This window comes from Oryza glaberrima, chromosome 1 (genome assembly GCF_000147395.1).
Source record: "Oryza glaberrima chromosome 1, OglaRS2, whole genome shotgun sequence".
Taxonomy (NCBI): Eukaryota; Viridiplantae; Streptophyta; class Magnoliopsida; order Poales; family Poaceae; genus Oryza; species Oryza glaberrima.
This window is the reverse complement of record NC_068326.1, coordinates 33,710,797-33,781,711: the sequence shown is the minus strand read 5'-3', so window position 1 is coordinate 33,781,711 and position 70,915 is coordinate 33,710,797. Positions and strand designations below refer to the sequence as shown.

General features: G+C 47.1%; 5 protein-coding genes across 7 annotated transcripts; 2 read left to right on the top strand and 3 right to left on the bottom strand.

The window, feature by feature from the left end:
* Positions 1-14,637: 14,637 nt before the first annotated feature.
* LOC127759900 (uncharacterized) lies at positions 14,638-17,311 on the bottom strand. Its single transcript, XM_052284117.1, has 2 exons — positions 15,542-17,311; positions 14,638-15,436 (listed from the first exon to the last, which is right to left on the bottom strand). Exons 1-2 carry the CDS (start codon positions 16,852-16,854, stop codon positions 15,211-15,213), a joined length of 1,539 nt encoding a protein of 512 aa, XP_052140077.1. The 5' UTR covers positions 16,855-17,311; the 3' UTR covers positions 14,638-15,210.
* Positions 17,312-29,662: 12,351 nt separating this feature from the next.
* On the top strand, positions 29,663-37,567 carry LOC127777226 (glycerol-3-phosphate 2-O-acyltransferase 6-like). Of its 3 annotated transcripts, XM_052303796.1 has the most exons (6): positions 29,663-29,822; positions 31,121-32,721; positions 32,821-32,897; positions 33,778-33,925; positions 33,998-35,087; positions 36,536-37,567. In XM_052303796.1, exons 5-6 carry the CDS (start codon positions 34,473-34,475, stop codon positions 37,412-37,414), a joined length of 1,494 nt encoding a protein of 497 aa, XP_052159756.1. In that variant the 5' UTR covers positions 29,663-29,822; positions 31,121-32,721; positions 32,821-32,897; positions 33,778-33,925; positions 33,998-34,472; the 3' UTR covers positions 37,415-37,567. The 3 variants fall into 3 exon arrangements, with proteins under 3 accessions (XP_052159756.1, XP_052159748.1, XP_052159765.1); XM_052303788.1 differs by having other exon boundaries at positions 32,821-35,087; XM_052303805.1 differs by lacking the exon at positions 29,663-29,822 and having other exon boundaries at positions 29,915-32,721; positions 33,778-35,087.
* A 5,994-nt stretch (positions 37,568-43,561) lies between these two features.
* LOC127768791 (cytochrome P450 86A1-like) lies at positions 43,562-45,706 on the bottom strand. Its single transcript, XM_052294442.1, has one exon. The coding sequence runs from the start codon at positions 45,566-45,568 to the stop codon at positions 43,931-43,933; it is 1,638 nt and encodes a 545-aa protein (XP_052150402.1). The 5' UTR covers positions 45,569-45,706; the 3' UTR covers positions 43,562-43,930.
* An 8,975-nt stretch (positions 45,707-54,681) lies between these two features.
* Positions 54,682-55,949, top strand: LOC127755481 (WUSCHEL-related homeobox 9). Its single transcript, XM_052281158.1, has 2 exons — positions 54,682-55,271; positions 55,381-55,949. Exons 1-2 carry the CDS (start codon positions 54,893-54,895, stop codon positions 55,602-55,604), a joined length of 603 nt encoding a protein of 200 aa, XP_052137118.1. The 5' UTR covers positions 54,682-54,892; the 3' UTR covers positions 55,605-55,949.
* A 4,744-nt stretch (positions 55,950-60,693) lies between these two features.
* LOC127759840 (josephin-like protein) lies at positions 60,694-62,070 on the bottom strand. The gene has a single exon (XM_052284058.1). It carries the CDS (start codon positions 61,491-61,493, stop codon positions 61,077-61,079), a length of 417 nt encoding a protein of 138 aa, XP_052140018.1. The 5' UTR covers positions 61,494-62,070; the 3' UTR covers positions 60,694-61,076.
* Between the last annotated feature and the right edge of the window lie 8,845 nt (positions 62,071-70,915).

Sequence of the window (70,915 nt, the reverse complement as noted above, 5' to 3'; positions counted from 1 at the left end):
ACGGAGACACTACGAGAGAGGCTGGCGACGTGCGGGCGCTATGGAGCACGAGCGGCGACGGCGGCGAGCACACAGCGAGCGGCGGCAGCGGTCGGGGCGGCGCTAGCTAGCTACGGGGAGGCTTTACAAGCTTCTACCGAAAGCTAAGGGGAAGAGGAGGAACGAGGAGGGAGAACGGGGAGGAGGCACTACCGTGCGGGGTGAAGGGGCGCAGTGACGATGGCCGATGGCGCGGGGCGTGATCGCTCCGGCCTCGGGCCGGGGAAGAGGAAGGAGAGGGTGCGCCCGGAGTCCACGTCACGCGTCCTCGCTCGTGCCGGCTCCTCCGACATGCGCGACAACGAACGGCGACGGCGAACAGGGCAGGGCGCGGCAATGGCGAGGGCGAAAATAGGGAAGATTGGTTTGGGGAGGGGCTCGGGTTTATAGGGCAGCAATGTCGGTTCGGAAACCGACCTTGGGCGGCACTAGGGGGCGAGGGAGCTTCGAGGGGAAGGGATAGGCTTCACGGGCACGGTCAAACGGCGCGGAGGACGGGCTGGCGCAGCGCGGCCGCTCGTTTGCCCTGGCGCTAGCTCCGAGCGGAGAGCGAGCAGAGGCCGGGCCAAGAGAGGAAAGCGGGAAACGGAGGGGGAGAAAGAAGGCTCGCACTATGCCGGTTTGGGGAGGAAGAGGGATGGGAGCGGGAGGCGCTGCCTCTGGTTTTTGGACGGATGCGGGCGGCGCGGCTCGGGGACGCGTGTCACACCCTAAAAATTTCAAATATATAAATTGTTGTTTAATTGGAATTATTAGAATTGATTTTAAAAGCCTAGAAGAGAAGATCTAATTTTAAATAATAAATTCCAATATAAAATGGGGCTAGATAAAATTTTATTAAATACTTTGCTTAATTCTATAATTTCTAGATTTTTCTGGGATTTATTTGAGCTAAGGAAGTATTTTTAATAAATGGAATTGCATTTCATGAATAATTTAAATGGAAAAAGGTTTTTAAAAGTCTCTTTTGGCTTTGGGCCGAAAGTCGGCCCAAAACCTTCTCTCTCTCCTCCTCGGCCCAAGTCGGCCCAGTCCGCAGCCGCAGCCGTCGCTCGCGCGCGCGTTCGCCCGCTGACAGGTGGGGCCCGCCTGTCAGACTCGTCGTCTTCCTCGCGCCGCCGCCGCCCGAAACCCTAGCGCCGCGCCGCCGCCGTCTCTTTCCAAATCCGGCCGATCCTTTCCGTTTCCGGTGAAATCAATAGAGGGGAAATGATCTTCTCGATCTCCTCTACCTTTTCCCTTTTGGAACTTCGGCTAAAATCGTTTGGAAAGCGGAGGATTCGATCTCGAATCGGATCGGTCTCTCTCCTCCGAACCCTAGACTTTCCTTCTCGTCGCCGGCCGCCGTGGGCCTTCGCCGCCGTGTTCTTGCCCCTATAAAAGGATCCCCGGTGTCTCCGCTACCCGTCGCCACCCTCGCCTTCGCCTCTCGTCGTCCGTAGAGCCCTAGCGCCGTGAGTCCTCGCGCCGCCGTCGTCGCCGCCGCTCCAGCCGTGCGCCGCCGTCGCTCCAGTCGTCGCCGTCGCTCGGGAAGGCCGCCGTCGTGGTCGCCGTCGCGTCGCCGTCCTCGTCCACCCCTCCGCCGTCGCTGTCGACCGCCGGGACATCGTCGCCGTCGTCAAGCCGAAGGTTGCCGCCGCTTCTTCCTCGTCGCCGACGTCGTCCGGTCATCGTCCGCCGTCGCTTTGGTTGCCGGTGAGTTCGCCGTGCCGACCGCTACCCGTAGGTGCTCTCCGTTCGCGCCGCCACGCCGTCGTTCGCCGGCGAGCTCGCGCGGTTCGGTCGCCGCCGGTGGTGACGTCATCGCCGACGTCACCGATGCCGTCCGCTGTGGTCCGGCCGTGGACCGGTCGATCTCGGCCGTTCGTTTTGAATGAATCGATCTCGGCCGTCCGTTCTCGTGAACCGTCGCCGTGCACCCGGTCCACCGCAAGCCCTAGCCGCTGACGCAATAAATCCTCTTTTCCTTTTCAAAAATAATTCATTATTGCGTCATAATTCAATTAAAATCCATATAAGTGTTTTAATCCGTTTTAATCTTTAAAAATTCATAACTAATTCATCTTAGCTCGGATTTAGTTGGTTCAAGTCTCTAAATTTTTCTAAAATTGAGATCTACATGTTAAAAATATCCACATGTACTGTTCATACTTGTTTATGTGCTGTTTTGGTGTTTTGCTCTTTTCTGTTTAGATTCCGACGTTTCCGGAGAGTCCGTTTTCGCAGGAGAAGAATTTGAAGAGTTCCAAGGCCAGCAAGGCAAGTCACACAGATCCCAAACAACCCCTTTGAGCATGTTGATCCCATTTAAAGCTATTGTTTCTATTCAACTATTGCATTTATTTTCGAATGTCATTGGGTGGAATTAACCTATTGTTTGTTATAGCCCTTTTGTTCTTGATTACTTTATTCCTTGATACCTTGGGTTCTTATAAATTGACTAGTTGAGCTTTATATATTGGTTCAGCTAGATATTAGATGTGATTGCTTAGCCATGCTTAGAAACATTAGCACACTATTGGGATAACTTATGACTCCCTATTATTCAATGATGGCTTAATGATAACTCATGATGGTTAATCATGATTGGTTAATTAATTAATTTGCCTACTAAAACCTGTTAATGGTGGGTTGTGAGCACATGGTTTTGATGGTCGTGCTCATGACAATTAAGGACCGGTTCACGAGTTTCGGTTGTGAAACATTAACCGTGCCAACCACAAGCCAGCGTGGGCAACGGCTTTACCTTTTGTATAGCATGGTTCATTGCGGGGCACCAGACTGAGAAGTGGCGGAGATAAGCCCACGGGGGTCGCTGGGGAGTCCATGCCTTGTTTATAAGGGGGTGATTATGATCCAGGAACGGTGCGCTGTGGTGGATTGTGTTGTGCGAGGGGTACTGTCACAGCTCCTTTCTGAGGTACCGTGGTGGTATCAAGGCGCATGGTGACATGTCGTGGGGCTGTGTCTTGTGGGTACAGTGGTACACCTCTGGCCAGAGTAAAGCTATTCGAATAGCCGTGCCCGCGGTTATGGGCGGGTTTAACAATGTCTTTCGTGATTAGTCTCATACCTCTCATCATAATAAAAGATACTATGACTGGTAATAATTTGATTAGCTCCTGGTTTGGAATGGAATATTCCTGGTTTGGAGATAGAACTGTGCAGCCGGGATTGGTTGTTCAGAATGGTTGGGCCTATGCAACAGGGTATGTTGTATAGCGTTGGATTAATATGGTTTAATTATTACTCAACTGTTTTACTAAATTCTGAAATATTTATTAAATGCTGTTTATGCAAATGAAACCCTATTATGCCATCCTTTGTTATCTTGTGCACTTGCATATTTGCTGCGTGGCTTGCTGAGTATGTCATATACTCACCTTGCAATCATTCATCAGAGGAGGAGTTCTACAGTGATGCTGATGGTGTGGAGGATTAGGTGTAGCCCTGGTCAAGCTGCCTGTGGAGTGGAATCGTCTGCGCCGTTTATCTTATTTTCCGCTGCTTAGATCTTTATTGATTGAGAGGAACTATCTACCTCTGTAATGACATTTTATTCGCTTATTAATTAGAGTAATAATTGTACTCTATTATCAATTTGTTATTGTGTGCCTCGGCTGATTCCTGGACGAGGGTTTGCGCACATGTAAGCGTTTGGAATTTTGGATAGAAATTCCGGGCGTGACAACGCGCGCTGGCTCGCAGGGCAGGGCGCGGCGCAGGCGGCGCAGCGCGGTAGGGCGCGGGGCCGGACGGCGCAGGCACGGGCAGCAGGCGGCTGACGACGGCGGCGACCGCGCGGGCGAGCGTGCGCGCGAGGTAACGACGCGCGGGGAGCTTGCCGGGGATGGAGCGGGCAGAGAGAGCGGGTGAACGAGAGAGAGAGGGGAGAGGGGCAAAGCGAGGGGAGAGCTGAGGGAGAGAGAGAGAGAGAGAGAGATGGGCCGAGAGGAAATCGGCCCACCGAACCTGAGGGAGGCAAAATAGACTTTTGCGGAGGAATTTGATTTGGGAAGGATTTGGATTCGGGATTTGAATTTGACGATAGATCGGGGATTCAAGATCAGGGATTGGCACGGAGACTGACAACAAGCAAAGAAACAGATTTCACAATTAGGGTTTTTAGAATTTAAATTTTCACGCTAGGCGCCACGACGGAACGGGCGCTACAGACCAACCCCCCTAACAAGAATCTTGACCCCGAGATTTAGCACCTAAGGGAGAAGCTCCGAAAACTCGGCGCGGAGATGATCTTCTCGTTCCCAGGTTGCTTCATCTTCGGAATGGTTGCTCCACTGAACCTTGTAGAACTTGATGGTCTTTCGTCGAGTCTGACGTTCTGCCTCTTCAAGAACTCTGATCGGTCTTTCTTTGTAGGTCAGATTCTTTTCCAGCTCGATATTTCCCAGGGGAACTTGTTCTTCTGGAACACGAAGACATTTCTTCAACTGAGACACGTGAAACACGTTGTGCACATCTGCGAGACCTTCAGGTAACTCAAGCTGATAAGCCACTTCGCCACGTCTGGCGGTTATGAGGTAGGGGCCGATGTAGCGGGGTGCTAACTTGCTGGACATCCCAAACCTCCTCATACCACGGAGAGGTGATACCCGCAGGTACACATGATCTCCTTTTTCAAACTCGAGATCACGTCTCCGATTGTCGGCGTAACTTTTCTGGTGGTTCTGAGCTGTCTTCAAACGTTCTCGGATCAGCTTAACTTGCTCTTCTGCTGCCTTGAGTATGTCGGGGCCAAACACTAGTGCTTCGCCGACCTCATTCCAGCACAAGGGGGTGCGGCACTTTCTTCCGAACATTGCCTCATTCGGCGACATCTAAATGCTGGCCTGATAACTGTTGTTGTAGGAGAACTCGGCATACGGCAAACAACGATCCCAAGTGCCTTCGAAATCCAGGGCACACGCACGAAGCATGTCTTCTAGGATCTGATTTACTCTTTCTGTCTGACCATCGGTCTGCGGATGGTAAGCTGTACTAAAATTTAAATCGGTTCCGAGAGCTTCATGCAACTGCTTCCAGAACCTTGAGGTGAACTAAGTGCCTCGATCTGACACAATCTTCTTGGGACAACCAAATCTACATACGACATGGGTCATGTAGAGTTCTGCCAGTTTCTTTCCATCAAAGGTAGTTTTCACTGGCACGAAATGAGCCGATTTCGTGAGTCGATCCACGATTACCCAGATGGAGTCGTACCCGCTAGGGGTTCTTGGCAAACCGGTGATGAAATCCATTCCGATCTCTTCCCATTTCCATTCGGGGATCGGTAGCTGGCCTTTGATGCTTTGCTTTAACTCTTTGGCAAATATCACACAGAGCCACATATTCCGCGACATCTCGCTTCATTCCAGCCCACCAGAAATATCCCTGAATGTCCTGGTACATCTTTGTACTTCCTGGATGAATGGAGTAGGCGGACTCATGGGCTTCTTTTAAAATGATATCTTTTAATTCTTTCTTGGCTGGTACACAGATGCGTGATCCGCACCACACTATGCCTTGGTCATCTATGGTGAAACTGGTGTCTTTCTTCTCGTGTATTCTTTTTATTAACTCTTTTATACCTTGATCATCTTTCTGAGCTTCTCGGATTTGCGATTCCAGTGTAGGTTGCACGGTCAGGCTAGTAGGGACGCCTGACTGTACCACTGTCAGCCTTAACTTCTCTAGTTCTCTGCACAGACAATCTTGGTCTGGCCATACTTGAACTGCATTGCAATAGGTCTTGCGACTTAGCGCATCAGCGACCACATTAGCTTTACCGGGATGGTAATGAATTCCAAGATCGTAATCCTTGATTAGTTCCAACCATCTTCTCTGCCTCATATTTAACTCGGTGTGAGTGAAGATATACTTAAGACTCTTATGATCGGTGTATACTTCACATCTGTTCCCGATTAGGTAGTGTCGCCAGATCTTAAGAGCATGAACCACGGCTGCCAACTCGAGATCATGGGTGGGATAGTTGACTTCATGAGGCCTAAGCTGCCTGGATGCATAGGCCACAACCTTTCGCTCTTGCATTAGGACACATCCCAAGCCTTGCCTTGATGCATCACAGAAGATTTCGAAATCCTTTCGTATATCTGGCAAGGTGAGAACTGGGGCAGTGGTCAACCTTTTCTTCATTTCTTGAAAGCTGTCTTCACAGGCTGTTGACCATTCCAACTTCTTTTCCTTTTTTAACAACTCGGTCATAGGTCTGGCTAGCTTAGACCCTTCGATGAATCTTCGATAATATCCAGCTAGGCCAAGGAAACTGCGGATCTCTGACACATTCTTGGGCAGATTCCAAGCAAGTACGGCTTCAACCTTGCTGGGGTCTACTTCGACACCGTTGGAGGAGATCACGTGTCCAAGAAATGCTACTCGGTCCAACCAGAATTCGCATTTTGAGAACTTAGCGAATAGTTGATGATCCCTGAGCTTTTCCATTATCAGCCTCAGGTGTTCAGCATGTTCTTCCTCATTCTTGGAGTATATCAGGATGTCATCGATGAATACCACAACAAACTGGTCCAAGTATTCCATGAAGATTTCGTTCATCAGGTTCATGAAGAATGCTGGAGCATTGGTGAGTCCGAAAGACATCACTGTGAACTCATACACACCATAGCGCGTTGAGAAAGCGGTCCTCGGGATATCTTCAGATCTGATTTTCAACTGGTGGTAACCTGATCTTAGGTCAATTTTAGAGAAAACTTTTGCTCCTTCAAGTTGATCGAACAGATCGTCAATCCGTGGCGACGGGTACTTGTTCTTTATAGTTACTTCATTCAGGGCTCTATAGTCAATTACCATTCTCTCAGAGCCATCCTTTTTCTTAACCAGGAGCACTGGGGCTCCCCAAGGGGATGAGCTAGGTCGCACATAACCTTTACTCTCCAGTTCTTCGATCTGCCTTTTAACTTCTGCTAACTCGTTAGCTGCCATTCGGTAGGGTCTTTCCGCAATCGGTGCGGTACCTGGTGCCAATTCTATGGAGAACTCGATCTCTCGGTCTGGTGGCATACTCGATAACTCTTCTGGAAATACGTCGTGATATTCACAGACTATGGGCACCGATTCCAAAGGAGTGGCTTGCAAACTGGTTAGGATAGACCGACTTGCGATAAGGGTGTTAGGGGTAAAGCGGACTTGCTTTCCTCCAGGTCCTTGCAAGGTGATGGACCTTTCGGCACAATCTATCTATCCTTTGTGCTTAGCCAACCAATCCATCCCTAGGATGATGTCCAAGCTTTGCGAGTCTAGGACTATCGGTTTGGCTAGGAAGTCAACTTCCTCAATTCTAAGGTTAACTTCCGGGCATATTTTAGTTGCCCTTATATCCCATCTAGGGGAATGTACTATCATTGGTACTCGCAAATTTTGGGTTTTCCAACCGTTTCTTTTCACAAAAGCTTGCGATATGAAAAAAATGGGAAGCTCCAGAATCAAACAGAACTATTGCGGGTACGGAGTTGACAGAGAACATACCCATCACAACGTCTGGAGCATCCTGAGCGGTCTCAGCTTGAATGTGGTTCACCCGGCCTCGACCAAAGTTGTTGGAAGCACGGGAACCTTGTCCACTTGCCTGCGAGCTAGGACGGGACTGAGCTGCTGCTGGAATAGGAGTTCTGGCAGTGCTGCCATTAGCATGCCCTGAGTTCGAGTTGGTAGGATTCTGAGGGCACTGTCTGGCATAGTGACCCATCTGGTTGCACCGAAAACACTGAACTACTGACAGTCCTGGCGGTGACTTGAAAGAGGTAACACTGTTTGCGCAGTATTGCCACTTGGGGCACGCTGCTGCGGCTGAGGTGCCGGATGGTTCATCTGAGGACGAGGGGCATAGCCTGGCTGGCGGTTAGCCTGAGTGACAGACTGGTGATATTGCATGGGTTGTCCAAAGCGAGGGCGAGGTGCGCCTCAGGAAGAATTCCCCTGATGGTTAGACTTGCGTTTCTTATATTCTTCGGTTGCCTCTTTTCTGGCATCCTCAAGTAGAAGTGCCTTGTTGATCATGTGCTGAAAAGTGGGGAAGTCATGAGCAAGCAACTGGAGCCTCATTCCAACTGTGACTCCTTTCAAGAACTTCCTGATCTTCTTCTTGTCTATGTCCACTTCCTCAGGAGCGTACCGAGCCAACTTGTTGAACTGACTTAGGTACTCATTGACACTACTATTGCCTTGCTTAAGCCTGTTAAATTCTTCTTTCTTCATGTCAATAGTACTTTCAGGCACATGAGCTACACGGAAAGCTGTAGTGAACTCATTCCATGGAATGTTAGTGGGTTCGGGGTGTGCATTGCAATAATTCTCCCACCAATCTGCAGCAGGTCCTCTTAGCTGGTGAGAGGCGTAGAACGTCTTCTCAACAGGAGTACACTGCACTAAGTTGAGTTTTCTCTCCACATCCTTTAGCCAATCGTCAGCCTCAACGGGCTCGATGGTCTGAGAGAACTCTGGCGGACGAGACCTCAGAAAGTCTGTCAGCTTGGATCTGTTGTTGCCCATGTGGGGGTGGCCATTTCCATGTGCGTTGTGCTGAATACCGGCTATGGCTGTGGCTAAACCTTGCAAGATTTGAGTCTGAACTGCCATCAAGTGCTGCATGTTATTTTCAATATGGGGTGGCGAAGGAATGCGTTCTTCACCAGAATTGTGACTGGCAGTGCGGTGAGAGCGGTGAGACTGTTCCACTTCTGCATTACGGGAAACTGTGCGATGCGAGCGATTGCTGCGGTGGGATTGCTCGACTTCTGCATTGCGGGGAGCGGTACGGTGCGAACGGTTGCTGTGGTGAGACTGCTCATTAGCTGACTCATGATCTGCTTCTGGCTCAACTCTACCTTCCTCAAAGCCGAAGCGGGCTGGTGCACGAGCAGCGTGACGAGGGCGGCTAGCCATCTAAACTCCCAAAAAAGGGGCGAGATAAGAACCAGATAAGCACTTAAGGAAGACAAGAAGCAAAATAAATAACAACTCAGATAGCACACACTAGGCATAAACTGGTTTTCTCAAATCATAAAGACACCTGATACAACGGGTGTGGACAAGTCATAGAGCTACGCCGAGCTTGACTGTACGCACACCACCTAGGAGAACCAGACTACCAAACAACACCCACATCAAACACACGCACGCACTACCTCACCACGACTCCAAGAGAGGTGGCGGTGGCACAAAAGGGGCCTAACACACGGACAACTGCTGAAGACGGCCTCCTCTACTCCTCGCCTGCCTGGTTGCCTCCTGTAGTCGGCTCCTCAGTCGAAGAGACGTCGATCGGCTGACGCGAAGAGACCAGCGGAACTTGTCGAGGGCCGGCAGCAGCACGAGCTGCTGGCGGTGGGGGAGCTGGGTAGTCAAAGCGGAACACAGTGGAAGAACCAACAACACGCTTCCGCGCAGTGCGGATAAAGCGTGGGCCACGGCGGGAGGAAGCGACTAGGGTGTGACCAGGAGTGTAGGAAGGGCTAACTGGGTGAGGGTAGGGAGAGTACACTGGAGAGTACGGCGCACACGAGCTGGGGGAGCGCGGGCCACTGGGAGTGCGAGCAGAGCCGCGGGAGCTGTGGGAAGACAGGTGGCTGGTGTGGCAGAGGCGGCCTGAGTCCCAAGAGGCAATGTCAACTGAGGTGACACCCTCCTCGGCCAGACGGGCCTCCAGAGCGGCGTAGCGGCGAGCAAGGGAGCGGTAAGCCTCAAGGAGTAGGTCGTGCTGGGTGGCCTGAGCCTCAGAAAGCTCAACCATGCGAGTCAGCACAGGCTGAGGCTCGCGGTACGGACAAAGGTACCTAGTGTCAGTGCGGCCAGAAGGAAGGCGTGGGAGCTGCCGGAAGGCAGAGCCCCCGAGGCGGTGGCTGTAGTCGTGGGCCAAGCGACGAAGTGCAGTCCAGGAGAGGTCCTGGTACGCGATCTGGAGAGTGGGCCTGGCCACATTGAAGTGGTGTGGGCGAAGGCCAGCCCCGTGTATACCTCCACGAGGGTAAAGGTACACCGAAAGCTCACAACGAGGGGGAACACGGTCCAAAGAGTACCCCGTGTACTCGGGACACGAGAAGCCAAGGAAGCGGGCGAGGTCACGAAGCTGAGCGACGTGGTGACCCTCACTAAAACCATGGGAACTGAAGCTAGCGTTCACTGCCATCTACAATTTTGAAAGAGGGAGAAAAGATCAGTAACCATTTTAGCAACAAACTACTGAAAATAAAGAAAGCAAAAAGAAGCCTTAGCTTTTCGCAAGTAGTTTTTGAACTTAGTATCCTTAGGGTCGTCCTAAATGTCGGGTTTCGCCCTAGGGCCAAGCCTGTGCTCTGATACCATCTTTTGTCACGCCCCGAACTAGCCCTGAACGGAACTAGCCCGTGACGCTCCAAATTAACCTGTTAATCGATACCAGTCCCAGGAAACAGTGCTGGTATCACAGGAAGACAGAATATCACAGCAGCAGAGGTCTCTTTATTACAGAGTAGGAGTACAGTCATGTTGGGCTGCGGACAGATCCCGAGCTCACAACTGCATTACAAAAGGGAAAGCGGAAGCCAAGACTTGGACCATTCATCACAGGCGCGACTTGGGAACTAGGCCGAAACCCTAAAACTCATCGTAGCCGACTTGCTCCTGGAAGAACTCCTCATCAGCAGGATCAACATCATCTTCTTCAGTAACTGGGGGGGATTATTTATATAGAGCAAGGGTGAGTACAGGAGTACTCAGCAAGCCATGAGAATTAAGTGTTTAATGCAGGCTTCAAAGGAAATGTTGTTGTTTTTGCAATTGGTTTTATTTAAACTCCTTGTTGAAACAACTAAGTGAGTGCTTCTCAAATGACACGGATGAGACAGTGCGTCTCGTTCGGTCGGAGTATGTGCAATGTATCAATCTTTGAACTGATTCAAGGTTGGCACCCGGCCAACGGCTTTCAAACGGCCACCCGGGCCTAGCTGATCCCATCAGCCGCAGATTTTCCAAACATCGAACCCATTCCACAAAAGTAATTTCGCAAGCAGTAGTCAAACTACACTAGGAATCACCTCACATCCGCCCATGACCGTGGGCACGGCTGTTCGAACAGTTTAATAACCTCTGCAGAGGGGGTACACTTTACCCACACGACATTACTAACCCGGATCACCCAGCCCGTGCAGAACGGCCACGTCTGGAGACCTTGAGGCTTTCATGACAAGGCATTTCGAAAGCCGACACAGGTTCACCATATGCCAACGAGAGGGGTCCCAGACCGACATCAGGTTAGGTCCCACACTCTGTGCCAGGAAGCCCGGGGGTTCCCCCCGGCACCACCCCGTTGAATCCACATGTCTCTTGGCATCATGGTTCCCCCGATTAGCTAGTTACTCACCTAGGGGTGTCCCATTCCACCCATGTGGTCGCACTTACCTTATGTTCGGATGAAATTCCAAGGAAACGGTTCTTAAGTGCAAGAGCGGGAAACCGTACTTCCGGTACGTCCCCTGGTCCGTGATTTTGGAAATTCATTTTAGTTCGCAAGCACCGACCCAGGTGTCGGGTTTTCCAAGTCTTTTGTAAAACCCCAAGTTTTACCCATCGTTGGATGTTTTAAATTTGAGGGGAGGTGTTCCAATGCGCGTGCCTGTAGGCCCGTGCATCGAAGCACAACAGTTGACAAAGGTGGTTTAAGTGTTCAATAATTCAAGGAGGGTAATTGCAGCAATTAGGATTGGGGCCGGCAGGCTATCTCGCAAGCCGCGGCCGAAATACTTGTGTTAAACTTATTCATGCAATATTTGCGGAAAAGAAGTACTTAGATTTAAATTATAGGTGCAAGATGATCAAAGGTGACTTGCCTTGCTCGAGAGCTTGATCCTCGAAATCCTCGCACTGCGGGTCTTCGGGCTCCGAAACTACACGCGAAACAGGACAACTCAACAAACGGCGAAAATAAAGCCCTATTATTGACCTCTAAACGTGCCATTAAATAGATCTCGAGATTTGAGGAATTTTGGAAGTTGAACGGAGTCAAACGGACATACAGTTGATAAGATATTGAATTTCTAAGATTATTGGATTTTTGGTCTAAAGGAAAAAGGATTTAATTAAACCCTTTCGAAAAAGAAAAGAAAGAGGGAGGGGAAACAGACTTCCCTCGGGCGGCTAGGGTGTGGCCCGAGAGAAAGGGGCGGCTCGGCCGAGCTTAATGGGTCGGCCGGCCCGAGAAGGCGGCCCAAGGCACGCGCGGGAGGGGAGGAGAGAGGGAGCCGGTGGGCCGGGTCCATCTCGCGTGGTCCCGAGTGGGACCTGCTTGTCGGCGGCTCGGCTCACCGTGAGGAGGAGCACGTGACGCGGCTCTAGGGTTTGGAGCGGGGCGCGGTGCACGCGCGCGGCTCGCGGTGGGTGCGGATGCGGCGGGCCCATGTGCAGCCTCACGGCTCGCAGTGGACTGCACGCGCGAGCGGGGCAGAGGGGAGCGGCGGACCGGGGTCGGCTTGACCCGGTCTTGGCCGAGCTGGCGCCGATGTGGCACCTACGTGGCTGCCACGCGGGCCGGCGGAAGGTTGAAGAAGGCGCCGGCCGGAACGGACGGCGGACGGCGGCTACGAACGGCGGGGCGAACCACGGCGATACAGGCGAAAGCGAGCACACCGGGTGGTTGCACGAGACGAGGGGAGACGAGCCAACGGCTCGGATTCGCCGAAGGGAGTTCGACGGCGGCGGATTGCGGCGGCGGCAACCGGCTGCGAGAAAAGAAGGAAACGGCAACGACGCGACAAGGGTTCGATTCCTCTGGACTAGAGCATCTACGTGGCCACCGGAGTCCGTTTATACCGTCGAATTAGACGGAGACACTACGAGAGAGGCCGGCGACGTGCGGGCGCTACAGAGCACGGGCGGCGACGGCGGCGAGCACACAGCGAGCGGCGGCAGCAGTCGGGGCGGCGCCAGCTAGCTACGGGGAGGCTTTACAAGCTTCTACCGAAAGCTAAGGGGAAGAGGAGGAACGAGGAGGGAGAACGGGGAGGAGGCACTACCGTGCGGGGTGAAGGGGCGCAGTGACGATGGCCGACGGCGCGGGACGTGATCGCTCCGGCCTCGGGCCGGGGAAGAGGAAGGAGAGGGTGCGCCCGGAGTCCACGTCACGCGTCCTCGCTCGTGCCGGCTCCTCCGACACGCGCGACGACGAACGGCAACGGCGAACAGGGCAGGGCGCGGCAATGGCGAGGGCAAAAACGGGGAAGATTGGTTTGGGGAGGGGCTCGGGTTTATAGGGCGGCAATGTCGGTTCGGAAACCGACCTTGGGCGGCACTAGGGGGCGAGGGAGCTTCGAGGGGAAGGGATAGGCTTCACGGGCGTGGTCAAACGGCGTGGAGGACGGGCTGGCGCGGCGCGGCCGGTCCTCTGCCCTGGCGCTAGCTCCGAGCGGAGGGAGAGCAGAGGTCGGGCCAAGAGAGGAAAGCGGGAAACGGAGGGGGAGAAAGAAGGCTCGCGCTATGCTGGTTTGGGGAGGAAGAGGGATGGGAGCGAGAGGCGCTGCCTCTGGTTTTTGGACGGATGCGGGCGGCGCGGCTCGGGGACGCGCGCTGGCTCGCAGGGCAGGGCGCGGCGCAAGCGGCGCAGCGCGGTAGGGCGCGGGGCCGGACGGCGCAGGCACGGGCAGTAGGCAGCTGACGACGGCGGCGACTGCGCGGGCGAGCGCGCGCGCGAGGTAACGGCGCGCGGGGAGCTTGCCGGGGATGGAGCGGGCAGAGAGAGCGGGAGAACGAGAGAGAGAGGGAGAGCTCGGCTCGGCGTCGGCTCAGGCGCATGCGCACGGGCAAAGCGAGGAGAGAGCTGAGGGAGAGAGAGAGAGATGGGGCCGAGAGGAAATCGGCCCACCGAACCTGAGGGAGGCAAAATAGACTTTTGCGGAGGAATTTGATTTGGGAAGGATTTGGATTCGGGATTTGAATTTGACGATAGATCGGGGATTCGAGATCAGGAATTGGCACGGAGACTGACAAAAAGCAAAGAAACAGATTTCGCAATTAGGGTTTTTAGAATTTAAATTTTCCCGCTAGGCGCCACGACGGAACGGGCGCTACAAGTTTAGAGTCCGTATATTACAAATAACTAAAATTTGAGATTAAGAAAAACATGGAAAGAAGAGTCAATATAGGAATACAATTTAGAAGTAACTGAAATTCAAAATTAAAAATGAAATAATATTGAAAGACGAGTTTAGAGTCCACATAGAAATACAATTAGAAATAATAAAAATTCAGAAATAAAATAAATAATATTGAAAGAAGAACCTAGAGTCTATATAGAAATACAATTTACAGAAAATTCGGAATTTAAAAAAAGAAATATTAAAAGACGAGTCTAGAGTCCATATAGGAATATATATAATTTACAAATAACTAAAATTTGATATTAAAAATTATTAATAACTAACACGTATATAAAATACAATATGAATATTACAAGTTATTGCAAAATTTAAAATTATGTTGTTATTTTAATATATTTGAATAATATATTGAAAAAACATATATGCTATTATATGAGAGAAAATATAATGATGCTAGCCGCACAATCTGCGCGTGCTACCATGCTAGTTGAAGAGAAAATTAAGTGCAAGCCGCAGTTGGTGCGGAAAAAAAGAGCCTCTTATTCGTCTGCACAATTACAGGTTGCAAATTGGATTGCTGCTATGCACTTGTATTACAGTATTCACTCCACTGGTAAACACAGCAAACTCTCATCTCTCTCCATGACGCCGCAAAGCATCCGTGCCAATAGGACGGGTCCCTCGGGCAAACGCAACTGGCAAACCCGTAGGGCCGCGAGCAGCGAACTCGATCGATCACACCAGCTTTAGCGCGGCTCCCGCCGTTTCCGGCCAAGTGCCCCGCTCGCCGGATTTCCAGAAAGGGAAGCAGCAGCACGTACGCCGCGGATCACCCCAATATTACTCACCGGCTCACCGCGAGACGAGCAACCACAAGAAAAAATCTGTACTACTAGCGCGTAGTAGTGTAGTGTAGTGTAGCGGCGTGGTCGGCCAAGCACGTGCAGGGTGGAGAAGTGCGTCTTGTTCTTGGAGTGTGGTAAAAAAATATCCTTTGCTTCTTTTTGTGTGTGTTGAGTTTTGTTGGGGGAGGGAGGTGTTGGATCGCGGAGGCATGGCGCATGCACGCGCATCAGTCGAGGGGGTAGCATGTGTCATCGCCGCCCGTGTTCCAGAGGAAGTGCGCGTAGGCTGCCGCGTGGTGCGAGTTGCTGGGTTCGGCGGCGATGGCCTCCTGGTACGTCTCCTCCGCGGCCGCGAGGTCATTGCGCGCTTTCCACAGGAAAGTCGCGTACCGACCCATCGCCTCCGCGTCCGCCGGCTCCGCGCGCACCGCCCGCTTGAAGTAGTGCTCCGCCCTGCATCCGCGCAAAACCACCACCTCGGTCAGCGCCCGTAAAACCCCAAGAGGCCCCGGCGGCCATTTCGTCGAACGGCTGGCGACGTGGCGCGCAGCAACTCACCGATCGTGGTCGCGCTGCACCGTGTACAGGAACTGGGCAAAGTTGGACAGCAGCAGCGAGTTGTCTGGCTCCTCGGACACGGCTCGCTCGTACAGCTCCTCCGTCGCCGCGAACTCCGCCGTGTCCTCCGTGTCCAGCTTGGCCTCCACCGGCGCCACGAGCTGCCCCAGTGTGTCCGGGTCCATCAGCGCCTCGGCGCGAACGCTCGCCTGCATCCTGGTAGCCTCATCGGCTATCCTTTTCCAGATGACCAGTTCGTCCTCTGTCTCCTCCACGGCCATTGCTTCTGACACGGGCACGGCCTCCTCCGCGCCAGCTCCCGGCGTACCCTGTGACGCATCCTGCGGCAACACCGCGCCGCTTTGCCGATTTGACCACTCGTCCGAGCGACCGTCGCCGGTTGCCCCGGCGACCGGCCGCACCTTGCCGCCGCCGCCGCTGTTGCCACCCACCGAGGCCGTTCGGCCGATGGACAACGTCTTGAGCGAGGCATGGTCGAACCGCTGGTGGGAATGAGACTGCTCCGCGTGCTGGGTGTCGACCATCGCCACAGTCGCCGCGGGGGGCTGGGGAGGCGGGAGCGTGGCGGCGGCCGCGACGCTGTCGCCCATGGAGTAGACGGTGAAGTTGGCGAGCAGAAGCATCACGGAGACCATGAGGGCGGGGGTGCCGGAGAAGATGTGCTGGAAGAGCCACACGAAGGAGGCGTGCATCTCGGCGTGGACGCGCGCGAGCACGCGCTGCAGGTCCTCGTAGAAGAGCGCCTGCCGCATCTGCAGCGTGAAGCTCTGCAGCTCCCGGATGATGAGCACCATCGACGAGAACGCGCGCCCCACCGCGCCGCGCGCGGACTCGCCGGCGCAGTCGATCAGCCGCTCGTCCCACCGGCCCTGCTGCTGCTGCTGCTGCTTCTTCCGCTTGAGCATCCGCAGCGACAGCGGCAACCCCACGCTGCTCGCGCTCCGCTCCACGCTCGCCGGCCACCCGCAGCCAGCGGCGCCAGGGTGCAGCCCCACCGCCAGCTCCTGAATCCTCCGCAAGAACTCCTCGTCGTCCCCGCCGTCGCTCCCGATGCTGTCAATGCTAGCGCTGAGAGCGCGCCTTGCCATCTGGTGCCCGCCGGCGCGCCGGCGGGTCATACCGACGCTCCAGCTAGCCAGCGACGACTGCCCTCTCGACAGCCTGACACCTCCAAGAACGCCATGCCGCCGCGACGTCGTCGCGGCGGCAGACGACGAAGGCGACAGCGACGACGACGACGACGTCGTGACGGCGCATGGCGACGACGTCACGGCCGCGACCTGGATGCCCATGGGTCGCAGCGACCACCCTCCCGGCCACCCACCGGAGCGACGGTTGGGAAATGGCCCACACAGCTCCACAACCGTGGGAGGCTGGCTAAATGCGAGGGGGTGGCAAAGGAAGAGGAAGAGGGGGAGGGGGAAACGAGCGGTGGCCTTATTTCAGGATCCGGGAGGCGTGTCCTGGTCAACCACCCCCACGCAGCTCGTGAAGGATCTAGCACTCCTGCTACTGCCGCTACCGGTGACACCAGTTTCACGAAACAAAATAGAAACGATACGGTACGCCCCTCCTTAATATAGGCTTGAGCCAAAATTAGGCGCCCACACACTCGAGATACGAATGGCAAGCAGTATATACTTTGGAGGGGGGGGGGGGGGGGGGGGGGGAGAGAAAAAAAAATCAAGAACAAAAATATGAGATGGTGTTCAGTAGCGAGTGAAGAGGGAAGAAGAGTGATGGGAGAAGACGAAGAGCGTGTAGGGAGGCCTTGCCTATTTATTTCGTGCGTGCCACCCGGATGCATTGCATGAGTGTGCGGCCGAAGAATCCGTAGACCGCCTCACTCTCCTGTACGGCTCCCCTCTCTCATCATCAACGTGTGTGCTGGGTATGGCCACCCCGAATTTCTGTGACTTTTTTCTTATTGTCTCCTACTTATTATTCATAAGTGTGCAAAAAAGCCAAATATACTTTCCAGAAAGACATCTCAGAATTATTTTAGGAAAAAACTTGTTTATTTGGGCCATTCCTTTTATATTAGAAAATTCAAGAAACCTTTAACCGCTATACATTGCCATTGTACAATAAAATTTATTTCCCTTCAGAAGAAAATGCAATACTTACTTTTGACATTTAGGCTTTCTACAGTCTTTAATATACGACTTTAACCATAGTTTTTTATTATAATAAATCTATAATAGTCTAATAAGTTTATGAAATTATGAATGTATCGTGCTTTAGCATTCAAGTTCGTTTTCAAAGGAGGATGGCGTATCATAATATCTTTGGTTTTGTCAAATTATAGCTTAGGCTTTGGTTTAATAGTTATGCATGTTGAAAATCCGGTATATTCTGTACTTTCAAGTACTATTTTTATTTTTTGGAACCAAAGCATAGAATTCCATTTCAAGGAAGGATGATGCACCGTAGTGCCTCTGGTTTTCTCAAGCCTTGCTTTTTGGCCTATGCTTTGATGGTTGTGCATGCTATAAGGCTAGCACGTTTCATATTTTTCAAGAAAAATCTGTACGTGCTATTTTAAAAATATTTTTAAACTAAGCATTTAAAAATTTATTTATGGATAACTAAAAGAACTGCTACTGCATATTGTATCCAAAACATCAATATAGCCATTTAAGTTGCTGATCGTTTGACACGAAGTACATAATCGGCTAAAGCTTGACCAGAGCAGCTAGTACAGTGTACAGTATGTAGTAAAGAACGACATTTCAGCTCATTTCACGTGGTTTAACTTGAAAGAGCAAGAAAAAAAAAGAGACGAGAAGCAACTCTCAAACGTGTCCACCTCTGTTCACGTGCCAACAGCTGCGGCGGTGGCGCTGCAACTGTGAAGCCTCGAGGCTTTTGTTGCTCCCTCCGCGGCTCCCGTCCCACACGTGTCCGCCATTAAGCCGCGGTGTCAATCGGTCACCACACTGCGCTAGGCAAGTCATGCCCGCCCCCATGGTCGCCCATGGACTCATCTGTACAGTGAAGTCGCGCATGGGCTTCACTCCACTCTGGCCTCACGCTTGCACATCTCCTCCCCACCGGTGCTGCTCTCGTGCAACACGGTGGTGGTGATGCTGATGCGGCTCACTACTCGACGCCTGAGCTGACATTTTTTGGAGATACCTCCAGTTAGCGTCTCTTATTCCGTGTCCTAGTAGTTCACCGGTTGTAGAAATGATTGAGTTAAAATTCTACCTCTACCAATACTTTCTCCTTGCAAATCGCGACACTGACGCTGAACTGATGATAGCGCCTAGCAAGCGGACCTCGTACGTTCATCACGGCACCAACCACCAGCACGGTTCGGAACGCACGCGCGTTTCGGCAATTTTTTTTCCCGAAAGGCACCCATCCGATTCGGACCTTTCCGCTCGCTGGCGAGTGGCGACACGGTGCGCCTAGCTAGACGCCGAGACGGTAACGGAAAATATCTCGGGCCTGGGGGGTGGGGGGTGTTTACGAGCGGACGGACGGTTGGGAGGGCGTCGAGAGGGGGGCCCCGATGGGCGCCACGTTCCCATCGAGCCGATGTTGGGATCGACCCGGCCAAACGGGTCGGAGGAGATTTCGATCGCCCCGGCGGAATCGGTTGGTGGTTTGCCCCCGAATTGGACGGTCGAGACGGGGGCGGCGTTGTGGCGAGCGGCCGCGAGGACCAGTCCTAGGTCGCGCCTGGGCCACCCCCGCGGCCCGGCCCCGCCTCGCCTCGGCGTCGCGCGAGCGACAGCGGAAACGTGAGCCACGGCTAGCCGCCAAGCGAGGGTGTGCAAGTTGCATCGCCATCACTGTACGAGTATAACTTGGATTTCCTCTCCTTGTTGATGACGGAGACGCCTGGTGGTTGTTTTTCTTCTCCCCTCCTCCCAATTATACTCTTCAGTTTTTTTTTTCATATTTACAGTGGTATGTCGGGAACATGGTGCCTATTAATGACACCAGAATGCATATATTCATATTACTCTTCTTTTTTCTGGAGAGAGGCAGAGACGAATTAAGGATCGAAGTGCTACTTGTAATGGAATGAAAGGGAGAGAAAGAAACAGAAAGTAGAAGTGCACACCCTTGCAGCAAGTTGATTTTGATTGTTTCTGTACAAGTAACTTCCCTTCCTCAGTGATTTTGATTGTTTCGCTCTCTTCCTCCTGATGGGCCCTGGAGCAACGATTTGATGTTGGCTCGATTGCGTTGTTCTGATTCACGACAGTATCAGTTGGATGGCCCAGATTTTGAACTCGAAGGTAGATACGCATGGTTGGATTCATGCGTCTTTCAATCTAGATCAGTGAGTGCTTCCGATTAACCAGGTTTAAAACGCCGAGCTTACCATGTATCTGTTCTGAACTTTCAGCAAGGGTGTCTTCTCGTCTAGATGCGCTGTCCTACTCTTCTACCAACATTTTTGGTAGTACTGCTCAAGCCCTCCAATCATTTTGGGATGGAGTGAATCTACTTGGGGAAAGTTTACGGACAAACAGTAGATATCAAAGAGAGATCCAGCATTTTGTGTGGTTGCAGAGAAATTCCGTCTCCTTCCTGATCGATCAACCTATTGATGGATCTCAACATATATATGGCCAGTAGAAGGTTTTGTTTTGATCCTTGCCTGCATGTCATTTTCTTTTCCGCGGTCACTACAGACAGTAGCATCGACCTGGTAGATATGAACGATATCTCCAACGAAGCATATATATGCCCACAGAATCAAAATTGGGTGATTGGTGCAACTCCCGTAGCCTTTGCTAGTTTGAATACTCCCCACTTCTCAATCCACTTTCTACCGCATGAACACTGAAATGCAGAACCAGAAATGCTTGATTACCTCAACTTGATCTGAGCCTGTCATAAATTAGTATAGTTCTACAAGAGTTTGTTACCTGCAAGAACTACCTCAACTTGATCTGAACTTGTCATAAATTAGTATAGTTCTGCAAGAGTTGTTACCTGCAAGATTTTATTTCTTGCAAAGAGAAAAAAAAAACACACACAAAGAATAAGACGTATGATGGCACTTCAAAATGATTACTTTTGATTAGTAGCTGCGTATTAGCCGCACACTGACATAGATCAGGCGACCTTTAACAGTTGGCGACATGAGTAGGCTTTGTCATCTTCAGATTACATGTATCCCTCGCGATGTGGACGGCAGTCGTTCCGTATTTGTGCTCCTTGCTCAGAATTCTTCTTTCTGGCTATCATGGCGTTAAAAGCGTGATAGGTGCATGACCGGCTCGCCTGAGCTTGGCAGCGTTACACAGAACAACATGAATAGCAGATCTAGCAGCTGCGGTGGTGCACCGGCTCTGGGCGAACCGCTCAAGCCGGTCTCTGCGAAGAGGTCGCTGATGATCTTGTACATCCGCCTGAACGTGATGACGAGCGATGAAGACATGGATTCCCTCGCTATCCTCCTGAGGCCATGTTCGGTTATCCCTCCCACAAAAGGATTGAGAAGGATTTAGAGGGTATTTATTTCCCTTCAATCTACTCCAATTCCTTTATCTTGGGGATTAAACGACCGAGCCCTGAAGAGGGCGCGAAAGCTTTCATCAACATAACAAAGGCTAACCAATCGACGAAATTACAGCGGGAACAGAGGGATTAGTTTGAAAATAACTAGGACCGCAAAAAGTATTACTCCGTAGCTGTAGTAGTTCGTTCCAAACACCGGGAGTACTATTTGATCCAGATTTCTAGTTTTCTACCAATAGTACCGATCCAAAATTTACCATAAGGTATTTGCAGATCATCAGATTTGTATCTACGTGTGAACAAGTTTGGAAAACCTTTAGAAGTGCCAATTTGTGGACCATCGGATGTACATCAAGATACGTGCGAGCAAGGTTTGAAAATTTTCAAAAGTGTGCCGAGGCCGGGGGCAGATATCTCAACCTCGGTTTTTCGGGCATCTGCTCCTAGCCAAGTGAACAATCCCGATTTCGCGTACATCTATTATAATTATAAATATAGTTATAATACAATCACACTATAGTGCAGGTACACTTATTTTATATGAGGTGTCAAAGTTCTTTTCTTCTCAATCTTAATTTGTACTATAAACAACCTATAAATACTTATAGTTATGGACAGAGGAAATTAATTTATCTCTATAATCAACTAGATAACTGTGACGCATTGGATGAGGATAATGTGGGTTTAGCGGTTGGCTAGCTGACTAGGTATCCTGTAGTGTCACAACCCGCAGGCACCCACATTGTCAACCTTTTTTCGGGAATATGTAAGGAGCACATTTGTTTCCATTAAGAGAAATAAAAGTTATTTACATTTGAAAGAGAAAAACAGCACGGGACTGATACAGGACAATAACAGACAATCCTAGGCCTATCTCTCGCGCTGATTTTGGCGACCAAACTCCCTCCTGAATTGCAGCGCAGGGATCGCCGGGTTTGCTTTACGCTAAAGAGAGGCTTCGTCCACCATCCCTCTGGCCACATCCACCCAAGATCTACACTGCTGATTGAAGATCCAACCGTTTCGTTCCTTCCATATTATCCATGCTACCAATGTCACCACCGTGTCGAAGCCTCGATGATGTGACTCACTTAGCACCATTCTGCTATCGCACATCCATTGGTGAAAAGAAGCTTCATTCACCGGCAGACAGTTTGGGGTGGCCGATTGCTCTCAAAGTCCACCACCAAAGCTGCCTTGAATCTGGGCAGCCGACTAGGATATGATCAATGCTCTCATCCTGCTGATCACAGAGAATGTAGCGGTCGGGATGCGGCAAACCCCGACTCCACAGTCGGTCGGCTATCCAACATATGTTCAACGCGACCAGCTAGAGGAAGAAATGACAGTGAGATGGTGCCAACGAGTTCCAGATCGGCATGGATTCAAAGGCAATTCGCTGTTGCGACTTGCGACGTTCAATCTTGCGATGGTAAAGCATGGTGTCACCGATGATGCTGTTGACTACTGATATTTGTCTTCAAACTACTATCTCTGCATCACAGTGGTGGAGGCAGACCTAGAACAGCTAGGACTTGAAAAATCAATTTTAAATCTCTTAAATTATTATGTAAATTTTGGACAAAAGCAACAACCAATTAGTTATAGTTTTTAAATAATGTATGGCTCCGCCACTGCTGCATCATATTGTTCCTCATAGCTACCCTGAATAAAATTCAGGCAAGTTTCACGCATGCGCCAAAGTTTACAGGCAATAAGTTTAAGAGCAGGATATAACTAGAGTTCGGAATATACAGATGAGAAACCAAGTTTATGCTCATAGACACAGATTACAGAAGAAATATATGACATGTTCACCTTCAAGCTTTTACTCTCAAGTCTAGATTTTTCGCTTTCTCACAGCTGAAATTCACATCGAAATTTTATTCGGTAGTCAGCAGTCAGCATACGAAGGTTAGCACGTCAGATATTTTCTAAACAGCAGGCAATGGTCACACTAGCCAACAACACATCCCTTGTCTTCCACGTTGCAAGTTTCCACGCGCAGTACCGCTACAGTTGTCCTGATGTGCAGTAGAACTGTAGAAGCACTGTCTGCTTGCTGTAGCTAGCTTACCAAACATTGCACGGAGAGGTTTAAGATCTGTTTAGTATACGAGCCTGAAGTAGACAAAATCATCAGAAAACTTACCCATGAGACGATGAAACATGTCCTACAATCTACACTTACACCGAATAAGTGGAGATCTTATAGTTTTCCCAAAAAAAAAAAAGGTGGAGATCTTATGAACATCACTGGCCATTTTTTTTTTCTTGACAGCTGACAGGGACGCCGTAGGTGTGTAATCGTGCCAGCGATCCAACATTCCAACGCCACCCCTCTTATCTCCAAGTCTGCCGGACATTCTCACTGGCCCTCTTCGCTATCGCCTTCCCGGCCGTCCTCCTCTTGTCTCACGTCCTGCACTCCTGCCCTTCTTATCTTCCATGCTGTTAAACACCCTATCTGACTAGTCTCCAAACGATCCAGTCACCGTACCTGTTACATCTCGCCCAGCGGCACCTATCCTCGATCGATGGCTGTTCAATCTGCATATCATGTTTCATTTGAATGGCTTCCAGTGTCCACACACCCTCACGACAATAATATCTGCACATATGCGTTTTCATTTCCTCTCGTTTGGAAGTAGGGATGCAAACAACCTTCACTATATTGGTAATATAACCATATTTCTTCGAAGACAAAATCGAAAATGAAAAGGCCCAAAACGAAAACAGTGTCCAAAATATCAGAAAGTCGGAAATGAAATTGTATGAACAGAAACAATTCAATATCAAATGAATACCATTAATAAATATCGAAAACATTGAGCTATAGAAGCACATATTTAGCTTAACATTACTATATAATATCATCAATTATATTCGGGCTTGTGATATTTGGTTGAAGAGTATTTATATATAGATATATATAGCTATAAAAGCACATATTACGGTATTTATATATATGGATCATAGATATTACGGTATTTATATATAGAAAAAAAAGTCCGAATGACACCCCTGAATTAGCGGGGTTGATCGAATTACCCCCTAAACTCAAATACCAGTCATTTCACACCCTCGACTATTTAAACGGAACAAATGACAACCCTAAGTAAGTCCACAGTGATTTTGGTCAAGGTTACGAATAAGGCATACCTCCTATTTTACGACTTATGGAATATACGAGTATGGTATAACACGGGTTGTTTCCGTATGCGTCGTAGGAATCCGTCACGGACTATGGAAAATATCTCTACGGGTCGAGTGATTTACAAAGTCCTACTCGGTATGGATAGAGCTTTCATTGTATCATATGAGATCCAATGTCTCCGAGTCTTACTTAGAGATCAAGATGATCAACGGTATAAAAGGGACCCCTGGGAGGGGTGCAAGGCATCGAATCTCATCGCCAATACACCACCACAGCCTACAAAGCCAGAGCATACGGAGCCAAGTCACCGGGGGATTTCGTCGAGTCTATCGATTACGATCTCGTCGGTATCATCGGATCCATCTACTCCTATTGTATTTTGTGGCTTTTCCATATTAATCCCATATAAAACTGGACTAGGGCTATTACCTGATAAGGGGTCTGAACCAGTAAAATCCTTGTCTTCTGTTCGCTTGATGTCGTATTACGTAGATCCTCGTTCCAACGTACCCCAATACCCTAATCATCCGGTCTACGAGTATCACTCGTTGACATTTATCATAACTGATAGTCTAGTATTTTCTAAAAAAAAAATCGCTAGCCCAATTGTCGGGGAGGTAGCATGCCCCTAGCCTCGGGTGCAGTAGGTCTCAGTGACGGCAACATGCTCATGCGGTGGAAAGATACAGTGGCCCTGACCCAGGGAGGGGCGGAAGCGTCGTCCTCAACCTCGGGTGTGATGGGTCTCAATGGCGGCGATGATGATGACGACAAGCGGCAAGGGCTTGGCTTTGAGGTTGGGGTCAACGAGATGGCGAAGTCAGATGGCCTTGCGGGGAAGAGACCTGCTGCAACATGGAGACGGTTGGAAACAGAGCTTGAGGTGACGCCGGATCCACGTGGAGCTTGGGGCGGTGACAGATCCAACTAGAGCTCGGGTCCATTTGTTGCCATCTTCATCACCTCTTCTCTCCCTCCGCCTCTTTGTTCGCCTCTGCCTCTTCCATTTGGCGTTGCATGAGCTCGACGGAACCAGGCCAAGGTTGATGCTGCGGGTAGGGTGACATGTCGGTGGCGGATTGTAGTTCTTCAGAGGCAGGCAAGATTTAGGCGATGGACTGCGGATGGTGGGCGAGAGGCAGGCAGAGATCGATAGCGACCGAGATGAGTCAGGGAAGAGGAGACCAAGAGAGGAAGAAGCATAATTGACATGTGGACTCTCACAAATTGTTTTGATTTTTTTATGCTGATTGGACTACCACGCATAAGCCATATATGACCAAAACCGTTCTCGAGTGAGTCATGGGGGCTCATCCGGTTTTAAAAGTTGAGTGTAAACGATGTCTATTTTTGAATTGATATTGTAATTCGTACCGTCACAATAATTAAGGGAAACGGTCTCCTTAGGAATATGTTAATTATCGTATTATGACAACACCATTTTCCATGTAAGTACGGTAAAATGAGAGAAACAGTCGGTAGAACAATAAAATCGTATTCGTTTCCTTCTCTTATTTTGTCACTTTCTACTATTGCTTCCATGGAAATTTTCGTCACCATTTTCACCCATACTCAAAAGAATATGCCAAAGACACGAAGTTCGTAGCACCATAACAGACAATCCAACCAACTTGAACTATTAACATGTGAGGTATGTCGCCTAAAAATGTCTACACACCTAAGTCGAAGCAGCGACGCGAATCCAAGAACACGCGCACAAGGCTCAAGCAATGCATGTGAACGGGAACGCGTCCAGATACAGAATAAGTGGACGGAATTTATTCTGAACCGAGGGAACAACGCAGGATTTGCCGTTAAGCTATGTTTGACGTTGCATGTTTTCACCGCCGTGGATTTCCGCGCGCAACCAGTGGCTAGCCCACAGACGGCGACACCTCATTCTCCCTTCTCCCCTCTCCTCTCGTCGCCGTGGGTCCAATCCCTCTCCCTCATCCCCCGTCGGCGGCGACGGAGACTAAAACGATGACAACGCCCCGTCGGCAGCGACGGGGACTGCAACGACGACAACGGCGGCAGCGATGGCCGTGAGGCGGCGCCGCAGCGCTAGCTAGGAGAAGCAGCCGGACACAGCGTGATGAGAAGAAGAGGGATGGAAGAAGGAATGACATGTGGGGGCCGCGTGGGCCCCACCATTTCTCTAGCTGACATGTGGGGCCCGCGTGGCCCCAGCTATTTGTAAATGATTTTTTCTATGTAGCTAACATTTGGGGCCAACGATTTTTATTATTTTCAAGGATAGAATTGTCACGTCAGCGCCACGTCAATTCCATATGGGACTGTAAGTTCAAGTGCCTTAAATTTGGTTTTGGTGATTAATGACAAATCTAACTATATGAGACTAATCATTTTTATGAGCCTTTCTTTGACTAGTCTCATTTGGATATGAAAGTAAAAATGATGAGAGGTATGTATTAAACTTCACATATTCTAACTTGGTCTCTCTTGTGGATCCAAAATATAGTGTGAGCTTCCTATTTGATCTTTATTGATTATGTGCATATGCGTTCCTTCATATCCATATGTATGCACATCTTGAGGGGAAGCTTATTCTATATTTTGTTTATTATAAGATTTCTATCTTGATTTGAAATCATTTTTCATCTCATCTCTCTATATTGTTTATATCGGGTTATTATCCATCACCAAAGAGAGAAAAGATTGAAAGATCTTGGATTAAACAATTTGTGTAATTGTTACTTTGGTGATAGATGATAAACCAATGTTTATGGGATTAACCTCTCTTTTGCATAAGTTGTCTACTAGGTTATTTCCCGATAATGAGATGTGGAAGACATGCATTCTTTTGTGATGGACCTTAATCATGACAAGAATGAAATGCATGGAGATAAAACGATATGTACCACTTCTTATCTCCTACTTTTTGATAGGTTCATATATATGATTTCTATGTTATTGATATATAAGTGTGAGACTAATGTTTACTCGAATGTTATATTATTTAGTCTCATTTACATTGAGAACATGAAGATCATGAAGGTATATGTTTTATGTTGGTCTACATCATTACTACATATGCCTTCTTTATATGTATAAGATAAACCCCCATTGGTCATTCTCTAATTATGCATACACTTGCATCTCTTGTATATTTATTTGTATGCATATATTTAGGGGGAGCAAATCCTATACATTTATTGTGCATGTTCTAGATCCATGTTGTTCACCTATTATTTATATCGGATCTTTGCACTTGAGCTTGCATACGAGTATATGACACTTGTGATGTTAATGAATACTCAACAAACATATACATATCTTTCATATGCAACTGGTTGGTCATCAAGTGAAGGATGACAACCGATTTGTTGAGACTAATGTTCTCCTTTGAGGTGTGAAAAGGAATAGGTCCCACTACGATGAGGCTAATGAATGACACCATGGGTTAGTGGTCACCAAGCCAAGGACATCGTCATGTTGGTAAGAATGAAGTCAAACTTGTGATGAGAATAAAGTCTTGACAAAGGATGGACAAGACCTCGGCATAAACATGGTTCAACCGGATGGTCACAAGTGTTGATCTCGGCTCAAGCTTGACCCCAAGATGGATGGCGCAAGGCAAAGGTATAATGTAGCTAAGAATGTTTTCTTAGTCTTTTCCCGGTCTTGGTGTTTGGTGTAGACCGGATTTGCTAGATAGGCGCCGTACTATCAAGAGGGGTCTATGAAGCGAGCTTGTGGATGATCTTGTGCCATATTAGTTCATATGCATGTAGGTGCATTTTGTGGGCTTGTCTAACCAAGTGTGATGAGTTTTCTCAAGTCCTAAACCAAGAGATAAGTGGGCATGTCCAATAGGAGTGAGTGACATCTTGTGGGTATGTCCGGTGGATATCCTTTGGAGTGTGAGCCCTTTATCCTTGACTTAAGTTGTGTTTCTTGGATGTATTTTTCATGGTTTGGATGGCCCTTTGAATAAGCTTTCCATAGAGTCCAAGAACGCCAAATTCCGAGACCCGAGTCAAGAGATATCGCCGTTTTACTAACGGTCGGTTGAGCTGAAAAGTGACATGCGGTCTGACCGTGGGCCTTAGGCCGGTCTGACCAGGTCTGTTAGCCGGTCTGACCGGCGTGGTAAGGCCGGTCTGACCGGCTCCACTGGTCTATTGCACTGATCTGGTTTTTGGTGGCGATACAGAGCCGCCAGAGCCGCAACCGGTTAGACCGAGCCGACGGCGGTCTGACCGAGCCGTGGACGGTCTGACCGGCCACTACACTGCGGTCAGACCGGCCAGGTTGAGTGGGCTCAATGATTGCCCTGTAACGGCTAGTTTTCTAGCCGTTACAAAGTAGTCCGGTCTGACCGGCCTCACAACGGTGGTCTGACCGGCAGAGCATAAAGTTGGGGATTTCAATTTCAACGGCTAGTTTTGATGATTGGGGGTATATATACCCACTCCCCAGCAGCAAGGGTAAGGTTTTGGCACTCCATTGCATTATCTTGAATCCTTGCAAGAGCTCTCACACCCTTGTGCACTTAGTTTATCTAGTGAGGTGTTAGAGAGTGAGTTAAGCCAATCCAAGTGCATTGCTTCATTGCTAGTGTGGCACTTGATCATCCTCGGCAAGCATCCTAGACTTGTTACTCTTGGAGGTTGTTGCCTCCTAGACGGCTTGTGGAGGTGTTGCCCGGTGACCTCTCCGAGGAGATTGTGGAGGAGGTCTGGCGCCGTTTGTGAGTGGTTTGGAGTTCACCACCTTCGGAGTGAAAGAAGAACTACCCTAGTGATCGAGGCTTGGGTAGTCCTCTCCGTGGGCCGGCTCCCACCTTGCCCACCCCTTGACGAAGGGGGCGTGCGGTGGCTTCGTGGTTGAGCGGTGGAGTTGAGCTCGCCTCAACGGGGATTAGGAAACCGGCGAGTTTCCGAACCTCGGTGAAAAATTCCTTGTCTCTTGTCTCATTTATTTGTTGCATTTACATTTGTGCAATTTACTTTCATAGAGACATATTTGAGCCCATATCACCTAGGTTTGCAAAACTTAACTTAGTTGCTTAGTTAACCTTGCACCTCACCTTGCCTAGCAACTTAGGTTAGTTTTGTTTAAGTGTCATTAAGTTTTAAAACCGCCTATTCACCCCCCCTCTAGTCGGCCTCCTTGATCCTACAGGGACGAAGACATAGTCAAACCAGCCACGTGGGTGCCATGTTAGCCAAAACCGCCTTCCAAACCGCCGAGGGACCTTATTTGCACTGGACAGTTGAGGGACCGGTTGTATCTGGTTTTGGGTTGAAGGACGAAAATCGGATTCGGTGTAAAGTTAAGGGACCTCAAATGAACTTAGTACTTTCCGTTTTGCCTTGCTGGCCCATCAACTAAGGCCCGATAATTCCATATCGCCATACGGGCCATGAAGGGAAGAGCCGCACGCCAAAGCCCACTGGAGTAAAAGTTAGCCAGCGAGGGACCCCGAACCCGCGACCTGCGGACCCAACTAGGGCGGCACGCCGCCGGCCGCCCCAAGGGCCAAGAGGCTTCCTCCGCGAGTCCGCCTCCGCCTCTCTCCTCCTCGGCCGGCAACACGCCATGATGACGCCAACACGACGGCGGCCGACCAATCTACACTCGGAGTCCGGCGAGGTAACTAAAACCCCTACTTGCTCTTCCCTCTCTCGGTACAATCTAACACGGCAAGTTCGAGCCGCGTTTTCCAGATCTCGATTTTTATTTTTTTTGAAACCGAGCCAGACTTTGCTGGTGTTTTAAGCAGAGAGAAAGTTATTTACAGATCTCGAATTCTCGATTCCCTGCTGAAATAGTCTAGGCAATTTGATGGAGTACTAGTAACTTCACCGGATACTCTCACCAATGCGGCAAAGTTTTGTACGGTCGCCCGTTTCGTTTGCAAGTACTCCACTTGTCGCCTAGTATATGTTTTTTGCCGGGTCGGCCGAAAGGAACGGCGACCAAATTTCATTAAGATGGGGACGCCTAGTATATGTGAAGCAGTCATTTTTCACCAAGTATTAGCATCCCCTACTCCTCTCTAGTCCTTGAAATGCGTATTTGAATGTGTGGTTGCCCTTCCGCTTGATTGCGAAGCTTTTCCGTGTTTGGAAAAAAAAATACATGTTGAAATTTGTTGATCATTCTGATTTTCTCAACCTAACTCTTATGCAATTGCCCGTATGAACTGCAAGGTTTAGTCAGGGCGCCTGCGCCTCGTTTCCCTGTTAGTTACACCGGCCCACAACTTGCTTAGTTTCCATGTGAGAATTTGCTTGCGAAAAAGTGAAAGTCCTTTTCCTCCCTGCTTTTGCCTTTCATTTCCTTGTGACGATAGACAAGATTTTTTCCAGTCGTGTGCTTGTTTTGGATTATTGCAACTTTTGTGGATAATAAAGCCGCTACTTGTAAGTAAACGAAAAAAAAAATGTTGGCTCAGCATGAACACACGTTTGTTGTTCCTTCAATTTTCTTTTTGTACCAAGATGTTTCCTGAAGTTAGCATGGCAAGTAGGAAATACTGATCTGTCTTGACGTTGATTCTTCTATGAACATTGTATCGATGAGCATCCAGGTTGCCTCCAATCTGTCGCCTCTAATCTGTATGCATCATCTTAAGCAAACTATCACTTCTAATCTTAAGCTAAAATCGTTAAAATGACCTTTTGTTTTCTGTGTTCTGTGGAGGCTTCAGGCTTGTATAGTTGTATTTAGGACCACTGATCTTAAAATCTTCATAACATATGTTTATGAGTACATTTCCTTCATTGGACCACCAAGCATTAATTTTGATAAGCTTTTGCAATGCAGTTTTTCCATCACTGTTTCTCTATAATTTCATTCTCCTATACTACAGAAACAACCAGCTCATTGAGACAATGCTAAAGTTATCCTAAGGAGTTGACTGACTAGAAATTTGTAATGTACTACAGTTCATGTAGATTTCTATTGGGGGATGCAGAACCACTATTCCTTTCCTCTATGGTACTGGCCTGCTCATATTTGTAAGTATGCTACAATTCTTAGACTAGAAGACATGTGCCTTTCAACATTCTCGTGGCATTGAAGAATACTTGTTTCACAATATCAACATCTAACAAACTGTCTAACAACTCAAGGAAAGGGTAAAGCATTTGGCTACGAGAAGTTTCTGTTTGGAGGGTAATGTATAAGTGATTCTGTACTAAAAGAAAATAGATCGTCGCGTTGTTTTTCTTTAAAGTTGCTAGAGAGTGACTGAAGATTTAGAGATCCTCTCATTAATGTGGAAAAATGAGTAGCAAAGTTAGATGGATTAACAAGGGCTCAGTAGTTCGTTTTCATCTGCGACTCTGCGTCGGGTGGAGTAATACTAATAGATATGCGTAGGCACTATGGAGGGGTCGAAAAGTACTATTATTAGGACCTCCAATATAACGCCAAATAGACTCATTACTCCTAAGGACAAATGAACATACAAAAGGGATAAGCAAAGCAGAAATGATGGGAAAAATTACAGTGAGTGCGTAACTCCTGTATGTACTCAGAATTTAATCCTTGCTCAGGATTGAGTCATTTAATTATGCATCCTTTTGTGTTGCAGATTCACCCTGAACCTGCAAGTTTTCAGTAATCAGTTTGCACGATTACTAAGACTTGTTTTAATTGTTATGCTGGTGCAACCTAGACCTGGTATATATGTTGCCCAACAATCATGTCATAACTGTGACATGTAAAGAGTGTCCATTATGAACTGCTTAATTTGTCAGCATGATAACGAAATTTTGTTTTCTTCCCAACAAAAAGTTGGGGGCGTCACTCTTTTTCCAGTTTCTTCACTGCCAAGGAGCAGAGTTAAAGGTAGACTTGGAAATTGACAGTGACATATCAGAATTCAGAGCATAAATCCAAACAGCAATATTTATTATGGTTGTTGAATGGGTGCTGATGTGGAACTAAAGCAAACGATGCCATTAGAAGAACTACAAAAATATCTATTAGTTTCTTTTCAAAGAATTCACAATACTGTTGCTGCGGTGATTGAGAATTGGGGCAATGTTCAGAACAGATGGCCTTGATCATGTTTGAATGGAGATGTCGATTCATCTCCCAGCTTCTCAGCTGACTACATGGCTTCGATAATGTTCGAAGATGGGATCCATAGAGGCGCACCATCGTGTATCAGACATGTTGGATATTACTAAGAAGATAATAGGAACAGTATTGCAAATTTGCCACATCGAACCAAGTACTGCTGTAAAATTTCTATCTTCATTCTGCCGTATGTTAAAAAATACTCTATCTTGCAGAATAAACACAAATATGCAACTCAAGCAGGTAAGTTGTAAGAGTTTCCCTTTCTGGTGGAGAGTAAACTTTTGCAGAGGTTCAACTATACCATATTTTCTATCATGCGGTTCTTCAGATTTCAGTACAGTTGAAAGTTGCCAAAACACCACCAGAACATCAGAAACAACGACGGTTGTTGAATGAGACGTTGAAGTTTGCCTTTGTGCACATTCTGCCGCAAAGGATCTGTTCAGCCGCGAGACCTGTAAGTATCACGGTATTATGAGAGAAAAGAACTCTTTTGAGCATTGTAGTAGTGTTCCTTGAATTTTATTTTTCAATTATTCCCTATTATTTTCTGCAGGTATGTTTTACTTATTTCAGCTTATGGAGGCCTATTCTTTTGAGCTAATCGTTGACGGATTCCCAAGATCCTAAATGGTATGTTTTTTGCAAAAGACTTTCTTCATCATAATTTCTTTGAGAAATTTTTGCAACAAAATTTCCACTTTCTAATATTAAATTCATTTGTTTGTGCCCCAAATAATTGTCATAAACTCAGTTTCATCCATCATCTATATAGAAATGGCCTAGTACAGATACAGTTGCTGTAATGCGCTGCACTTGATTTTAAGTTGCTCGGAAAACTAAAACTTGTATTCATTATAACTTGTTCCATTGTTATGGTTAAGGAAACATGTTATCTAACTGTCATGCTTCTCTCAATTGTTTCAAATTCGGGATGCAATAATGTTTTTTTACACTGAAGATTAATTTTGAGGAAAATTGATGGTGGTTTGCGTTTTACTGTACTACTATTACTATTACAATTTTGGAGTAAACAATGCAAATACTAGTGTTTGTCTAACCGACCACGTCTTTACTCTGTTGGTTTTACAAATGTATCATAAAACATCATGACTTGTGTAGACTTTATACTGCCTCTGTTCCTAAAATGTTGTCGCCATTGGTAACTAATTTAGTTTCGATCCCTAATAATTAGATGGTTAGGCTACATGAAAATCCCTAAAATCCCTTATATTTTAGGATCGGGGGAGTACCTACTATATGCAACTAATAAGGTAGTATACCCCTGATATCCATTTCTATCACCATCCGGTTACATCCCCAGCATTCAGTAAAAATTCAGCATTCACTACTACACTACTTATACACACTGGATGCAGCAGAAACGAAAAAAGAATATCATCTTCATTTCCTGTCCACTCTAGCGTCCGGCCTATAGGAGATCTTGAAATCATACCGTGAGGAGTATTGAGCATGTGATTCTATTGTGGTTGTGATGAGCCTGCTGTTTCAGCTGTCTGGTACTTGGTTGACTCTTGCACCTGCTCCATGACGAAGGTAACGAGTGGCTACGTACGCCGTGGCCGTGCTAATCAATGGGCGAGCTCTGTGAAGAAGCTAACTCCCAACCAACTATTCCAACTCGGTTATTAAAGCCAATGGTAATCGCCCAACGCTGCATGCTGCACTTTACCCTTGTAAAACTGAGCGTTTTCCTTTGGTGGATAGAACAGTTGGGATGCGATGCACGGGGAAAAGGGAATTGCAGACACGCCAGAAAGGCAGAGACATTGCCGGTATCTATCACGTGAAAATGTGATGCTGCAACTTGTCCGTCCCATGTATGAATTCAACATTTTGGGTGAGAAAACATGTTTTTGCTGTTGTTTACGTAGCTTACCGCAGGGATTACCTCCTGCGTGTTAGACTGCACCAGTCAAGAAAACCCACTACGTTACGTGAAGCTAGCAGCATCGATCGCACTAGTGTCGCTCTCTGGAAGTAATAGCCTCTTAAGTTAGCTGCGAGCTAAGCCTGCAATTATACACCGTCTCCGCCTCCCCTTCCCATGTCACAACCAACCTTGGATATATTAACTCCCTCTCCCGCTGCTCCACTCCACTCCCACACCATCAGCGAGCACCTAGCGGTCGCATCGCTAGCTGCCATCTCCTGGTGAGATCCATCGAGACGCCCGGCACGACGACGATGGTGTCGCGGAGGTTCAAGCCCGTGGAGGAGTGCAGCTCGGATGGGAGGTCGGAGCAGACGGTGGCCGCCGACTTCGACGGCACGCTGGTCAGGTCGCGGAGCGCCTTCCCGTACTACCTCCTCGTCGCGCTCGAGGCCGGCAGCGTGCTCCGCGCCGTCGTGCTGCTGCTGTCCGTGCCGTTCGTCTACGTGACCTACATTTTCTTCTCCGAGTCGCTGGCCATCAGCACGCTGGTGTACATCTCCGTGGCGGGGCTCAAGGTGAGGAACATCGAGATGGTGGCGCGGTCGGTGCTGCCCAAGTTCTACGCGGAGGACGTGCACCCGGAGAGCTGGAGGGTGTTCAACTCCTTCGGCAAGCGGTACATCATCACGGCGAGCCCCAGGATCATGGTGGAGCACTTCGCCAAGACGTTCCTCGGCGCCGACAAGGTGGTCGGGACGGAGCTGGAGGTCGGCAAGAACGGCAAGGCCACGGGGTTCATGGTGAAGCCCGGAGTGCTCGTGGGCGACCACAAGAGGCAGGCCGTCGTCAAGGAGCTACGCGACGCGGTGCCCGACGTCGGCTTGGGCGACAGGGAGACGGATTTCGACTTCATGTCCATATGCAAGGTAAATTTGACGCCCCCTCAAACTCATTTTTTGCTCATAGTAATAGTACTGTCGTGTTGATTGTTAATTGCAGTGATCAAGTCCTGCGACGAATTAGTAGTAGCACTGCCAATTACTGGCAACTACGAACTGGTTAGACCATCTTGTACATAAATTCCGTATAGAATGCTCTGTTTATTTCGGAATTACTGCATTCCAAACAAGAAACATGAAAATTGGAATTAAGTATAGTCTCCATCACACATATTACTTTCATAACGTGGAATTAGCACATCAGTTACAATTGATTTTTGCTATGACGAAGCTATGAACACCGCCTACTATAAATTCTGCAATCTGTACAAACATGCAGAGGTTTCAGATCAGAGTAGAGTGGTTTCAGATCAGAGTAGAGTATGCCACAGTGGTCGAGCACGCGAACAGCAGGGGTGTATAGTCATTGTCAGGCCATTTATGACACTGATCTGTAGATGTTGCTCAGCCCATTATGCGAAACCCAGTTTAAGCTTCCTGCACTGACCGGTCGCTCTGTTCCACCAACATCCTTAATCAGTAAACTAATAATAAGGATCAAGGTCATTATCAGAACTCACAAAACGTCTACGTCGCACATACTAGATCCTCACCTGAAGCTTAACAACTCGAAAGCTCGAGCAAATGATCAGAAAAGGAATCTGGAGGCGGGCAGAGCCAGAGCATGGAAGGAAGCCGATGGTTTTTACTCGCCCGTGGCCCGCCGGAGTGAATGCGTGGATTCACTCATGCCAGTATGCCACGGTCGAGTCAGTCCGTCCGGCCGGCTGGCTGGCTCCATTATTTACGGCTGTTTGGTGAGAATTCAAGCCTTGTCCCGGCCGCATTGAAGGAGATCGGCCGGCTGGCGCGTGAGACATCAGAGCTGGTGCTGGCTGTGCCTGCCAGATCCACGGCTGCCCTTGCTTTCCCTTTCTTTCTTCCTTTCTTCCAGCCGGTAATGCAGAGAACCACTGAAATAAATACTGCCATTCATGGTCTTGCCCCTTCTTTCCCTTCTCCATGGGACCCGTCTTTCTGTCACTGCCCCGGGGGTATAACGAATTTCTCTCGTGGAGGGGAAATCACCCATTTATGGGCGCCAGTCTTGCAGTTGTTGCGGTACAGTAATCGCTGTACTTCTTTACCACTGCTCTGGTCTACTCTCGCCTATTGATTGGCTGATACACGTCAACTTAAATCCAACAGTTTAACTCCGAAAAAACATAATTTTGATTAAGCATGTGAAGATCTGTCATCTGTGGAACCATCAGTAGTGGACTGTACTGAATTGTAATCGTGGTAGGATGTAGGTTTGGCGTACATGGCGAGATGAACAAGCATTTATATATTCGATAAAATAAGAAGTGATGGTGATGCTGTGATTTTTGCATCAGTGAAGTGTTTGTAACATGCATGCTGCGGTGTCTGTGCAGGAGGCCTACCTCGTGACATCAAGGAAGTACAGCGCGGTGCCCAAGAACCAGCTGCTGAGCCCACTCATCCTCCACGACGGCCGCCTCGTGCAGCGTCCGACGCCGCTGGTGGCGCTCGTCACCTTCCTGTGGATGCCGTTCGGCTTCGCGCTCGCGCTCCTCCGCGTGTACGTCAACCTGCCACTCCCGGAGCGGATCGTCTTCTACACCTACAAGCTCATGGGCATCCGCCTCATCGTGAAGGGCAACCCGCCGCCTCCCCCCAAGAAGGGACATCCTGGCGTCCTCTTCGTCTGCAACCACCGCACCGTGCTCGACCCGGTTGAGGTCGCCGTGGCGCTGCGCCGCAAGGTCAGCTGCGTCACGTACAGCATCTCCAAGTTCTCGGAGCTCATCTCGCCGATCAAGGCCGTCGCGCTGTCGCGGGAGCGCGAGAAGGACGCCGAGAACATCCGGCGGCTGCTGGAGGAGGGCGACCTGGTGATCTGCCCCGAGGGCACCACCTGCCGCGAGCCGTTCCTGCTGCGGTTCAGCGCGCTCTTCGCCGAGCTCACCGACCGCATCGTGCCGGTGGCGATCAACACCAAGGAGAGCATGTTCCACGGCTCCACCGTGCGGGGCTTCAAGCTCATGGACCCCTACTTCTTCTTCATGAACCCGCGGCCGACGTACGAGATCACCTTCCTGAACCAGCTGCCCAAGGAGCTCACTTGCAGCGGCGGCAAGTCGCCCATCGAGGTGGCCAACTACATCCAGAAGACGCTCAGCGGCCAGCTCGGCTTCGAGTGCACCGCCATAACGCGCAAGGAGAAGTACAGCATACTCGCCGGGACCGACGGCCGCGTCCCTTCCAAGAACAAGGAGAAGGAAAAGAACTAGCGAGTCACAGCCTCCTATCGATCGGAGTACTCCGTATTCGCCCAGCCGACTAGTGTCACTCATGGCTTCTATCCATTGTTTACGATTTATTGTTGTTTTTCAAGAAGTTGGTAAATTACATATTGTTTCCGAGAAGGATCTCCTTGGAAAGAATTCTTTTGCACTTCTTTAATAGGTATCTTCTAGCTTTAATAGATAGAGATACTCATATACACATGTTTAACGTCAGGAGGTATCTCTATATTGAAGAACAGTACTTCCATTTTAAAATGTTACTCCCTCCGTTTCACAATGTAAGTCATTTTAGCATTTCTCATATTCATATTGATGTTAATGAATTTAGACACTTCATTAACATCAATATATATGAATGTGGGAAATGCTAGAATGACTTATATTGTGAAATGGAGAAAGTATCCAAGTATCGAACCAGATAGAACTTAATTGCTAATACAATATTTGCAACAGGCTCTTTTGTGCAAATCAGTATGCGATTTCTCGTTTTAATTTCTCCCCTCATATGGGCCGAACAGTTTGATAGGCCGAAGAAAGTAAGCCAATATTAGAGTAGTAACAAACAGGATATGGCCTTTTGTGCAGGGAAAAAGTCCATTATGATGCTCTCAACTATTGCCGGAATCAGATATAACCGTAAAAATAATATAAAGGCATGTTTGACAGAACTCTATCTCAACTTCTTCTAAAGTTTGTTTGGCAGAGCTCTAGCTCAACCTCTCCTGAAATACAAGTTCAACCAAACAGTTTCAGCGCTACTTAAAAAGAGAGTGGAGTAGCTGAAGTGTTCTCACAAAATAAACTAGAAAGATGAAGTAGGGTTTAGACATATCCACAACCGATTTTCCTATTTCGCGCTCGTGTGCCATAAGCATTGCTCGCGCACAAGCACGCTTGCTCTTGCTGAGCCTTGTGGGCCGCTGTCAGATTCAGAGTCCATAACCAACATTATGATTAGCATCAAGTAATTAATGTCTCCACGTGGATAGTTTTTTATAACCATGGATTAGTTATGTGCTAAATTTATAACTTTGAACTCAAAATTTAGAGGAAAAAAAACATAATTTGAATTTTCAACTCGAATTTTAAACTTTTAACCCGACTTTTGAAACACTCAACTTAAAACTTTAAAATATTTAACTCAAATGTCAAAACTTTCAAATAAAAATTTCAAAACTGTCAATTCAAATTTTAAACAACTCAAAATTTGAAACTTTTGCCTCAAAATCCAAAGCTTTCAACTCCAAAATTTAAAAAATTGAACTTAAAATTTAAATCTTTCATGTAAACTTTTTGAATATTTCAAGTAAGATTTAAAACTTTCAACTCAAAATTTAAAACTTTCAACTCCAAAATTTGAAAATTTCAATTCAAAAGTTCAAAACTTTCAACATAAGTTTTGAAACTTTCAACTCCAAAATTCAAAACTTTCAATTCAAAACTTAACTTTCAACTCTAAAGTTAAAACTTTCAAGTCGACTATGTATTGCCTACTAATTTAGTAGAAAAGTCACTGTTTATGCTAATTGTGATTACACGTGATTAGCGTAAAGGGGCACAGGTACGTGCAACTTGAGATCTCGACAAATTTAAGAGTTGGAGCCCTGCCAAATAGACCCAAAGACTCCCTCCACTATCGAAACCGGCTCATTTTTCCTTTCTTAGCGGTGTGGGCGATGTTTTTATCCTATGTAGCACCTATGTGGCACGTTGACCTAGTCTTTAGGACTTGTTCAGACAATCCCCAAGCTAGGGGGAGGGATTAGAAAGGATTGCGAAAATGCTAATAGCACGATTAGCTTTTTTCCTTCCTTTTTGGCCCGTCGCTAATTTTCGGACGCGTGGATTTTCGTCATTGGACTTGTTTGCGGGTGGTCTGTTTTTCTTTTTTCTGGTTTGTCTTCCTCTGTTTTTGAGCAGGCTGAATATTAATAGAGCTGTAATACAAGCACAAGGGCCTCATAGTCAATACCTTTCATTTTTTCCGAATTAATTTTTAAATTCATTTTAAATTTATATGTACAAACTTTGTACGTACAGCAAAAAATGTATAACAAATGAAACAACGAAACAGTTATTGCATTATTGTGCATTGCATTACTAACTTGATGTTGTATTGAATGCATATACATGTAATATTTGACAATTTTAATCCATTTCCGAACCGAGCTTGCATCGACTCCGCATCATTTCCGACATCGGAAATAATCTGCATCCACTCATAACCCACTTTAAAAATATGGCATATATGATCACTATCCATCTGAATCTTCTCCTTTTGCATCCCTGCTATTGTACATGGCCGGTTAACCTCATTATCAGATTCAGCTGAATCTGTTTCTTTTTATGTGTAGAAGGTGTTTGGACTTGAAATTTCTGATATATGATATGCACTTTTGTATCAGTGATGTATTATTCTTCTAATTTCTTGAAACTGTCTGTGTAAATTTTGAGTGGGATGTGCAAGGGAATATGCTCGTGCAAGACTGCCTCAAACGGATTACGGATGCATGCGGTTGCAAAGCGCAAGTTCCATTGTAATGTCCATTACTCCAGTCTCCATTCAATATAACTAGCTGGTGGCCCGCGCAATTGCGTGGCTAGCACCCAAACAAAATCATATATTTTTTAGTATGATTTTACTTAAAATTTATTAATAGCTATCTCATTGTCTTAAGACTTTGAAAGACCAAACCTTATCATCCTCGTGTTTCTAATTATATATTTTTTAAAAGTCACACCAGTTGCTACCCCTTATATCATCTTCTTCTTTATTTGCTTGCTCGATCTACCACTACTTTTATTCATTCTTCTTGGAACCTTTAAAAATTGGATTTTATAGTTCTTAGAGTTTATTGTCATGTTGGGTTTCATTTTTATAATTTCTAGATGTCCCGTCAAACGTTGCCATTATACTCCTCTACGGGCCATCCATTGTCTCTACTCTTTATTGTTATTGAGATTTTAAAAATCGAACATAATTATCGTTTGGGTTCATTTTTACTTTCTAGAAGTCCTGCCAAACCGTCAGTAGCTTTGCCATTGTACTTCTCTATGGCTCGCCCGCTGTCTACCTTCTTTATTGTCATTGAGATTTTAAAATCGAACATAACTATCGTTGGAATTCATTCTTTATTGTCATTGAGATTTTAAAATCGAACATAACTTATAGTTTCATTTTTTATAATTTTTAGAAGTCCTATCAAACGATGCCACTATGCCCCTCTACAGCATGTTCGCCGCCTACTTCTTTATTGTCATTGTGATTCTAAAAATCGAACATAACTATCGTTGGAATTCATTTTTTATTTTCTAGAAGTCCCGTGAACCGTCGGTGGCTCTGCAACTATACTCTTATACACCCCACCCGCTGCTTCTCCTTTTTATTATCATTGAGATTTTAAAAATCGAATACGATTATCAATGCGGTTTGTTTTTTTACTGTCTAAGAAGTCCCGGCAACTGCCTTACTCGTTTGCTTCACGGCCTGCCTGACGTCCCTCCTTTTTAATCGTCAGTAGGATTCTATTTGATGTTTTATTAACAATTTTTATATGTCGTATCAACTGCCACCACTCTACTCCTTTATAGGCCTGTTACTTAATTTATTTTTATTCCAAATTTTAATTAATCTCGTATTAGGTTCTTATATGAACTCTTCTTTTAATGTTCCTTATTTTTAATACCGAATTTCAGCTACTTTTAAATTGTATTCCTACTTGGACTCTCATTTCCTTTTCTAATTTTGGATTTTATTTTATTTTTATTTCCAATTTTGATTAATCTCGTATTAGGTTCTTATATGGAAACTTCTTTCAATATTGCTTGTTTTTAATTCCGAATTTCAGCTATTTTTAAATTGTATTCCTACTTGGACTCTTCCTTCCTTTTCTAATTTTGGATTTTATTTTATTTTTATTTTGAATTTTGATTAATCTCGTATTGGGTTCTTACATGGAAACTTCTTTCAATATTGCTTATTTTAAATTCCGAATTTCAACTATTTTTAAATTGTATTTCTACTTGGACTCTCTTTTTTTTTCTAATTTTGGATTTTATTTTATTTTTATTTCGAATTTTGATTAATCTCGTATTGGGTTCTTATATGGAAACTTTTTTTAATATTGCTTATTTTTAATTCCGAATTTCAGCTATTTTTAGATTGTATTTTCTATTGGACTCTCCTTTTCTTTTTTTTTCTTTTTCTCCGATTAATGTGGGAATTTCTAGTCCCCACAGCGAACATGGTGCCTCCTTTCAAAGCTGTTTTAATAATATAACTAGCTGGGTGGCCCGCGCAATTGCGCGGGTAGCATCCAAACAAAATCATATAGTTTTTAAGTATGATTTTATTTAAAATTTATTAAATAGCTATCTAGCTATTTCATTGTCTTAAGACTTTGAAAGACCAAACCTTATCATCCTCGTGTTTCTAATTATATAGTTTTCAAAAGTCACACCAGTTGCTATCCCTTATGTCATCTCCTTCTTTATTTGCTTGCTCGATCTACCACTATTTTCATTCATTCTTCTTGGAACCTTTAAAAAATGGATTTTATAGTTTTTAGAGTTTATTGTCATGTTGGGTTTCATTTTTATAATTTCTAGATGTCCCATCAAACATTGCCATTATACTACTCTACGGCTCGTCCACAGTCTCTTCTCGTTGTTGTCATTGAGATTTTAAAAATCGAACATAATTATTGTTTGGGTTCATTTTTTACTTTCTAGAAGTCCTGCCAAACCGTCAGCGGCTTTGCTATTGTACTCCTCTACGGCTCGCCCGCTGCCTCCCTTCTTTATTGGCATTGAGATTTTAGAATCGAACATGATTATCGTTGGGTTTTTTTACTTTTTAGAAGTTCAAAACCTTTAAAAATTGGACTTGTAGTTTTATTTTTTTTATAATTTTTAGAAGTCCCATCAAACGATGCTACAATGCCCCTCTACAGCCTGTCCGCCGCCAACTCTTTATTGTCATTGTGATTCTAAAAATCGAACATAACTGTCGTTGGAATTCATTTTTTATTTTCTAGAAGTCCTGTCAACCGTCGGCGGCTCTGCAACTATACTCTTATACACCCCGCCCGCTGCTTCTCCTTTTTATTATCATTGAGATTTTAAAAATTGAATATGATTATCAATGGGTTTTTTTTTTTACTTTCTAGAAGTCCCGGCAATCGCCTTACTCGTTTGCTTCATGGCCTGCCTGACGTCTATCCTTTTAATCGTCATTAGGATTCTATTTGGTGTTTTATTAACAATTTTTATATCTCATATCAACCGCCACCACTCTACTTCTTTATAGGCATGTTACTTAATTTATCTCGTCATGTGTTTTAGATGGTCTTTTCTTTCAATAATCTTTATTTTTATCACAAATTTTAGTTATTTATAAATTGTATTCCTAATTGATAACTTATTTTTCTTTTTCTAATTTCAGAATTTTTTTAAAAAATTTTAGTTAATATCGTATTGTGTTATTTTAATGTTTTTATTTTTTATTTTCAATTTCAGTTGTTTCAAAATTGTATTCCTATTTGAACTCTCTTTTAATTTTTCTAATTTTAGATATTATTTTATTTTTTATTCTAATTTTTAATTAATCTCGTATTGGATTCTTCTTTCAATATTCTTATTTTTAATTTCGAATTTCAGTTATTTTTAAATTATACTTCTACTTGGACTCTCCTTTTTCTTTTTTTTTCTTTTTCTCTAATTAATGTGGGAATTATTTTTATTCTGAATTTTAATTAATATTGTATTGGGTTATTATATAGACTCTTATTTTAATATTCCTTATTTTTAATTCCGAATTCAGATATTTTTAAATTGTATTCCTACTTGGACTCTCATTTTCTTTTCTAATTTTAGATTTTATTTTATTATTATTTTGATTTTTGATTAATCTCGTATTGGGTTCTTATATGGAAACTTATTTTAATATTCCTTATTTTTAATTTCGAATTTCAGCTATTTTTAAATTGTATTTCTATTTGGACTCTCCTTTCCTTTTCTGATTTTGGATTTTTTTTTATTTTTATTTCGAATTTTGATTAATCTCGTATTGGGTTCTTATATAGAAACTTCTTTCAATATTGCTTATTTTTAATTTCGAATTTCAGCTATTTTTAAATTGTACTTCTACTTGGACTCTCCTTTTTCTTTTTTTTCTTTTTCTCCGATTAATGTGGAAATTTCTAGCCCCCACAGCGAACATGGTGTCTTCTTTCAAAGCTGTTTTAATAATATAATAGATAGATAGATAGATAAATCCCAACAAAAGTACACCACCCTCACCCTGATCACACTATCACACACGTCGGTATCCATACAACCAATATGACCCCAGGCACGAACAATCCTAATTGTACGCAAGGAAATTCGATCTCTAGTGCAGGAGAATTGTGAAAAGGAAAAAGACAATCATTTTGGCACAAGCAGGACAACCTCACCAGGCAGCAGGAATCAGACGCAATTCATGTGGGCGCGTACGCTGGGCTACGCAGCGGCTGCGGTGGTAGTCGGTATCACGAGGGAGCCCTGCGGCGGCGCCGGCTCCGACGGCTCGACGTAGCTGGCAATGTCCCTCGGCTTGACGTGCACTCGCAGTCCATTCTTCATGAAAAGCGTCAGCGACATCTTCTGCTCCACCTTGTGCCCCGGCACGAGCTCCACCGAGTTGCGCAGCAGCACGGCGGACGCGATGGATTTCATCTGCAGGTAGGCCAGGTCCTTGCCGAGGCACGTTCGCGGCCCGCCGTTGAACGCCACGAAGCGGTACGCGTCCTTGACAGGCTCGAAGCGGCTGCCGTCGGCCGATAGCCACCGCTCCGGCCGGAACTCCGCGCAGTCCTTCCCCCATATGCTCTCCATTCTTCCCACTGAGTAGATGGAGTAGGTGATCGCCGAGCCGGCCGGCACCACTGTGCCGTCGGGCAGCACGTCGTCCGCCACGACGTACTTGGAATCCTGCGGCACTGACGGGTACAGCCGCAGCGTCTCCGTCAATGCCGCCTTGAGGTACACCAGTCGCTCCAGCTCGTCGAAGTTTAGAGGCTCCTCCGTCCACCTCGCCGTGTCGTCCCCGCGCGTCTCCCTGAGAACGGAGGCGATCTCGAGGACCACCTTGCGCTCCACGTCCCGCCTCTGCATGAGAGTCCAGAAGAACCAGCTGAGCGCGACGGACGACGTGTCGCGCCCGGCGAGCACGAAGTTGAGCGCGATCCACTGGAGCACGTCCTCCGGGAACGCTTTGCCCTTGCTGTCGCGCTTCTTCATGAACCGGGACAGCAGGTCGTCCGACGGCGTCGCCTTGCGTGCCGCGATGGTCTCCGTCATGTGACGGTCCACCACGGCGAGGCTGTCGCGGAGGCTCCGCTCGCTGCCGACACCGAACGCCTTCTTGATGCGCCACAACAAGCTCGGGAACAGGAACCTCTGCATCGTCGCCTCGGTGGCCTCGTCAAAAGCGTTGGCGAAGGGGTTCTCCGGCAAGCCGGGGGACAGCGTCTCTGGGTCCTTGCCGAAGGTGAGGCCGCAGATGTTATCGAAGGTGAGGCGCAGGAGGAGGTCCTGGAGGTCCACGCTTGCGGCCGCGTTGCAGTGGTCGTCGAGGATACGCCACAGGCGGTACTTGATGGAGCGGTTGGCCCAGCGTGCCATGGCCTGGCGTAACGTCCGGGTGGTGAACTCGAGGGCCGCCGTCTTTCGCTGGATCAGCCACGTCTCGCCGTCGGAGTTGAAGATGCCCTGGCCGAGGAGGTCGTGGAACGATGCCTGCCACATGGGGCCCTTGGGGTAGTTGTCGAAGCGCGCGCGCAGGATGTGCTCAAGGTTCCGCGGGTTGCACGTCACCGTCACCAGCCCCTGCCGCCGCGCCAGGAATGGCAGAGGCAGGATGCACGTCTGGTACGTCGCGGCGTCACCCGTGGCGCGCAGGTTGTCGGCGATCCAGTCGTGCACCCGCGCCCGGTTCAGCACGACGCTGGGTAGGCTGCCGACGAGCGGCCACATCCGTGGCCCGGATAGCCGCCGCGACAGCGCCCAGAACCACACCATGTACGCCGAAGCCAATGCCACGGCAGCCGCGGCCATGGCGTAGGGGTGCAGCTGCAACACGCCGCCATCGGTCGCCATGGCCCTGCGTGGGTGCGTTTTAAGCTCGCAACCACACACCTTGCTAAGTGGAGATATAATTAAGAGGGGGCGGGTTTAGCACTATGTGATTTAGAAATGGTGCGGTGCGCCTGGTGAGTTGAGAAATGTGTTTGGCGCCATCGTGTATATATATGTGCACCTCACACGAGCCGTGTGGCGTTGCTTCCCTTGTCGGCCCAAGTTTAAGTCTCTCAAGTTTTTGAATTCAACAAGGGGAAATAAAATTCATTGCTCTTGTTCATACTTCTTGCCTTCTTGGCCATTCTTCCTAACAAGAAATTAGCGACGTTGTTCTGTTGTTCACTCCAGTAGATAAACAAATTGTGTTTAGTGCTCTCTTCTCTTTTTTTTTTTTTTGGCAAACATTGCAACAGAAAGCGAGGAGCGTCCTCGGTATTGGACTATCGCGGACTGGTTTCGGCGCAGAAAATTCAGTGCGTGTATCATCTTGATATAAGTCTCTGTTTTTCCTTTCGTCTTGCTGTTGGTGCAAACTAGGGAGAAGGTTGCCCATACTTTTACCAATCATTTTCGTCAAGTGTTTCCCTAGAAACAGCGCAGGCAGCGCACCAATGTTGTTTCGTATAACCGGCCAGCGAAAGTAGTAGGTGAGAAATATGGGTCTCCTCTCTTACCAATATTCATCCAACCTACTAGTAACATACAACAAAGAGAGAAATTTCGGATAGGAATAAGTTCGTCTAAGGTCCCTTAACTTGTCAACGAATCCGATTTTCATCCTTCAACCGGAAAACCAGATACAACAGGTCCCTCAACTATTAAAACCGGTGCAGATAAGGTCCATCGGCGGTTTAGATGGCGGTTTTGGCTGACGTGGCGCCTACGTGGCAAATTCGACTCGGTCTTCATATGACATGGCATTTACGTGGCAATTTGATCCGAAAAAAATAATAAACCCTGTGGGACCCACATGTCTGTTTCACATACAAAATAATAAAAAAATGGTGGGACCCACGTGGGCCCCACATGTCATCCTCCCATCCCTCGTCTTCTTCCCGTTATCCTCTCTCTCTTCTTCACGATGTGCACTGGGGCAGCGGGCGAAGTGGGGAGACGGCGGCCGGAGCGGCGGCGCGCGAAGACCACCTTCGACCGCGACGAGCTCGAAGACCACCTCTGCGTTGCCGCCGCCACCGCGGCGGCGGCCAGCACCCCCACCGCCTCATCCACTCCGACCACGACCCCGCCGCCCTCCAACTCCAACCTCCTCCTCCACCCACCGCCCGGCGCCGCGCCCTCCAAGTCCCACCGCATCGGCCTCCCTACCAATCCCAATCGCAACCCCAAACCCTAGCCTCCCCTCTCCTCCCTGCCCCCCGTGATGGAGGTCGAGATCAAGCTCCGCCTCCCCGACGCCGCCGCGCACCGTCGCCTCTCCTCCTTCCTCGCGCCCCGTCTCCGCCGCGCACCGCCGCCTCTACTCCTTCCTCACGCCCCGCCTCCGCCGCACCACCGCCGCGTGCCCCCTCTCCGCCGCCACCGCCGCGCTCCGTGTCCGTCTCTACGGCCTCGCCGACCGCGCCGTCCTCGCGCTCAAGCGCCGCCCGCGCATCGACGGCGGCGTCAGCCGCGTCGAGGAGGTCGAGGAGCCTCTCGACCCCGCCATCGCCCTCGAGGATGAGGAGGCGTTGGTGGTGAGTGGAGGAGGCGGTGGTTGACGCGCGTGACGAGGTAGGTGGTGAATCGGTGGGGGCGTGGGGCGCCGTGAGAGAGCATGTGGACGCGGAGCGCGTCGCGGATTTCTCCCGCTCCCCTTGGCCTCCGCCCGCGTCTCCTCTCCTTCCGCCGGCCGAGCGCACGCGCCGCTCCTCTCCTCCCTCCGGCCGGCGCCCGCGCCCGCGCCTGCGCACCGCTCCTCTCCTCCCTCCGGCTGACGCTCGTGTGCTGCTTCTTTCCCAGCGGCTGCCGGTGATAGGCCCGAGGGGGCGGAAGTGGAGGAGGCTGCGCCTCTCCAAGCCGTCGTTATCTCCGCCGGCCGGCGAGACTGCGAGAGGAGGGAGGAGAGGGGAGAGAGATGGAGAAATGAGGAAGAAGAGGAGGGCTGGGAGTATGACAGGTGGGCCTCACGTGGGTCCCACCATTTTTTAATGTGAAACTAACATGTGGGTCCCACGGGTTTTATTATTTTTTCCGATAGAATTGCCACGTAAGCGCCACGTCAAACGAAGACTGAGTCAAATTGGCTATGTAGGCACCACGTCAGCTAAAACCACCCTCAAAACCGCCGAGGGACCTAATCTGCGCCGGTTTTGAGAGTTGAGGGACTCGTTATGTCTGGTTTTCCGTTTGAGGGACGAAAATCGGATTCATTGACAAGTTAACGGACCTCAAATGAACTTATTCCTTTCGGATATGCCATGGTCGTCGGCCTTCGAATCCTGGGCGGCCCACTTTGCATGGTGGATGGGCCATTATGTTTAGCTAAGGAAACAGACCTGATTCGGCTGGATTCAAGTCCAATTTTAGCCAAGTTTGATTCGTTTCCTTTGAACTACAAAACCATGTAAAAAGATAGAGAGAATCTCTTATATGCCACTCGAAATTACCCGGCTTCTATATATGCTACCGAAAAAGTTACATTTCCTTCTATGCCGTTGGGTTTCAATTTTTATCCCTTTAGTGCCACTACTGTTAGACTACTGTTAAGTTGGTGTTAAGTAGGCCATGAAAAGACACTAGTGCCCTTGTTCCCTCTGTTTTTTCTCAGGTTCCTCTCACTCTCGTTTCTGTTCTTTTCACCATCGTGCATATTCCATCACCGAGACACTGACTAACTGAGCTAGCTCCTGTAGTCCCACACTCCCACTATTGTGTGACATCGTCTGCTCCTCTCCATGCATACCAGAGAGGTTGCTAATATCGGTGAACCACCTCCACAGGCTCTGCTGAACAAGCTTCCGTAATTAACTGTAGGCACACGTTTAATTATCCTTGATTGCAAGCTTGCAGTCATTTGATGTAACCATTGGCACACATTTAATTTGCATCAAGGGCACATATATACTAGACCATGAATTAACTATCGGCACACATTTAATTATTCTTGATTTTAGCTTGCAGTCATTTAACTAATCATCTTGATTCGCTGGGAGTCCAAGGATGAAGAGAGTGCTAGGCGCATTTCAGATCGTTAATTAGTGATAGCATGGACAGAAGAGTGAGGGTAATACAGATATAGGAAGAAAAATCTAACATGTTAACTCACTTAACGGGAGCTAGGGTCAACTGACTTGACGGTGGTGGTATCAAAGGGATGAAAACTAAAACTCAGTGGGCATAAAAGGAAACGTAGAATTTTCAATGGCTTATAAAGGAAATGAGTAATTTTGAGTGGCATGTAAGAAATTTTCTCAAAAAGATATCCCTCAACTATTAAAACCAAATCAATTTACCACAGTGGACAGTTTTTGTTTTGAAGCTTGTTTCATCCTAAGAGGCATTTTGACCTGGTTAACTCATATCATAGGTCCTTTGTCAATCTTCTATCTGCTTCTTTCGTTCTTCTCTCATTTTCTCCGCTTGAGTGTGGCCGCACCTCACCACCTCCACCGCACACAACCATGTCACGACCACATCCCCCACCGTCGGCACCGAGCAGTGCCACCACCACCACCCCTTGCCAGTGCCCCAGGGACCGATCGATCTGTGAAACTGGTGTCGAGGGCAAGGAGGCACCGGAGGAGCCGACTGCGATGAGGCAGTGTCTAGTGCCAAGCAATGGACACCTGCATCGGGAGAGGCAGAGCCAGTGATGGGAACTTGATGCTAGCATCCACATCCTTCCTAAAGCCTAGGCAATGACAACGGATCAGGATGAGCTTCGCTCCGCCTCTAACTCTGTGTTGTAAGGGTGGACAAAAAAACTCGTGGCTCGTTAGCTCGCTCGGCTCTTGGTTGGCTCGGCTCATTGTGTTTTTCTAACGAGACGAGCTGACAATTTAGCTCGTTAAAGATAACGAGCTAGCTCAAACTGGCTCGCGAGTTGCTCACGAGCCAATGATAGCCCAACCCACAAGCCCATACTTACCCCACAGGAATAAAAAGGCCAACCCAACAAAATGTCCAGTCCAAAGAGGCCCATGAAAATACCAAACCCCAATGCCCAGCCCAGCCTCTCTTCCCTTGCTCTAGAACAGCCGCTAGCTACGCCACAGCCCGCAGGTCACAGGAGCAGCACATCCCAGCGTCGTTGCCGAGGGCGCCAGCGCCGCTCGCCCGCCGCTGCCCAACACCGGCATCTCGCGCCCCCAGTTCCTAGCGCCACCGCCACTAGGAAGCAGCTCGAGCTCCTCCCCTGGCGCATGTATCCCATGGCACCATCAACCGTCCCAGCTACCCCTTGTGGGCTCACGCCGCTGCTGCGTTCCCTCCTGGCCTCTAGTCTGTATCATCGTCGATCTGCCAATCTGCCTTGTCGATTTGGTTGGTGATTTTGTTTGGTTGATCTTTTGGTTCGTTGATCCAGGAAATTAACCAGGCTTCAGATCTGGTAAATCTCGGGTAGCTGGTTGTGTTATTGGATTCAATTTCCCATATTTCAAACTGATGTGCACAAAAAATTCATGTCAAGAATTTTATTTGCTAGTTGCTTATTTTTATTCAATTGCAAAAATCATTTCTAGCAGCTCCTATAATATCAGATGTTATTTTTGAGACTTCGATGTTATTTTGAAGTGAAGACTAGTCAAGGGTGCATTGGCTCGCGAGCCAAACGAGCTAGCTCGAGCTTCCAGCCGAGACGAGCTGGGGTTTTAGCTCGTTAGCATAACGAGCCGAGCCTAGCCAGCTCGGTATCCACCCCTACAGTGTCGTAGTGACTAGCTGCAATGCTTGACGCGCACCCTCCCCCTCTCTGTCACCGTCCTCCTCGGTAATCGATGACCACAAGGGCTCATGCTGCTGGGCGAGCGCATACGGAATATGCTTCACCCCTTCTCTAGCTCCGCGTCGGTGGTGGTAGTGATGCGACGGCCGCGGGGATGTGTTTGCAACCCGCCCTTCCCTCCTTGTTGCTGCCCTTCCTATAAATCAATGACCTTGGGGGTTCATGTCGCCATGTGAACGTCTGTCAGATGTGATTCATGGAAGATGGAGGCAGGAACGGCCGCCGTAGTAGTTGCCTCATCGACGAGATGTCTGTAAAGCTTGCCCTGGGAACCTCCTAGGGGAGGGGGGGGGGGGAGGGGAGGGGGGCTAACAAAAGATGGGATGGTGCCACGGTGATAGAAGAGGAGACCGGGGCACATGCTCCCACCATTGCTCGCTCGCTTGGATCCAAAAGATGCGTGGCACCTGTGATGTGGAAGGAGAGGGGTTGCTCATTGCCGGTGTGGTGCAAAGAGTGGAGAGGTGAAGGTGTGTGTGAGAAAGAGGTGTATGTCACTGACATGTGGGTTCTAATAGTTATCTAGGCATCACATCGGATGAAAACTGGGTCAATGTACCACGTAGACTTAATGTTGGATAAAACTGTCATCTCAGGAAGGAAAATTGAGCTAATTTTGATAGTTGAGTTAGTCTTTCTATCCGGTTTTAAAGTCGAGGATGAAATTTATCCGGTTTTAAAGTCGAGGGACGAAATTCAAACTAAGGCTAATAAAACGGACTTTTCCCTTTGCAGTGTTACATGGGCCGTATTTACACTACGGCATATGTGATGTGAGCATGGTCCAGACCAGGTAGTATCTACTACGACGAACCATCGAGAACCAAATGTCTTGTGATTTGTTGCCAGGTGCATGGTTATACGCGAGATGTACACGGGCACGGCTCGTCTCAGCTTATGGCGAGTGAAAGATAGGCATCTGACATCCAAAACGGGCAACGACGGATCGGTCGCCTGCTGTCCCGCCACCCTGCATTGGGAATTACCGGCGGAAACGGCCAGATGGAACCATCCAAACCGAGCCGCGCCAACCCTTCCTCCGAAGTCAAACGGCGTCGATCGGTTCAACCCCCATCGCCCATCGGTACCGTTGATTTGATCGGAGACGGTTGATTTGGCGCGCGCGTGCAGTGCAGTGCAGTGGATGATGGCGTGGCCGGTGTTGCATCGAGATCGGCGGTGGATTTTCAGGAAGACTAGGGAGAACGGACATGAATATGAAAGGCGAGAGAGAAGCTATAGGGTGCCTCTTGCTTGCCCAGACCAAGTCCCAGGTGGTTGTGCGCGCGAGGATAAAAGAATCGGCGGCGATCAAGTTGAGGCGATCGAATCTGTTTTCGACGAACGCTTCAGGACAATGTGTCTTCCTCCATGCAATTCTGCTAGACTCGCTTATATATATTTAAGTGTATAACCATGTCGTGTTACTGTATTGACCTTGTACAGAGTGTGGCCAATCGTATGCATAAAACTGTCGTTACATCGACGTATATTTCAGGACTAAGGTTAATTTGTTAATACATTTTGTGACGCAGGGGAGTAAAATGGGCCATGGAATCATGGACAAGCATGGATCTATGATCAACTAGCGTATCATGTTTCAGGGTATCTACATGAGCTAGCATATACTCATGATTCTTACGCACATGCACTTAAGCTCCACAAATTCCAATTTGCTTTACTTTTTATGATGCTCTGTCGGGGCAAAAGTAACCCCTGGTTAACCAAGCAGTCATGCTCAAGGCGTAGGATACCGACCAAATAAACCATAACAAATCATCCAAAGCCATGATAATTAGCCCCAAAACAACTTTACCCCCCTCGAGCCGGTCCATTACGCCCGATCCTTGAATTCGGTCAGCCACGCACACCTGCATGAGTGAGAGAGCGATCCCCCATGCATGGCATGCATGCATGCACCCTCGTCAATCACTTTTGCCACAAAAAGACGCACACGTAAATGATACGATGAGGTCGATCCAATCATGGCCCGGTCCCGTTCGCCCGTCCAATCTATTCGCCACGCGAGAAAGGGTGGTCACGAGATCGACTTAACTAATCCCGTCCCGGCTGCACGTCTCTGTTCAGTTCAAGTCGTAGGCAGCATGGACCACGCTCGGGCTCCCGATCGAGATCTGCAGGGTAGCCGAAGGGGCGAAAGACTGAAAGATCGATCGAGCGATCGCGCCCGCGCGCCAACGAGACGAGACCCCGTCCGCCTCGGGAATTGGCTCCCACGCAGCACGGATTTTCCGTGCATGAGTCGCTCGGGAACGCCCAAAGGGCCGTAAAGCCGGCTCGGCCGGCGCCGCGACCGACGCCGAGCCGCGACGACCGCGACGGCCGGATTGCACGCAGCTGGCGCGCGGCTTGGTCAGTGACGGACCAAGCAGCTTGCGCGAGCGCGAGCGCACCGTTGTGCCATTATTCAAACCGCATGCACCGCGGCACGGCAATGCTCCCGGCCTAGGCATAGAAAACTCGGCAAAGCAAAAGGAATGAGGTGGCCGTGCCGTCGCTTTCCGGAGCGGCCGCTCGCGATCTCATTCCGATTGCCCGCCCCTGCCGCGGCCGGGGGGTGTGGTCATATCATTGGTTTCTGCCGTGAGGACGCCCCAAAAGTATGACATCTTCCTCAACTTTTCAGGAGGCCGATCGTCCAAAAAGCTTGCCTCATGCGGACTTAACGGGTTGGTGTTTAGATACCACTACCGGAGGCATCCCCGAACAAGCCGGAACGATGACGAGCGGAATTAAGAACTAAATTTAATTAGGTCATTGTGTGCTTCGTCGTTCGCCCGTAGTAGTAGTACTGGTTGCATGCTTTAATTTGGAGACATTAGGCCCGTACGCTTTAACTAGCACCTTTCGCTGGCGCGGAGAGTCCGTGCATGCAAAGCAGACAGGAATTCAGCCGAATCGAGTGTCATGCACGTACGGTGCTTGCGTCTAGCGTTAACTCGTATGCATGTCGTGATGATTGGGCGTGTTTAACTGACGCGTTTGTGATTGTCGCTATGTGTCAAAAAAGAAGATATGCAGACAGCAAGTTGGTGCCTATCTCAGCTACTCTCCTCACATGACCAACAGTTGCCACGCTCGAATGGAAGTCGCGCGCGCCGGCCTGCCGGGCTCCTGTACTGTCACACTGTTATGTGTACCAGCTGTTCGTTAGATCGAACAGGCCATACGGATGAAGAGCTTGATGAATTGTTGTCCGGTGTTTGACTTATGCTGCGATCGAAACGGCCGTGCATGTAGCATCCATGTTACTGTCCTGACACCTCTTTTGAATTCCATGCATGATCACACCTTAAATTTGGCATGCAGATCACTGACAAGTTTGACTGAAACCGCTCATATAGCAAATCTCCACGCGCGCAACCACCAATAATTTAAGCGACGTGCAAATGGCCAAATACAACTTCAGACTTCAGTACGTATAGGCAACACATTACTGGAGTAAGCAATAAAAAAGAAATAAAGTAAATTCTGGGAAATTGGCATGCGTCTCGGTGGTCGCTGTACTTTCGCCATGAGAAAATAGCAGGTCTGTCTTGTTGCATCTTAACCTGTTCAGAAGCTACTCAAGAAATCTACACCTTTCATTCAATGCGAGCAGGCACTTCGATGGGTCAGGCTAGACCAGATGAGCGAACTCCAAAACTGGATTGTCCATGCGCCACGAGCCTGGTCCTCACCACGATTCTCTTCAACTAGTCGCGACCCATGCAAGGAGCCAGAGATCTCTATGGAATAATGCACCCCAGAAATCAGATCAGCACAGCGCATTATTCTAATCATCACCCCGCAAGCAGGGCTCATTCTAAGACATAATGCTACGCGACACGATGGCACTTAGATTTGCATGCATGGGCGACCAAAACCGCATTGTTAATTCGCGCCTTGAGGATGTCGGGCGCAGCGCACGAGATGAGCTAGCCATAGCAAGAGAGTAGCGTTCTTGCAAACAGTGGCAGCTTTCGCGCATGTCTCCGGCCTCCCCCTTTTCCTCTCTCTCGCTCTCACTGTTCGAGAAGACAAAAAAGAAAGAAACTACGCACCGGGACCTTCGAATCCGCTACTGCCACTCCCACGACCACCGCCTCGGCCCTGCCTCTGCTCGACTATATAAGTGCCCCCCCTCTGCGCATCTATTGATTTCAGCATTGCTTCTGATCAGAAGAAGATCCCGGAAGAGACCAAATCAGAAGCTAAACCTATCTACCACAAGGCCAAGTTACGTTAGACCGTTTTGATCAGTGAATTAGCTTTCAAGCAGTTCTACTGCTCCCAGCCGCTCGATCGATCGATCGATCAAACAAGGTAGCTAGCTAGCTCAGGATCAAATCTGGTTTGTCTACATATATAGGTAGTGATCGATCAGTCGGTCGGTCATGGAGGCTCTTAGCGGGCGAGTGGGGGTGAAGTGTGGGCGGTGGAACCCGACGGCGGAGCAGGTGAAGGTCCTGACGGAGCTGTTCCGAGCGGGGTTGCGGACGCCGAGCACGGAGCAGATCCAGCGCATCTCCACTCACCTCAGCGCATTCGGCAAGGTGGAGAGCAAGAACGTCTTCTACTGGTTCCAGAACCACAAGGCCCGCGAGCGCCACCACCACAAGAAGCGCCGCCGCGGCGCCTCCTCCCCCGACAGCGGCAGCAACGATGACGATGGCCGCGCCGCAGCCCACGAGGGCGACGCCGACCTCGTCCTGCAGCCTCCTGAGAGCAAGCGGGAGGCCAGAAGCTACGGCCATCATCACCGGCTCATGACATGTAAGCATACATACTTTGATTAATTATTTCGCCTATATACATGCATACGTACGCATGAATACCCATGATCGAATAGCTGATCAAGTTGCTGTTCGATCCGCGCTTGCAGGCTACGTGAGGGATGTGGTGGAGACGGAAGCGATGTGGGAGCGGCCGACGAGGGAGGTGGAAACGCTGGAGCTGTTCCCACTCAAGTCGTATGACCTCGAGGTGGACAAGGTCCGGTACGTGAGGGGCGGCGGTGGCGAGCAGTGCAGGGAGATCTCGTTCTTCGACGTCGCTGCCGGCCGGGATCCGCCGCTGGAGCTCAGGCTTTGCAGCTTCGGCCTCTAGATCGACCCGTGCATTGATGTGCCGCACATATGGCATGAGATGCAGCTTGCCGCGACTGTACCTGGCCTCTTGTCGCTGTGCCTAGTCCTAGTTCTAGCTGCCCCACATCAAAAGGAGTACGTACGAGATGTCATGAGATACGGCATGTGTTGTGGGAAAGTCCGTTGTTGCATGCAGTATCTGGGAGGATCAGGAAAGAGCACGCAAACGAGATTTCCCCATTGCCCTTTTCCTTGGTCTTTCCATCATGAGATGTACTTCTACTTTTCTTCTTTTCTGCTACATGGATACTAACATGGTCACTGCTGATACTTCTATATGATCTATCCATTAATTAATATTCCATATTCCTTTTTTTTTCCATTCTTGCATGTATGCATACCTTTGCATGGCGATTGCTATATGTGCGCACGCTCTGAATTTCCCTTCGCAGATATCGACTCTGAAGTTTTAAAACTGTTGTATTATATATAAGGGAGATGGATTAGTATTATAGGCTGTGATTCATGCATGCTTGCATACATAGAGTTAGGTGAGAAGCAGTAGTAGGAACACATGATGTTACAGTACTAAACGATTCAAATGCCGCTCTGAAGCCAGCTATAATATTTAACCGTGGGCTTGTCGTAACGGAGTGCTCGTTGTCCCTGGCCTTTGTAAGGAAAGAATTCTGACTTACTCGTGTGTTGCATGTGTAGACTGATAGTCAACTGCTACCTGCTTTCCTCTAGGAAAATGTTGGCTGATCAGCTGCTTTGGAAGCTAGCTTGTTGTTGGACATGAGTTTCAAAGTTTGCAGCTAACTTTTCGGTCATCTGATCCATCCCTTCTTGTTTGTTGACTTCCAAACACTGAATAATGGCACGGATAGCAGGCCCCTCTCTTGTGAAATACTTGTAGTATTGTACTTGTAGAAACCACATCTGTTTTAAGGAATCCTTGTATTAATTAGAAACGTTTCAGTAGAGGACTACCTTCAACTATTATAATTTGGTTAGTCGTTAGTTTCAGATGAGTAAAAATGTAAAATATGTCGTGTTAACGATGATTGTGCTACCGACCATATGGTCAAGAAAGACGCACAAATTGACAAGACAATAACACATGTAGCGTTTCTATTATCTATCTCTCTGCATTTCTTAAAAAGAAAAAAATTCTATCTGGATCAGTGTATACAAAAGCGGACGTCATGATCCCGTATTCATAAGATAAACATGATATTGTGCGAGGGAAGACAGTTTTTATATCCTAACCGCATTTGCTCGACAAACTAAATTGTATTTTCGGATATCAACGAAGTAGTACTAGTACGTCGTCAACGATGGCGTTTGCCTCCGAAGACATGGGCTATAGACTTGGGCCCATAAAGCCCGTTATTTTTTACAGGACCGGTACCCACTGAACGCTCGGATCGAATCTCCGCTCGGCAGGCCGGAAGGCCGGTACCCACTGAACGCCAGGAGCCCACGGCCAGTCTTCCGTCCCAGGGTCAGACAGCAGACGCCCAGACGGTTCCGTCATACGGAGTATTGCCGATGATCACGAGATGACGATACACGTGGAGTTGTGGTCACTGTTATATCGGGAAAAGCCAATGAGAATATATTTCTGTTGGCCTTTGGGGAATTCAATGGTTTCAATGTGCATATTCTAAATTTGTATACAAATTTAAGTTGAATTGGAACGGACTTAGGCTCAGATATTATTTCTTTGGCTCTTTTATATGCAGGAATTGCTTCTTGAGGTATGAGAAGCATCTTTGGTAAATGGATCGGGATTTAAGGGAGCGTTCGTTCTAAGGAAAAAATAGGAGAATTTTATTGTTTTCCGCTTGTGCATTTCCTGAGTTGGTAAATGGTGTGACTTTTGAAAAAAAAAAAAAAAGGAAAACTCTACCGTCGGATGCACATCCCCTGCCACCCTGGTTGCATGGCGCATGTGAAAGAAAAATAATGTGAGCATCCTCTGACAAATGATGCATGCCTATGGACCACTCTACTACATGCAATCCCTCTTGCTCTTCCTTAATAATGTTTTTTAGCAAAAATTTATACTATTTTTCCTTATAAATTACCTATCCTATCTGTGTGATTTGATTTCATCATTATATTCATTACAATTAATTTTTATAAGTTATAACAAGATCTCACTTGATTATATTTATTATAAAATATATAAATATGATTATATTTGTATTGAAATATTGTTATGTAATACATGAAACAACGAGCTTTAATTGATGGAACATTAGAAAATACTTTTTAAAACATTCAAACAACACCCCATGTAACAATCGTAAATAAATTAGTGAAACATCATTAAAAAAATATTTACTGAAACATTCAAATAACACCACATGCAACATTTAGATATAAACTAGTGAAATATCAAAAAATATCTAGTAAAACACCCAAATAACACTATGTGCACGTAACACATAAAAATAATCAATTGCAACACAAAACTTAAAATATGCAACAATGTCGAATTCCAATTAAAGCATTTATTTCTCACGTGTGAAACATGAAAATTTAACGGGCTAAAAAAATATAATTTGTTTGTTAGAATATAATCATTGAGATCTTATTGTAAATATTTAATAAAACAATACAATGATACAATCGAATTATAAATCGGATAAATAGTTTTAATGGAAAAAGATAGTTCCATGCATGCACAAAAGTCTTAGCAGATAGACTTCATTACTGCATGCAACCTAGGTAGTGAGTTGCAGGTGCATAAGGAGAAGGAAGAGAGAGAGAGAGACTCAGGCACATACAGCTTGGGAGCCTTAAGCTCAACATTTAGTTTTTCTTTTCTTCGCCGGATGACCGATTACAAGCAGTCTAAAAAAATTCTGTAGGAAAGGTGATTTAAAAATCATATTATTCCATTTTTAAGTTTGAAATAATTAGTATTGAATTAATCATACATTAATGACTACCTTGTTTTGCGTATCTTCCCAATTTCCTCTTTTTCACCTATGTAGAAAACAGGACTCCAGAGAAGTTAAAGGTCTGAAGTGTGAACAGACTTGCGCTACCATTCATCTTTCTCGGCTAGGATTGGTTTTTGTGTCCTGGACTTTTGATAGTATAAAGGAAAAAGTATGAATTACCCCCCTTAACAATTACGGTCGTCCAATTTTTAACCATGAACTCCAATACCAGTTATTTTTAACCCTGAACTTTACAAACCGGACGAATTACCCCCTAGATCGATCCAGGGTGGTTTCGGTCCTACGTGAACGCACACGTGGCAGTCTAGTCAGCCAAAACAAAGAAAAATATATGGGACCCACTTGTCAGCCACAACAAATAAATATGGTGGGGCCCACTGTCAGCCCAATCCTCCTCTTCTCCCCCTCCTCTTTGCCCCTTCCCTTCTTCTCTCCATCTCTGTGGAGCTCGTCGTTGATCTCGCCGCCTCCACCGCGAGCTCGTAGCGGTTGCCGACCCGCGCACGAGTGCCCGCTCCATCTCAGGCGCCACGAAGGAGGAGCACGAGCGCCCGCTGCCGCCGCTTCCCCTGCCTGCCCTGGAGGACGCCGTCACCGCCGTCACTTCCCCCGCTCGCCCTGGAGGGCGCCGCCACCGCCGCCCCCGTTCGACCTGGAGGACGCCGTCATCGCCGCCGCTTTCCCGCCCGCCCTAGACGCCACCGTCGCCGCCGCTTCCCCAGCCCGACCTGGACGCCGCCGTCGTCGCCGCCGCCGCTTCCCCACCCCGCCTTGGACGCCGCCGCTTCCCCCACCAGCCCTGGACGCCGCCGTCGCTGCTTCTCCCGGCCGCCCTGGAGAGTGCCACGCCGCGCCGCTTTCTATCTGCCCTGGAGGAGATGAAGAGAGGGGAAACTGGAAGAAATACATGAGCATGACATGTGGGACCACCTAATTTTGCTGATTGAATTTCCATGGCGGTGCCACGTGTATGCCATGTAGGACTAAAACCGCCCCGGATTGAGTCAGGAGGGTAATTCGTCCGGTTTCAATAGTTTGAGGTTTAATATGTCTGGTTTTGTGGTTTTTTTTTGGGGGGGGGGGGGGGGGGAGGAGGGGGTAATCCATACTCTCGCAATAATTCAGGGGGTAATACGTACTTTTTCCTAGTATAAATTTGATCCATTTAACATAAACAAGTTTTTCACGCTTTCCAAAAACAAGGTTGTTTTTCCCCGAAAAAAAAACAAGGTTGTTTTGTGTGACGTACGTATGACATCTAAATTCAGATGTAAGATCTTGCTATAATGTTTTTACAATAACTAGCGAGCTATACGCTCCAAGGGACGATAAGACTATCTCATTATTATTTTTTAAGCTTTATTTATATTACGATGGAGCCCTTACATATATAAATCCAAACTACCCGTTGAAGTTTTTCGAATGGATGTTGCAGTCAAAAGTAGTAGTTTTTCTTATCAGTGTGTAGACTCACCGTCTTCATTTGTGGTTGTGAAGAAATATACTATCACAAGTTCATAACTTTTGTAGAGTACAACACTTCATCGGACAGCGTACAGATTAGAGGTACTACTTCCTCTGCCCAAATAAGTTAATGTACCTTGGAATGTGACATCTTATTACAACGAATATTTTTTTATATCGTCTGCATAGAGTAAGTTTCTATGCATGCTGCATGCTGTCAGAAACAATGAGAAAAATATCACCCCAGGAACTTAACATTCATTTTCATAAACACATAGATAGAGGAACGCAGGAAATTAAGACCTCTAGTTTAGGGTTTTGGGGGGGGGGGGGGGGGGGGGGGGAGGGGGGATATTTTTCCAAAAAAATTTTCCTTCAATTATTACTATGTGCTACCAGTATCTCATCAAATATATTTTCCTGTTTTTTATCTCTTTCTTGTAATATTTCCTTTTTTTTTATAAATGACGGCATGAATGTTTTAAGATAAGTTTGACTATTTATTTTATTTTAAGAAAATACATTATTATCATTTATTTTATTATGACTTAATTTATCATTTAAAGTTTTTTTAGCATGACTTATATTTTTTATGTATGTAAAAAAAATAAATGAAAATAGTGTTCAAACGTATCTTAAAAACTTAAAGTTAAGGGTGTCGTATATTAAAAAAACAAATGTAGTATTTTGTAAGTACCATCGGATATGTAGTCATTAAAAGATATAAAATCAATATAGTACGAAAATTTCGACTTGGAAAACATCACAAAAACTAGCTTAATTATGTTGATGACTGAGCTACTACATACTGTGATACTGACTCTTATACACAAACGAAAATACTATTCGCGGGGAGAGATTTCAGAGGTAGATCGGCATAAAGATGAATGAAACGAACAGCCAGCCGTATGATTTTTCCACTCTAGTACAAGATTAGAGCAAATGCGCACATAGATGAAAGGCCAAATGGGGAAAATACAGTGGAAAGACACTAGCATCCGCGCACGAGTGTAGGTTGTAGAACCACAAAAAAGAAAGAAAAAACAAATCTACCGGTACTTCCTTGACGAGGAGTTCATGAACCTGATGCACTCCTCCACAGCTTCGCTCTTGTGGGAGTCATCGGCGACCACCGGCGCCAAGGAATGCCGCCTACTGCTATTCCTCGCCGGCGTACAGTCCGGCGAACGCGACGCGGCACAGCTGGCAGGGCCTTTCTTGGTCGACGCCGGCCGGAACGCCCGGGCGACGCTTGCCCTCGCGCGCCGGTAGAACCTCGTAGCCGTCCACCGCGCGCTCCTCAGCAGACGAGAGCCGCAGGCGCCGCGCGCTAGCCTCGACCGCCGGTCCGGGTCCGACGGTTCCATCCGGCTGGACCAGCTGGACGCCTGCAGCGAGATCGTGGGCTTGCCTCCGCCGGTGGTCTCCGGGGTAATTCTTGTGCACTCACTGCCCTTTCTCCTCATCGCCAGATGCTTAGCCCCGTCTAATGTGTTTTGTGTGCGAGCGTATCACCAGCGTGGCCTAGCCACGACACGTTTTTATACGGTAAATAGCTAGTGATACCTCACTGCTCAAAGGAAAAGCAGACTACCACTACTACTAGTACGTGACAAGAGCATGAAAGTCTCCCAGCGCAGAAAAGATAAAGAAGATGAGGGAGAGACAAGCTAGGGAAAGAAAAGGTTGGTCTAATTGACCACCAGGACATTGTCGATCAGATCACACAAACCAATGCATGGAGAGTTCCTTTCACTTCTTCTAATCCTTCATTATGACCAGTAACCGCCAAGACCCGCAGCTTTAATTTAGAGGCAACAGGAGAAGAGACCACGACATGTGTGTATGTGGGGCGCGGTATATCCTTGTTGTCTAGCGCTGGTGCTGCTGGTGGTGGCCGAAGAATATTTCGCGCGGAAGCGAGCAAGCAGATCTTGCAAGGGATCGATCTAACCCCCAAACGAGGCTATGCCGCTGGAGGAAAAGAGCGAAAGCGAGAAAGAAAAGGAGGCAGTTGATGCAACAAGAGAACATTGGACTGGGCAGAGGACCGACCGAGCAGTTCTTTTGAGGGCGGCAGGGCTCGCCGGCTCGGGCTGTGCTGCGGGGGTCCCTTCTTCTTTTCCGGCTAAAGACGGTGCCCGACGTCGCGGGCAAGGCGACGCGACGGGGGAACATGGAATTGACGGGGCAGTGCGGCCAGGACGCGACGGTGCTCGCCGGGAGGGACAGGGTGGGGGCCGGCCGGCGTGCGCGCTGTCCGAGGCATGACGACATGGGACGCGACGTGTGTGGCATGGACGAGCGCGGCGGGAGGGGCACCAATCATTGTGCAGTTGGGGGGCGTTTTCTGGGGAAATGGAAGGCTGCGTCGCTGATCAACTGGCAGAGCAGGGTAGGCAGCCTGTGCAGATCGCGGCTGGCACAGAGTACGGCAGCTCTGCCTGCCGTCGCACTTTGCGCGCGCGCCTTTTTCTTTCGTTTTCTTCTGCTTCGGATGCTGATTGTTCCGGCTGAGTTGTCTTGGTACAGGTTTTAGGGTGTGACGGCTCGTACTCTAAAAATTGGGACCAGCGGTTTATGTTGTTCGCGGTATCTAGTAGTAACAGTTTGACTGCGTTAATATAAGAGCCGTTGGAATTGTTGCCAGAGATTATCTCAATTCTCAGCAGGTTTGTCGCTGTTAGTTAGGACTATTTAGTTCCACACAAAAATTTTACATTATGTCACATCAAACATTTGAACATCTATATAAAGTATTAAATATAGTCTAAAAAATAACTAATTGCACAGATTACGATTAATTTGCGAGACGAAATTTTTAAGCCTAATTACAGAGATTATCTCAGCAGGTTTGTTACTGTTAGTTACTTGTAATGTGATACCTTTGATAAAAGAAACATGAAAAAATATATATACTCCGTGTGCTCTAGTACTCCCTCCATCTATAAATTATGATGTGTAACCCATTTTAAATTATGACCTGCGGAAAAAAAAACTAAAATATTACTGCTTGAACATATGCGAAAAGAAGCAAATTAATAGAAAATTAAAGAGTCAATCCTCTTCCAATCTCCTCTGATATGATATTCAAAGTTCAAACAGATTTAGGAGCCGGTCTTGAAGAGCGCTCACGTAGGTTAGTACTCCCTCCGGGTTTATAATACTTATCGTTTTATCGTTTTAGATAAGGGCACGGTCTTCAAAAAGTAGCTTTGACAACTATTTTCTATTATAATATATATAAAAATATCAACAAATATATGATTTTATTGAAATACTTTTTAAGACTAATCTACACATCTGGTTTTCATATTTTTAAGAAAAATATTTTAGAAAATATTTATAGTAAAAGATTTTAAAGTTTAACTGTACCCTTGTTCAAATGTACCCTTGTTCAAAACGACTAATATTATCAGACCGGAGAGAATACACAGACCTTATGTAGTGCACCTCATGGCTCCACGTGTCAGTAGTGGTGCTGAGAATTTTTTGAAGTAGTATATAGTCAAGCTATTTACATTCAAGCTATTTACATTCATAGTTGGATTGCATTGTGTAGTATTTCCTGTAAATTAATGAGGGTCATTACTCCATAAATTAAGCATAGTGAGTGGTGGAGGGCTGTAATTGGATGAGTAGTGGAGGTACGTGAGAAAAATGAATGATGGAGGGTTGTGATTGGTTGGGAAGAGAATGTTGGTGGAGAAGTTGTTATATTTTGGGACAAATCCTGAAGGCTAAAAGTTGTTTTGTTATATTTTGGGATGGAGGGAGTATTAAATAGTCTATCTGTTTCAGGTTATAAGACGTTTTGACTTTGGTCAAAATCAAACTGTTTTAAGTTTGACTAAGTTTATAGATAAATATAATAATTTTTATAATACTAAATATTTTCATCAAATCAATAATTAAATATATTTTCATAATAAATTTGTCTTGGATTGAAAATGTTACTACTTTTTCTATAAACTTGGTCAAACCTTAAAGCAGTTTGATTTTGACGAAAATCAAAATGTCTTATAACCTGAAATAGAGGGAGCAGCTACTACCTTTGTTTCATAATGGTGTCTTCTTAGGGTTTAAAGTTTATCCCAAAATCGTTGTCACCTTATACTATTATTTGTCTCATCAATCACCTCTGTTTAAAATTCTACCTATTCTACCCTTATCATCCATCCTCTCCTATTCAAATAAGATGAACTGTAGTATTTTTCTTCTCAAAACTTAATACCTGCTCCATCCCATAATATAAGAATCTAAAATTTAATTAGACATTTTCTAGTATTACGAATATGTAAATGTCCAGATTCTTAATTTTAGGAAATATCCAATCTAATCATAGGTTCTTATATTTTAGGACAGGGGAGTATATGTTAAATAATTTTATGTAATGGAGGAAATTATATTTATTTGAAAAGGGAGGAGGCAGTAACCTTGGAGCTCCAACTATAAGCAAACTTGATTACTACACATATGAAGCCGGTAAAAGTATACATACCCGCAGAATCACCCTCTTTTGTTGCTTGACCAGTATTAGATCTGAAGACCTGGACCATTCGTTCGGCAAATCTTTCCGAAGACAAGTTTGTCTAAAGCATCCTGTCGTCAGTCGTCACTCCCCTAGGCTACCCTCTTGTTCTGGGAACAATGCAGGATCAGTCACTGTCTCACAGTTTCACAGCTCGTGGTACAAAAAGCACCATTATTACAGTGAAGAACCTCATGAGAGCAAAAATAATAATACAGCCAACTGCTTAATGTATAGATCCTTATAGCCTATCTCTTAGCTCACTTATATAGTGATTAACTCTTCATTATAAATATATGGTTCACCTGTCTGTCTCACAAATTTTCTTGGTTACTATGCCTAAGCCGGCTGTAAACTTACGGTCCGTTTCTCATCTCTCTCCTCTCCTCTCTTATCTATCTCAGCATACAGTCTTTTTATAGCCTTCTATTATAATTGCTCCCTCCGTGGCTTTTTTATGTTAAACTAACCAGCAAATGTTGCTTTTGGAGAGGAAAAAGTGCACCGAAGGTCCCTCAATTTGTCATCGGGATAAAAAAAAACATCCTCAAATCACAAAACCAGATATACGGGGTCCTTAACAATACAAAACCGGTCACAATAGGTCCGTCGGCAGTTTTGATCCCGGTTTTATCCTACGTGACTGCTGAGTCAGCGTGGGACCCACGTGGGCCCCAAATGTCAGTATGACACGTCATCTTCTCTGTTTCCCCTCTTTTCTTGCCTCTCTTCCTGTTGCTCGGTGCGGCGAACCAGCGAGGCGATGGTGGTCGTGACTCTGGCGGTGAAGAAGGGTGGCGGCCGGGCCGAAGCTCGGTGGGGCGAGGCGGAAGAGGAGGAGGGCGGCGCCGCGACGATGGCCACGACGGCGGCGGCGGTGGCGGCCGCAGTGGGGCTCCACGGCGGCCAAAGATGGGACCGGGGAGGTGACAGCGTGGGGCAGAGCGCCACCACTGCGCTTCTCCCCTGTCAGCGGCCAAACGCGCCGCGTCGTCGCCGTTCAACCTGGCCGCCTCCGCCTCCTACCGCCCGGGGCCATGTGGCTCGCCGCAGTGCGTGCTGGTGCCCTCGGCCCTCCTCCTCATCGAGTCCCTCCAAGATCTCCTGTATGCCAGGACAGGATTATCATCCATACCTTGAAATTGCTTCTCACCATTTTCTTTCTCATCTTTCAATCAGGTTTTTATGCAAAGGAACTATCACGGGCTGGAGGACAAATCTCCTGGGTGCAGCAACTTCTTGGCTTTAGTTCCTTGGACACCACCACAAATTGCCACGGCATCTAATTGGTCTTCTTCAGATTCAGAAAAGAGAGAATTCTTTGAAGTGCCAATGGAGTCTGATGAGACAGAAGTCGATTCTATGGACGTTGAGGAATCTCCTGAAGCAAATGCCGCAGCAATCGATGGTGAAAGCCTTCACCAGTGGGCAGTGGCAACAACACTGCATGACCCCATCGTCGCTACCAAACCCTTCAGCACCTGTTATGTGTTCAAGGTGACGGTGAGATGCCATTGTTGTGAATTGACTGCTGCTGTTTACTTACAGGAAGGATGAGGAAATCCTCCAGTTAGTTAGCCACGACTAGTACCACACTACCACCAATGGTTGCCATGTAGTGCATAGTGTTGATCATTAGATCGGTGGTCAGGGAGATCGCGTGCGGGTGGGCGATGCTGGCACTGGCGTCGCCACGGGCGGGCGACACGATCCCGTGCCCGCCGTCCGCCGCCGTCGTCCCGCTCCCTGTCCCGACGGAGCTCCGCCTCCAGTACCTCGCCATGGGCATCTCGCCGCCGTCGCCGACTTGCTCCCCTGCTCCCGCGTCGTCTCCGCCGGCCGCCGGACCTCCTCTCCCGCCTCGCCCCGTCGGTCCGCTGGCCTGCCCAGAGCCCTAGAGAGAAGAGTGAGAGAGAGAGAGGGAAGAGGAAGGGAGAGAAGAGGGGAAAGAAAGAGAAGCTGACCTGGACAGGCTGACACGTGGGTCCCACGCTGACTCAACAGCCACGTAGGATAAAACCGGGACCAAAACCACCGAGGGACCTATTGTGACCGGTTTTGTATAGTTAAGAGACCCCGTATATCTGGTTTTGCGGTTCAAGTACATTCTTGTAACCTGATGAGAAGTTGAGGGACTTCGGTGTACTTTTTCCTTTTGGAGAAGGAGGTAGCATTTCTTTCGGAAACAGAAGAAATGAGGCCCAATATACAGTATCCTAGGCCTGGCAAGGCAGGCAAGCTCGAAGATCTTTTGTACTTCAGGCCTATGGGCCATAATGGTGTTTGGGCAATGGAATTGATTACAATCTCACCGGACCCTTAATGGGCTTGGCTAGATATGTGGACTATGTGATTTTCTAAAGGCAAAAGTTCACTTTAGGTCCCTTCAAATATGGATCGAGTTTTATTCGTGTCCTTCAACCACAAAACCAGGTCACATCCTTCAACTTCTAAAACCAGTGTAAATCTAAGTCCCTTGGTGGTATTGAGAGTGGCTTCTAGCCTACGTGGTAACCTAGTCAGCAAAAAATCTATACTACTTAAAATGGTAATAGTGGTGGTGTCCATCCCACATCACCCTCGTCACTAATATTTAGGCCCCGCAATCTATTATATTACACCACCTTTCAACAACTCCTCTCCCATTTCTCTCCAAAAAAAAGTCCTCCCCCCATTTCACTATTGGCTCTTCTCAAATTTCAAAATCACCTACTTGTTCAATCAAAAATTAAAGCCATAGTATTACTTAGATTAAATAAGTGCGTATTAATTAATTTAATAAGCTACAAACTCAAATTGTTTTCAGTTGCCATGCACGAGCTCTAGATTAGTAAAAATAAAAAACGCATTGAGAACATCTGGGACCCACATGTATGCGCCATGCAACTCACATTCTCCCTCCATCCTACCCTTTCTCTCTTCACCTCCTCTCTATCTCTTCTCTCCCTACGGCAGCGGCAACAGTGGGAGCTCCGAGAGCCACGGCGGTACCGGCGGTACAGGAGGTCGACGGGCAGTCAACCCAGGAGCTCGAGGAGTCCTTCAACTCCACTATCTCCTCCACCGAGCGTGCGAGAAGCTTGAAACTCTCGGTGGCCAGCCCATCAAGTGGCGGTGCCATAGAATGGCAATGCGCCGGACGGCGGAAGAGACGCTCGCAGGCAGCGGCTAGCAAGCCCCGTCGACCTTGAGGCACTACGGCGTGCTGGCCTCATGTGCGGCTCCAAGGTTATGTCCATCTCCACGGCACCAAAAACAACGGGTGGCTCGAGCTCCATAGCAAAGTGGAAGAGGGGATCTAGCACCCGCTGCTAGAGCCGATCCGGTGATTCCTCCGGGCCGCACAGCTCGACTGACGTGGCATCGATGGGGATGCGCCAGATCTAGGAGAAATTTTATGTGCTCCGAGGAAGCAGTCGGGAGGCAGAGATGGACCTGGAGCTTGCATTGCTGCTACCATAGTTATTGAAACTGGACTGGCAATTAAACCAACTTGGTCATAGTTTCATTTGTTCACTGGTGACCACTAGTCCAAAGCAGTTCAATAACCCATAAATAAATAACTGATTCCATTCAATCATGAGGAGCATAGCCTGGAGGTAGGTTTCCTTGCCTGTATGCCTGAGAACCAGGGTTTGAATCCCCACTCGGACCATTTTCTCTTATTTTCTGTCTACTATTCGGTCATCCATGCAAGCCTTTGTCAGTTCAACCCGATTTTTGGAGCCGGTTTTCATAGGCGGTTGGTGGTCGGAGTCGATTTTCATAGGGTAGTCTAGTCGGTTTACACCAGTTTGATTACACAGATGGTCTTTTAATTGGACCAGATCCGTGGAGGCGTTGGTTCCTAGTTTTTTAGAGCTCATTGAGGCGCACGAACACGGAGAGGAGATCCATGATTCTGTCCTCCCCCTCCTCTTCCTCTGCTTCGACCATCGCCCACACCGTCTGTTGTACCGAGCTCCGCCTCCTCCATCCATTGAACGCCGTCGCCCCGGAGGAAACGAGGAGTGGTGCGGCCGTCCTCTGGCTTCAATGAGTGCACGCCGTCGTCGTCGTCGTTGTCCCGATGTGTAGGCCTATTGTTTAACGTTGTGCTATTCGGTCTGCCACTGCCATGTGGGTCCCACTAGTATTTTTATTTTTATTTTTGTTTCTAGTGCCATGTAAGCGCTACATAGACTGCTAAGACTATATCAACGAGCCACGTAGATGCTACATCAATAAAAACCGTTTTTAATATTATTAGGGGATTTAATTTACACTGGTTTTAAAAGTTGATAGATATTTTTAATATTACTGAGGGATTTGATTTACACTGGTTAAGGAATCGGCACATAGTTGAGCGACCGAAAGTGGACCCTTTCCTTTTCTAGAGGCACCTGATTTATCTCGATCCTCACTAATTAGGTTGTGTTCTTTCCTCGTGGTTGGAAACACTACCCTCCAGCATGGAAAACAGAGCAGTCCATTAGCACGTGGTTAATTAAGTATTAGCTATTTTATTTTTAAAAATAAATTAATATGATTTTTTTAAACAATTTTCGTATAGAAACTTTTTAAAAAAAATATACCATTTAGCAGTTTAAAAAACGTACGCGTGGAAAACGAGAAAGAGGGGTTGGAGAGGGTGCGGCCCAAAATGTCCACGGCCCTGGCCTCCCGGTCAAAGTGGCCACATTTTGGAGACTGCAAAACAAGGCCTTTTTCTCGTAGCCCTTGTCGTTTATCCTTTTTTTTCCCGCTTCCGGTGCCTAAGAGCAACGTGTCAATAACGTGGCACATTTTGACGACACGTAGTAGCCACGTGCCACATGGTTTGCCAGGAAGAAAACCTTTTTATTGTCTGATTAATATTTCAAGGGTACAGACACAGAAATCCACAATTACCAGGATTATCTTAAAAAAGGAAAAAGAAAATTACAATAACCAACCCATAAAACACTTAAAGTTAATATTCCATCTCACAAGTCATTTGATTACAAATATTCACTCCTAATAAGTTTTATTGCAAAACCACCGTAGTGCGTGGATGCTTAACCGAATTAGCCCGTTTTGTTGCAAAACCACCGTAGCGCGTAGATGCTTAACCGAATTAGCCCGTTACCGCTTATGTAGAGTCATCACATGTTAAGTTAGTCGAGTTAATCTTGTATAAGTACTTGCTTAGATTTATTTTTCGTGCTTGATTGGATTTTTTTTTTCATATAACGAAACTCAGTACAATAATGTTTAAGGTTTCATCAGTAATTCTATTTGTGAGATATTGAAAAAAGTGTCAAGACTATACTATGAAAGTATTTAATTTTAATAAAAACCACATCGATGGCTCACACTTTATGAATAACATGTCGATTTGGTTATATATACACACACTGGGTGTTTTTTTTAACAAAATTGAGTATATGGATGGACATTTGCAACAAAATAACTTATGGGGTGGAATATCAAACTTGAAGTGATTTATGATGTGGTATTTATAATTTCCCAAAAGAAAAAAAAAACTAGTACATACAAAGTTGAATAGATATTTAAAATAGCATTATATGAAACTTATATACAATCTTTTTCTATTTATAAAAATCAAATTATTTGTAATCTTGTGAAATGTGTTTGTGATAATCAGCAATATAATCTATGAGGAAAAAACAACTGACCAAAAGTGTGCAAATATAACAAAAAATGTAGTGCACTGTATAAAAAACGGTCAACGTGGTCATTCACTTATGTTCCATATATTAATTATTAAAACAATTAGTACTCTGGACTTTGGAGTAATCAAAGAAATGTGTATCACTATGCATTTGAATGGAGCTAGCGCTGAATTATAACGGTTTAATCAAATTAAAGTAAATAAATCCATGATATACAAAACACGGAAACTTGAATTTTGAACCATTAAATAAAAACACTAATTTGAAATTCCACCACAGGCAGCACACTTGCATTATCGATTACAAAGTCTTTGACCAAATAATACTTATTACGTTTTAATTTTAAAATTATTTAACCAATAAAATAATAAAGTGAAATTCCAATTTGAGACAGTATTACAGTTTTTATTTATATATTTTAAATTATTAACTTAATAAAACATAAATTAATATAAAATGTATTAGAACATGTCTACATATAATTTTGTAATGATTAATTTTGTTTTTAACTATTAATTAATAAAATCAAATAATTTTGGGAGTACACGATAAAGGTGGTAATAAATTTGTGTGTTGACCGCATATGGCACCTCCCAAGTGGCACAAATATTTATATTTTTCACTAGAAATTTAATGAAGACATGGGTTTGCAGCTAACCAGGGGATGCATTTATCGATGAATGCTTATGATGTGTGTTGTGAT

Coding starts and splice junctions, on each gene's coding strand:
- LOC127759900 (XM_052284117.1), bottom strand. CDS start 16,854: ATGGGCATCCAGGTCGCGGCCGTGACGTCGTCGCCATGCGCCGTCACG. Junction 15,437..15,541: donor GTGCAGCGCGACCACGATCG/GTGAGTTGCTGC, acceptor GCGCGGATGCAG/GGCGGAGCACTACTTCAAGC.
- LOC127777226 (XM_052303796.1), top strand. CDS start 34,473: ATGGTGTCGCGGAGGTTCAAGCCCGTGGAGGAGTGCAGCTCGGATGGG. Junction 35,088..36,535: donor ACTTCATGTCCATATGCAAG/GTAAATTTGACG, acceptor GTGTCTGTGCAG/GAGGCCTACCTCGTGACATC.
- LOC127768791 (XM_052294442.1), bottom strand. CDS start 45,568: ATGGCGACCGATGGCGGCGTGTTGCAGCTGCACCCCTACGCCATGGCC.
- LOC127755481 (XM_052281158.1), top strand. CDS start 54,893: ATGGAGGCTCTTAGCGGGCGAGTGGGGGTGAAGTGTGGGCGGTGGAAC. Junction 55,272..55,380: donor TCATCACCGGCTCATGACAT/GTAAGCATACAT, acceptor CCGCGCTTGCAG/GCTACGTGAGGGATGTGGTG.
- LOC127759840 (XM_052284058.1), bottom strand. CDS start 61,493: ATGAGGAGAAAGGGCAGTGAGTGCACAAGAATTACCCCGGAGACCACC.